General features: G+C 33.4%; 1 long non-coding RNA gene across 1 annotated transcript; it reads left to right on the plus strand.

The window, feature by feature from the left end:
- The first annotated feature begins 381 nt into the window (after nucleotides 1-381).
- Nucleotides 382-24,819, plus strand: LOC123654124. Its single transcript, XR_006743194.1, has 3 exons — nucleotides 382-392; nucleotides 12,682-12,690; nucleotides 24,750-24,819. It is a non-coding gene; the product is annotated as an uncharacterized LOC123654124 (long non-coding RNA).
- The last annotated feature ends 47,270 nt before the right edge of the window (nucleotides 24,820-72,089 follow it).

A 72,089-nucleotide genomic window follows, 5' to 3' on the forward strand; every position in this document is an offset into this window, starting at 1 on the left:
TTAGCGTTAGGTAGATAGCTCTTGTCAATAATTAATGTTATAACTAAAATATACACAAGATTATTTTAAGATTTCTTTAAAGTATTTAATAGATAATTACTACTTGATGCTTGAAACTGAGGTAGGGCACAGCAGGAATTCCCTGCTCAAAATATGGAGCAGCCCGACTGGGGAAGTACCTCGACCTTACAGAAGATCACAGCTAAATAATACTGTTTTCAAACAGTATTGTGTTCCTGTTGGTGAGTAAAGTGACCAGAGCTCCTGGGGGGATTGGGTCGGCAACGCGCTTGCGATGCTTCTGGTGTTGCAGGCGTTTATAAGCTATGGAAATCTCTTACCATCAGGTGAGCCGTACGCTTGTTTGCCAACCTAGTGATATTAAAAAAAATGTAACAACGAATTAATCGTTCCTGAGGGTGGATGGATAGATGTTTGTTTTTAATTATTAATTCACGTAACAACACTACTGTTTTTTTTTTTTGTATTTTTACACTTAACAAAATGTGAACAATGTTACGCTGACTATAATTTCGTTAAATTGTTTTTGTACTGAAACTCTGTACCTAGAGGTAGTATAACGTCTAGGCTATTTTATATCCAATGTAGCCTGTGGGAATCCACATGATTTGTAATTACGAGGGTGAGAACAAGAGGCGTAGCTATAACTGTAGAAGCTTTAGTGGATTTTTGTGCAACAATTACTGGATCGATTGTAATAAAACTCTTAACGTAGATAATAAGACATGCAGAATAGCATGTACTTATATCAAGTATAGGGTACTTTTTATGACAAAATTTCCGTGGGATCGGAACTTACTCGTGTAAAACGTTTTATATTCATCAATTATTTACTGTTATATATTTTCGCTTATGAATTATCTTGCTATCTGCTGTGGTGATACGTTTCATTGAACTTATTTAAATATTGACCTAATATAAATGAAATACAAAGTTTATTAAATGTCACGAATGCTTCTAACACCTCAATCGATCACGTCAATTAACGCAACGTCATTAAACAAAGACACAAACAGACGTCACGTTGAATGCGAGCACACAGAGCAGCCGTCAAACAATCAGAGGATTAAATCTTAAATCATAAATAATAACCATCGTAAGCTGTTCCCACGTCACCTGGCAACGTCTTTATAAAGCTGTATTCACTTGACCCTTTCAGTGACGAGAAACCGGGACGCCGAATAAAATTATTAAAACGAACAAAACGATACCCTCTCACGGTTCACGCACACAAGCACACTATAACCTCATTTGGACGTATCAAATGTTGGACACGCACACGGCGCCAGTCGCAGTTTACGTTGTACGAGCGCACGCAGACGATCGAGTACCTCGTGAGTATTTCGTATTCATTCGGACGCGTTCGTGTAATATCGTTTGTACAGTAGCGCCTAACGCTGGAGTTTCTTGCGCATTGGCCGTCTCTGTACCGCGTATTTTTAGATCTGATGAGCTGTTTGTCGTTACGTGGTTCCGTTTGACTCGAATAAGATATAAAATTATGTGCTATGTTTGATAATGTTGCTTACCCGTACAAAGAACAAAGGGTACTTAAATGAAATAAATTGCCTATTATAATGACTTAATGAAGTACGAACATTCATGTACCTAGTATGAATTTTAAAATATTACTTTTTAACGTTTCTTTTATCTCATTAATTTATGAGTACTTTGTATTTTAGTTGTTTGAGATATTTATTTAGCTGTAATCGTTAATGTTTTACAGATGTGGCCAGAATAATTGACGTTAATTTTGTATGACAGACAGACAAATTTACACACTCAGACAGACCTGAACAACTCGGTCTACAACAAAACACTAACAACCTGAATACAACCGCGAAACAGCTCTTGTTAATAAAGTAACAGCTACTTTTTAACCGACTTCCAAAAAAGGAGGAGGTTCTCAATTCGACTGTATTATGTATGTTACATCAGAACTTTTGAGCGGGTGGACCGATTTCTACAAATTTTGTTTTAATCGAAAGGTGGTGTGTGCCAATTGGTCCCATTTAAATTTATTTGAGATCTAACAACTACTTTTCGAGTTATATCTAATAATGCGTTTTTACTTGACGCTTGTTTCGTCGACCTACGTTGTATTATACCGCATAACTTTCTACTGGATGTACCGATTTTGATAATTCTTTTTTTTTTTGAAAAGGGGATATCCCTAGTTTGATACCATGATAAGGAAACTAGGATCTGATGATGGGATTCCAGAGAAATCGAGGGAAACTCTCGAAAATCCGCAATAACTTTTTACCGGGTGTACCGATTTTGATAATTTTTAATTTAATCGAAAGCTGGTATTTATCATGTGGTCACATATAAATTTTATCGAGATTTGATAACTACTTTTTGAGTAATCTTTGATAACGCGTAGTTTCTTGACTATTTTTTCGTCGATCTTCGTTGTGTTACTTGTCGATGTAATTGAAGTCGGTTTTTTTTTCTTTTGCGAGCAAACACAATTATTACATCTTATATTTAAATAATTGTGTTTGCTTGCAAACGAAAAAAATCGATTTCAATTTAAATTTAAAAAAATAGTCAAGTAAATAGGCGTTATCAAAGATTACTCAATAAGTTGTTATCAGATCTCGATGAAATTTAAATGTGACCACATGATAAACATCGGCTTTCGATTAAATTAAAAATCATCAAAATCGGTACATATAGTAAAAAGTTATGCGGTATAATATAAATTTAGGTCGACAAAAAAATAGTCATACATTTAAATGGGACCAAATGACACTCACCATCATTCAATTAAAATGTTTTTTATCGAAACCGGTCCACAAATTTTGTGTGCATATCGGGAAGGTCTGAGAATCGGCCAACATCTATTTTTCATACCAATAAGTTATGGGGGGGGGGGATTAATGGGGTTAATAACATATATGGTAAAACAACGTTTGCGCGGTCAGAAAATAAATAAAAATTTAAATAGTACACCCAGACTTACACACAACCCTCAGAACATAAAGCTGAGCCACTACAAACTGCGCCACATAATTTTTCAAAGAAAATTAGCGAAAAACGAAATCTAACAACATACGCATTACAGTTTCTCGTGCCTTTGTATGTGTTATACAAATGTAAAAGATGTACCTACATTTAAACAAAGTTGCAAGGTAAAATAAATACAAATATGTTCAAAGTAAATAGGCTACATTGTATTTTTACACGTTTTCCTGTCATTGTGATGTTAATCTGTGGTTATTGTTCTCTACAATTATGAGGAAAAGTTTATTTTTAAATAACGTTAAAACAATAAAATACATTTACGTAAATATCTCAATGGTACGTTATTTTCCGATTCTATCATTTGAAATAAATATATTATATAATATATAATATCTAAATAAATAAATATAAATTACAGGGTATTTTATTTGATTTCGTCAAAAGAAAATATCAATTTTTATGTCAATTTTATTTGATGAATATGGTGACGTTACAAGCTGTAATTAAAACTTTTATTTCGTTTTCAGGTCCTTGGATATGCGCTGCAGTGACGAACGTAAATCGAGGAGTTGGGTTGCGTTAGCATCGCTTTTAGGTCGGCTGCTCCTTCCTAAAATGACCAACAATTTTTTTTCAATAGACAATATTTAAAAGTCATTCGTATATCCCTCGATTAAAAGTGATGGCACAACGAGGAGCGTTACCACATACCTAGTCACCATATACCTAGCTTTCCACTACCACAAGGAATGACCTCAAAGAGTTGCATAAAGATTATGCAAGGAAGCTTTTTCTAGCATGATGACGCAAAAACTATCAAACATCTTTATTGTAAGACTCCTGATATTTCAGTACTAGCCGTGTGGTTACGGTAGCTGTGTGGTTACGACAGTAAAGAATATAGCCACCCCCTCTCTTCCCGTGGGTGTCGTAAGAGGCGATTAAGTGATAACACAGTTCCACTACCACCTTGGAACTTAAAAAGCCGACCGACGGCGGGACTATCCAACTGCTGGCTTTGAAAAAAAAAAAAAAAGACGCGTGGGCAAAACTCATGAGTTCACGCCATTTTTAGTGTGAAATTAGGGAGGCCTATGTCCAGCAGTAGACTGCGATAGGCTGAAGTGATGATGAAGTGATGATATTTCAGACGAGTTGACGCGATTGACTGGCGTCTTTAACGTATCGCCGAAATATCAATTGGGAGTGGCTAACGTGCGTTTTCAACAATCTATCCCCATATCTCTGATTTTGCTTACTAAAGATAGATATTTTACTTATTAAGTACCTTTATACTTTAGATAAAGTTATCGGCAACCAAGGTAAAACAGGGCCTTAATTTCCATGTTACTGTGTACTGTGTGGCTACGGTACTAAAGAATTTAGCCACTCCCTCTCTTCCCGTGGGTGTTGTAAGAGGCGACTAAGGGATATCACAGTTTCACTACCACCTTGGAACTTAAAAAGCCGACCGGTGGCGGGATAACCATCCAACTGCTGGCTTTGAAATACACAGGCCGAAGACAGCAGCGTCTTCGGTGCGACAATGCCAGTATTGCGGTCACCAACCCGCCTGCCCAGCGTCGTGACTACGGGCAAAACACATGAGTTCACGTTATTTTTGGCGTAAGCTTGTGGAGGCCTATGTCCAGCAGTGGACTATATAGGCTGTAATGAATCTCCATGTTAATCGGATTCTACTGTCTAAGTAAATCAGCATAAGCATGTTAATTAAAATAATTATTATATTTTAAAACATCACAAAGTAAGCGATTATTGTGTAGTCGAAATTCATTAGTTATTATTTTTAATGAGAGCAAACGATTCTAGCTGTTAGGTATCGATAACCGTGACGTTTCATTTGTAAACGCTATTATAGATTGTCAATGTTTTAACCAGACTGAAACAAACATTATAGTGACTTAGTTTTAAAAAGATTTATCAAAATTGTCTCTCAGAGGCATGCTATTGTAATTTTTTTTTTCATTATTTCCTAATATCCTTTCCTATACCCAATAAACAAATACGCATTGAAATCGTATAATTATTAAGATAAAGCGGTTAAACAAAGAGATTGTTCTGTTTGTTTTATTGGGCTGACTTTTTGTACAACTGGGTAACATTTTGAGCCTCCTTTGAGTGAAAACATGCTTTTTTACAGGTAATGATCTTTTGTGATAAATGTGTTATAACGCGAAAAAAGATAATTTTATTTAGCTCCATAAATTTCGATATTACTGCATTTGAGTAAACACAAACAATCAGACCCGACGCTAGTCACTTTACTGCCCGCTTGCAACAATAGCTATGGCGGTCTCCCCTATTATGTTTTCTGCTGTTGTCCGCAACGGGTAGAGTTTTTTAACATTTGGAATTTATTGTATCTACATATGTATACCTACCTAATATAGCTATATTAAATTCTTATGTAGTTTTTCATTCTAAGCTTGGTTTTTTTTGTCAAACAAGCCTTATTGTTAGATCTGTTGTAATTTTTTTGAAGAGTAGCACACGTTTCTATTGTATATAGGTACACAGGATTTTTTATATAGTATATATACTAGTTGTACCCTGCGCGCGTTGCTATGCTTTTTTTTTGCTGTACCAACTCAAAAACCTTTGTGGACTCATGCACAACACTTTGCTGAAGATCATGACATGATAAATAAATAATAAATGAATAAATATCTTATAACATACACACACGGTCGTCTGTTCCTATGATAAGCAATTTAATGCTTGTATTACAAGTAACAGCCCATAGTATAGCTACATAGTTTTTCGATAACATACTTATAAACTATACATACCTATATAAATAAATATTTATATTACACCCAGACTCGCTAAGGTAATCAACCCCACAACCCCGAAGCAGAAAGCAGGGTCACTACAAACTGCACCAAAGGGCTATCAAATCTCATCAAATCAGTCGGGCTATGTAGGTGTCATGTCTTATCATGTCATATCAGTGGTCATGTTTAAGTAGTTACGAGTACGATATATTAGCTGAGGATCTGAGAATTACTCATAAAACAGTTTTGACCCATTACAAAATTGGCTATACAAAAAAAAAACAGATATATGTCATGAACTCACTGAAACAAAACTAATAAACCGTGTACTCTTTTGCGATTCTCTCTTAAGACGTAATGATATCGACACATTTTTGAAGGGATTGATCACTGGTGGCGAAAGGTAGACCATCTACGATAAGAATGTACAAAAGCTCGTAGTCAAAGGTCGGTCAAGCTGCACAGACTATCGTTAAACCCGGGTTGGCACGCACTCAACAAAAATTGAGAGAGTTTGACTGGGAAATCTTAATGTATCCACCATATAGCCTCGATATTGCACCCTCAAATTTCCATTCGTTGCGGTCTCTTCAGAATTCTTTAGGTATAGTAAAGTTAACATCAAAAGAGGACTGTCAAAAGTACTTGTCGCGGTTTCAGATGAGAACTTCCTAAATTTCTACAGAAACGGAATCCTGTCACTACCTACGAGTACATTTCTGTATAATATTATTAATGTAAATAAATTTCGTAAAATTTTACCTTCGATTTTTGAATAAAATACGAAGAAACTTTTTTACCGATCTAATATAATCTGTGTAAACTATAGTTAATGAAAGCGCAGACAGCAGTTAAAGGTGTAAATAATACTTTTTTTTTCGAATTTGTAAACGGAGCTTTTATTATTATATCAATATAAATGAAGTTAACAACACTCACGGGCTTTTAGTTTGTACTACATAAAAACATTTGTTTTATCATTGCCGTGCGATTTTTTTACAATAATTTAAATAAGAAAACGGAGTTGGGTCACCTCTAATGGATAAAAGAACCATAAACAAGCGGCTTCAATAGAGAGAGACTGTTCTATTAAAAAAAAAAAAGAAAAAAAAAGTTGTCTACTTTGTGAGTCATGGAGTATTACAAAACGTGTTTTTTCAACAGTACTTGCGAAATAAACTGAAAACAGAGAATTAATTCGTTACAATATACAATATCGCATAACACAATGTCGCAATATTCTCCAAATCTATTTTAGTAGCATTTACTTGCTAATTTCATACACTTTTTAATAATTTATACGATTTATTTTTGTGAATTCGGGAATTGTTCATTTGGGAATTCTAAACAATTTTTAATATCCTATCAAAAATCGACCGTTCCAGCAAGGATCGAACCTGCATCTCCGACTGACCGTGTCGGCGCTTTAGCCAATTAACAAAGGGCGTAAATAGGAACGGTCGATTTTTGATATGATATTTAAAAAAAACGTTTTAATAAATTTACTTTCATACTTTATTTAATATAACTAGGTCGGCAAACAAGCGCACGGCTCACCGATGGTAACTGATTACCGTAGCTTATAGACGCCTGCAACACCAGAAGCATTGCAAGCGCGCTGCTGACCAAATCCCTAATCGCCCTCCAGGAGCTCTGGTCACCTAACTCACCAACAGGAATACAATACTGCTTGAAAACAGTATTATTTAGCTGTGGTCTTCTGTAAGGTCGAGGTACTACCCTAGTCAGGCTACTCCATATTTTGAGCAGGAAATTTCCTGCCGTGCCTTCCCTCAGGTATATATCTACTAGTTGCTAGAATTTTAATGAAGATTGAAAAAAGTGGGGATATCATATTACCTTGCAGTACACAGAGCTTTTAGGCAAATCAGGAAAAGCGCCATTATCTTGTACACGCTGCCCACTACCTTGTAAGAGCAAAAATCATTAATTAAAATAGGAGTAATAAAAGAAAAGAATATTACAAGTTAAATATCAAAATCTAAATTACACTATACGCATTACTAATGTTGAGACAGAAGTGTCTACCTATCTTATGCCACAGAATATCATCAGTAGTTGTAAGTAACATGAGTCGTACTGTAACCTAAGCAGAAACCGGATTATAACAGGTTTAAAAAGGACCTATAAAGAAAAAGGTTTAAAAGGTTATGAGCAAGACGCTTAAGAAATTTAAACAGAAAGAGAAAAAGAATAATTAGGTTTTTCGACCACAGAATTGTATTTTTTTTAGATCGGCAAACAAGCATATGGCTCACCTGATGGTAAACGATTACCGTAGCTTATAGAAGTCTCAACACCAGTAGCATCGCAAGCGCGTTGCCGACCCTATTCTCAATTCCCCCCAGAAGATTGGTCACCTTACTCACCAACAGGAACATAATACTTCTTGAAACCAGTATTATTTAGCTGTAATCTTCTGTAAGGTCGAGGTACGTTACGTTAGGTAGTTACGTTCGTCTACCCAGTTGGGCTGCTCCATATTTTGAACAGAAAATTTTCTACTGTGCCCTATCTCAGTTGTTATAGCATATCGTTAGGAAATTTTTATGTTTATATAGAAATCGCTTTAAAATACGCATGAAATAACAACAATAAATAACTTTGCTAGTAAATTTATAACATAGAAAAGATGGAGTATAGAAGCATAGGAAAATCTGGGAAATTGTAGTTATTTGCTTCGTAAGGCATATAGATACATAAGATATATAAGTTAGAAATTAGTGGATACCTACTTGATGTAACGATATATAACAAAGATAGTGGAGCTCGTTCGCCTCAAGAAAAACTATTGACGGCGGCGAAAGAACGAAAGCAATAAAATTCCGAAAAAATTAGGAATTCTGTTTAAATTTAGGAAGCTAATGCTGAAATGAATAAATGCAGTTTAGTTTCACACTAATGATGCAATCAATTCAATTACAAAATGCTGAACAAAATAGCTTTAAATATTTTAACCACCATTCAATGCTTCAGTTCAAATTTGCATTTCTTGACATTTTATAACAATTTCCTTTCTTTTTCTTTATTACAAATATTTCTTACAATTTTTTATGGCTTTGGTTCTAAGAAGAACATTGTGCTTCTTTAAGGGTTTCGCGCAAAAACAACTTATGGGTATACTTTCACTGTTTGATAGTAATGCGTTGATGCGGTAACCTACTCCTATATATAAACTACATATGAACATAACGACGTCCATCGCTCATCGTAATACTAGACCACGTAAACTATGTCTAATGCCTTTTACTATTAAACTGATAGCTTGATTTCTTTCTTACTTTTATATATAGGAAAGGAAGATTACTCGTATTGAAAGCTTGATGCTAGTATAATATTACACTGTTTAAACGGAATTGTTGTACTTACCTATGGAGTGTCTTTTTTGAAAGAATGATTAAATTTTAATGGATTTTGTTTAAAAGAGGAATAAGTGGTTTATTAATTTCTTAATTATTACATAGTATAAAACAAAGACGCTTCCCGCTGTCTGTATGCTTAGATCTTTAAAACCACGCAACGGATTTTGATGTGGTTTTCTTTAGTAAATAGAGTGATTCCCGAGGAAGGTTTATATGTATGATATATGCATAATATAGTAGAGGAATACTAATAACTTTTGCAAACGTGCGAAGCCGGGGCAGGTCCGCTAGTACAATAATATTGTTTAAAGGACAGCCTTAACCTTCCTAGCTGTAGGATCTTCCGCAGGATAAAAATCATGCTGCGTTAATAAATAAAAATTATTCGCCTTTTAGAGATTGGTAAATTCATAGCAGTGACGTAAGTCGTAAGATCAGTAGAGGTATAAAAATAACATTTTTTTTAATCATGGTTTAGTTCCTAGAAACAAAGAAATAGGCACTTGGTTAGTATCTGAACTGTCACAAAAGAATTTTTACCGCGCAACGAGGTGTTGAACTCGAGTATCCAATATTTGTTTTTCCCATTAGATATGAATATGCGTACAGCAATTCACGTTCTACCGATAAAGCAACACGATAATGTTGTTAGAAAGCTATCGTTAACAACGATATTAATTTACTAAATGTTTTAACAAAGTTCTTTTTACCTAATATGCAATTATAGCTACATAAAAGATTTAACAAAAGTGACATAACCTGCGTTTTTATTCCTCTTGATTTTCGAAACTTTACCTTACTTGATACTAAAATTTAATAATAACTTTTTGTCGTTTATATCGTGATATTTTAAAGCCTGCAATGTCCTTCAATAACCATTCTTTCACACGAGTACAATTTTTATATAAGACACGGACTTCAGAAATTAGCACTTTGACTAAGACAAACAAACAAAATAGTGGTATTTGCTACAGATATTAGTGCAGATTACAATATTTTGCACATAGAATTTACTGTAATAAAGTGGTAAAGTATACTGCATATGGAAAACAAACCCATTGAAATATTATGTTATTAAATTTTGCTGACGACGCGTTGGCGCAACGGTCACAACACTGGTTTGTGACTATTGCGCTGGCGGCCGGTCGTTCCCCGAAAATGACAAACATTTGTATTGGTCACCGTGGTCTGGGTGTTTGTGTAGTCTTTGTGGGACTCCCCACCGTGCCTCGGAGAGCACGTTAAGCCGTCGGTTCCGGTTATTATCATGTACACCTGATAGCGATCGTTACTAATAGTAGGGAATATATCCGCCAACCCGCATTGGAGCAGTGTGGTGGATTAAGCTCTAAGCCTTCTCCTACATGGCGAAAGAAGCCTATTTCCAGTAGTGGGATATTACAGGCTTAAGCGAAGTTATGCTAATAAGTGTAAGATATGGTGGATTGGTTTATTTGAAATTAAAGAAACAATATTATACCCAGTATTTGAGAAAATAGAGTACTTAGGTATATTTGGAATAATGAAAAATAAAAAAATTGGAATTTTAACTGTTAATGACTTCTATTACTATAAGTCGTCTTTGTAACAATATTAAGTGATGCGATTAGACATAGAATAAAAACACAACTTTGAAAATATCCTTACCTAGATTGTGCTAATAACTTAAACATGCACTACAAGTATCGGCAAATTATTTGTTTTCTTAAGGTTGATAGTCATATCATATAAGAGTATGAGTGTCGTAAACAACAATCCATATTGAGAAGACAAGCCAAATGCGGAGTCAGGGACGTAAATAAAGAAACCTGAGGTCTGATGAACAATGTATTGTACTGAGCGCTCAGAATGTCAATTGGCCTGTCCGCTATCAACGCATGATCACGATGGCCTCGTTCTCATTGAATTTCAACAGGCGCCGATCACGAGCGGTTCATCTGCATCCCACATTTAAATTTGTAATCAGATTCGCGGGACCCTTCATCCATCATTCATTACCTCCACTCGAGTCGAAACCTATTAACATCCACGCTAGCGTCCTTTGACGGTGTCTTCCTCTAATCAATTAAAGGATGTACGAAAAAAGATGAAATCGCCGGTCTCGATTCTCGACTCGCCAGTAACCGCTCATTATTTCTTCTCACACGTTTTTTATTGCGGCAACATTATACGTGGGTGTGGTTGTAATTTCCTTTCACCGACGTAAGGGCACACACGCAATCCTAAAACTGGATAAATCATTCTCGACCTTAGCCACACGACGGTTATACTCTAATTTGGAGTGGCACAAATAGACCGCTGAGGAGATGACTGATAAAATATTAAAGCTGCCATCCCTTTCCATCGCGCGGAGTTTTCTCTGTTGCTCCGCGCTCGGTTGCCGGCCGCCGTGAATGTTTTTACGCGCGCCGGGGGGCAAAATGTTCGTTGTTTTGGCGGCAAAACGCTTCGGGGACCGCGTAACTTAATAATGCGAATACTTCGAAGGGTGATCGTAGCAACATGTTTTATTTACGGCATTTCAATCGAATATTGTCGGTTTTCCGCGGTAGTGAGTTATGTTAGTTTGTGAGTCAGCAGTTTAGACGCAACGTGTGCGTGACAGGTCGAGGGTACTGCTGATAAAGGCGCGACATTTTATCCTTGGGATATTACTTGTTTACTTAACGTTCGAGTGATAGAATACGACACAGCCGTGACATGTGAATAATTACTGGGTCGTTAAATATTGATGATAATGACGACCGGTCATCGTATCTGATTAACAGTATTTTCGTGACAGTAATTTGTTTTTATTTCCTCCAGTTTTAAGCAGCAACAAATGATAACCATATTTAAATTTACTAAAGATAGATGTGTAGACATAACACTTAATGTAGACCTATTTTAGTTTCACTAACCTAAATGTCCAAGTACTTCGAATGCTCGTAACCAAAATAAATGGCGGTCGTGATCCGGCTCATATTTTATTAAAATCCTGAACGAATTCATGCATTACTCCAATTTAGGCTCGCAATTAGTGCACGCAATCCCTCGAGGGGGATGGGGAGGCACCCGACTCACCCACCGCGTTGCGTCGCCTCCTGCGGGTGCCGGAAGGTGGGGGCCGACAGGGAGCCAGGGGGCCGCTTCGACGATAGCCTTTGTGATCCCCTTTGTTCTGTTCCATTTCCACAACGCTCCCCGGACAGAGGAAATGAAATTGGAAAATGATTTTGCTTTTAGTTGATTGCGGTATTTTTTACTAAGCTAATGGATAGTCAGAACTATCAGAGAAAAGGTCGATATTGTAGCACTTGTTTCTTAATAGAACACACTTATTATTAAATTCAAAAACTAAACAATTTAAATGTAAAAAAAAAATTACGGAATTTCGTTAGTCTCTCGTTCCAGCTAACATTTTAGTGGAACGTTGTTAGTGTGTTTTCGTAATTACGTACGCCGTGTAAACAGTGAAATTGCTCGCACATGTAATTATCACGTTTTGAGTCGTAATTAAGCTTCATTAAAAGTCTTAACGAGTTGTCAGTGTTCATATTCGAGTGTAACGTGAAGGAAGTATTTGAATGCAGAAAATATACTTGTGTGCTAGTTTATATTCCAAGAATTAGTAAACAATGTTAATGTTTTGTACGAAAGTTATAATACCACACTTCCAGTTTCTTTTATCGGCCTTGTTTAATGTATATAATTTTATTTATAATATGATCTGAAGGAACCGATTTTCTCTCAAAACATGTTTATCGTCATAAGTTAAGCATGCCTACGCTCAAAACATAGAATATTAATATATTGATTTTTAAATTCCTTATTTAATTTTTTAATATCGGTTTCTAGACTCAAGTTTTCTATTTTTAAATTAGAATCAAAATAGATACAAGGTAAAAGAAATTGCCCGTCATTGTATTGTTTAAAACAGTCTACACATTGAACAATACGTTTTCACACAAAAGCAACACATTCCAAAACTTGTTTATGGCGATTTTTTGCAAAGTTAGCTTAAAATGAACAAACATCATATGTATTCATACTTATATTTTTTCTTCAAAAGATTCCAAGAAAGAGTTCCATGCTTACAAGAACATTTTTACTGATTGTAAATTGTAACATTTTGCCCATCCCACTGCTTGCCGCAGGCTTTTTTCCATGTGTTGGAGTAACTGGAATATGAAGAAGTTCCATAAAACGTAGGTAATTTCATTAAATCTCTGATAAAAGAAATTAAGCATCACGTCACATTGTTGCGTACGACAACAGCGTGACGCATTGTACGTATCCAAGTCAGGTTGGTAATGCATGATGAGGTCAATGTTGGTGGTAAACTTGCCAATCGTCTTCTCGAACCACTAGATTTAATTGATCACCACGTTCGACGAATTAGCACAAAAAATGCTAACATAGGTGATTTTGTTAATCTTAAAATTCCAACGCAATGTTTGTCTGGTTACCCATTTTTTGCAGGACATACGTTGAAGATTGAAGAATGTACCCAGGAACGTGTGTCTACCAGGAGATTTTCATGCAGATCTCATTTGAATTTCCTGTAATATAAAGTTTGGGTTAGATGTATTTATTAATCGATTATCGAGATAGATTAATCGGACCTATTGACGTAGTTTTAAATTTATAGTATAAGTATAATTATTTTCGTCAAATTAATATCCGAAGGTACAATGGTACAAAATTATATATCCTTACGTTACTCTCCTAGCTATATGCTTATAATATACTACTGAACAATACCTTCATTTCCTTGAAAGAAGAAGGACACTACATCATCATCATACATCATCGTACATTAAAAACAAATCAACAGTACACTACACATCCCCCGTGGATTTGCAGCCATACCTAGTGGTCATTGTATCGTATCGATGAGTCATAATGCGATAGGCGATGGTCTTTCCAGATGTACTCATCTGGAAAGATTTACTGACGTTAAAAAAATTAAAACAAAGTACTCGTTATTGAGCCGATGATTAGCTCATTCAAACAATAAGAAAAACGAATAATACTTTAATCTTAAAACTTAATTTTTCACATTTTGTTAAGAATAGGTTTGGTTCGTTTTATTAGCCACATAGGGTAAAACCGGGATAGATGCCTCACTTTTTGAAATAGTCACCTAATTTTAAAAATATGATTTTTATACAAATAATTTTTACTAATGTAGCTAGCTCAATCCTTTATGTTGAATTATGACTATTTTTTTTCAACCTTGCCAATACAGATTAAGCATAAATTAGCTTTTCGTGAACCCTTTTTTTTGAGGATAGATGCCTACCTATATGGATAGTTGCCCCGCCATGAAAATAGTGAGTAGGATAGATGCCCTTTAAACCGTGTAAACGAAAAACCCAAACCAAATGTTAGGTTAGGTTAGGTTAGTTCTTCTCCTAAAACATCGATTGTCTCCAAGAAATATGGGCCATAGCATTAAAAAAAATTTGTGTTTTTTTTATATCTTTTAATTGTTATAATTAGAATATAATTTTTATATCACACAGATTACTATATATATATTTCATAGCCCACCACAGAACCTTACGGGGGACCCTATCGTATGCCTTTTCCAGATCCACGAACACCATATGTAAGTCTTTTTGTGCGAGTCGATATTTTTTGGCAGAGTTGGCGGAGTGCAAATATGGCGTCCGTAGTTCCCCGGCCCGGCATAAATCCAAATTGGTTCTGACATTCTTCTCTCATTCGTCGCGCTATCACTTTCTCCCATATCTACAAGCATTTATTAACAAAAGTATAAATTCTTAATTGTTGATCTAAAATATTCATATCAAGTGTCAACATGCACATTGCACAATCATACTTTCTCATCGAAAGCTGACTGTAGGTTTTCTATAGTCCAAGAACACACTCGAGCTCGCATTTCTTCCTTTCTTTTATATTTTTGTGGCATAGAGAACTATGATAGCTATAATCTACTATAATATATATGCTCTACTATAATATATATGCTAGAATCAGTAAAACATCCAAACATAAATATACGTAAATACATAAAAAATATAACAGACACAAAAAAAATTATACATATAAACTTACTCTGTATATGGTGAATGAAGGGATAGATACCCCTAAGGGCACCTATACCTCAAAAAATCAGGGCAACTATCCTTTGTGATTGGGATAGATGCCCACATATTTTTTAAATAAATTATAAACAAAATAGCATCTATTTACAACTATATGCAGACTCAATGACTTAGTATATAGACGTGATAAAAAATATAACGGAATTTATTACTATTTATAAAATTATACAACCTTAAATACTAACCTTTAAAACTTTGACGTGTTTGTAAATTTCGCCACGGAGAAAATTACACACACGATCCAAACGCGTCCTTGCCAGACGAATATCTGTGTATATCTGAGGTACGGGGTGACTTCGACTCCTACTTATGCGATTAATTTTTATTTGTGAGTTCGGGATGTCGGGTTTTTAGAACATGAGGCATCTATCCCACTGCGGCATCTCTCCCGGTTTTACCATACATGCATGAGATTTTTTTTATTTATAAAGATATATAATATTCCATTTTCATATGATTTTTAATAAGCATTGCTAGTTATTTCTAGTAGCAGCGTTATATTTATACGACTTCAGACTTAGACACCTCTTATACCTACAGGAAATCCGTATCGCAAATTGCTAGCTTAATGCGTAAAGAAAAACGTAGACTTAAGACATTTTACATGAGACAATAAATATATGATGTAACAAACAAACTTAAAATACATAAGCCTGCATAAGTTAAGACGAATTTTTTTTATGTAAGTGATATATCCACGGGCTTATAATGCCCGTGCTTTTGTCATTAAATTTGAATATTTTAAAAACTTTGGTATTTATCTTAAGCAAAAATTATGATTTATGTAATTCAATTCACATTACGAATATTAATGTACAATTAACAAAAACTTAAGTTAGCAATTATGACAAGTATTTTTCATTGCGTAAAATCTGCTACTATTTAAATTACATGCATATTATTATAGTTGATAAATATTTCTGTTTTCACGAATTAAACTCGTCACGCATCTTCATGGGCAGTCGTAACTTTTAGAAACGTACCTCTAATATTTTTGGAAAAAAATATCGTGCGTGATTAAATAAAAATCAAACTCATCCTAACATAAAAATTTTGAGAATATTTCCTTTTGCGCGGTTTTAAAATTAAATGAAAAATCTTTCTATTTTAGAAAATATTACGTATATATTTAACGAAAAATCGCTGTAATAACAATTTTAGCGAATTCGCTATTTTCGTTTAACTTATTTATTCATGTTTTTAACGTAATTAATATTTATATAAAAATTACAACTTATGGATTAAAATTTCACTTGTAAAAAGAACAACTTCATAAGCTTGTCTGGTCTGATCGCTGCGCCCGCCACACATACGCACGAGTACGTGGTAGGCAATTTAGCGACATTACGGCAGCGCTTTATGAAGGCCGGTAACAGTAATTTCTCTACATAGGAGTGTAAAGCAGATTGTATCATAATGAAGTTCTCACGCACTTTTCTGACTACGTCTCATAAAATAAAATAAATATTTTACATCATTACGTAATGCTAATTATTGAGAATTGTGTGTCTCGCTGTGTCTTTAAGTTTTTCAAGGCGAAGGCAGTTCATTAAAGACATTTTAATGAGGTAGATACATAGTTTAAAACTAGAAACAATACATCACCAGCTGGCTGAATTGACAAAATTCGTTGGTTTAAAATAAAAGTAATAAATAATAAATACCTTTATCATACACAAACGGTCGTCTGTTCGTAAGATAAGCAACTAAATATTTTGGTAACAGCCGACTGTCTTAGCTATATACCTATTTACTTTCTATAAATTTAAGTCTTAATGTTAAATAGCATACACTAAACCGCAAAGAAAGTATCGGTTAGAAAATCTTCAATATATTCAAAAGTGCTTGACCTATATGTAAGCTTTATGACCTAGCTTATGATTTTCTACCACAACTTAACCTTGTGTTTCTGTTTGCCTTTTCTACTTTTGGGTCATTAGCAGGTCTTTGGCTGGTTAGTGGCTTTAAGTTTACTTCACTCAGATGCCATGTAACTGTGTCCGAACTCAGATTGTTTCTTCTGTTGTTCATAATAATATACTAGTCTACTAGTTTCATCATTAACATCCACGTCTTGGAACCGTAACTGCCTTGAAACCGTCAACAGAAACACACATCGGTCGAAAGGCAACAGAGGGACCATTGTTCGAAGTCTTTTGTTTTCGAGCATATCGGAATTTTTCAAGCTTCTGCGAAGCCTACCATGTGTCACACAATAAAACTGACTTCTCCTATCGGTAACTTTCTATTGTATGCACTACGTAGAGGTTATTCCTTAAAAATTCGATAAGGGTACCATCGACTGTTACCGGTTTCGATTTGTCTTGTTTTTTAACATAACTTTGGTTTTGTCCAAATTGACACTTAGATCATCCTGTCAAAAGGATATTAGATCGCTTAGTATCTGAAGGAGATAGGTATCTCCTTCAACGTCCCTGCAATGATAATGACATCGTCGACGTAAAAAACGTGAGAAATGTATATGACGCTGACGTTGATGTCATGTCCCCTTCTATCCAGGGTCTTCGAAACATCTTCTATTCCATTAGTTAACAGTTTCGGAAGAAATTTTATCCCCGATTTTACCTAGCGACGAAAGACTCATTCGTTGATCTAAGATTCGTAGGTCGTCATCGCGAAGACATATGATATATTTACTGTTTTTGACCACTGAGGTTTCTGACATTGGAAAGTGTATTCTGTCCTCGCGAAGCTACTTGATATACTAGGTTTTGCATAATAGGGGAAAGACATGATACTTAAGAAGATTATAGGTACCTAGAGAGTATGTTACATATAGCCTATCACAGTAGATCGCTGCATCAGCATGCTTGCATATTCATTGCACGGCACCTACGACCTACATAGAATCCACGTTGAACAAGCTCAGCAATTGCAAGCAAGCATTGACGTCAATCATTGACGTCAATGGAAGTTTTCCTTCGAAGCCTGAAATATGGAAGCGCACTTTTGGTACAAACATCAACCAATTGTCATTACTGTAATTTAGTTATAGTTCCTTTTTTTTAATAAATTAATTTTAAATTTAATTTGCATTTTTTTGGATCCTCCGGCTGCACCTCATTAGTATAAGTAGGTTGACTATTTACTATTTAAAATTTATGTGTGTATGTATTTGAACGCATTAATTTCAAGGATTTGCACCGGCAAATAGTAATTTCTTTTTGCGTTAGTAAATATTTTTACGAAGCTATATGATTTTTAAAACAGCAGAGTGCATCGTGAGATCATAAATACAACCATAAAAGTTTTTAAAGCAACGCGTGCATAAAAACTGTTTAAACAAAGCGTGTCAACCAGTTTTGACGATGCCTTAGCGCAACGGTCACAGCGATTGCGACTGTTGCGCTGGTGATCGCGGGTTCCGCACATGGCGTACCTACATAAGTATTGGCCAAACAGGTGCTTGCTGATGTCTGGGCGTTTGTGCTTGTGTATTGTGTGTTTCCGGATCCTCGACACGGAAGAAAATCCTAGAGGGGGTCGTTGAGTGTAAGGTGTTTATTATTTATTTATTTGTTTATTTATTTATTTATTTTTAAATTTATTTATTTTTAAATGTATTTATTTATTTATTTTTAAATTTATATATTAATTTACTTATTTATTTATTCATTTATAATAAAGACAAATTTATGTACGCTGAGTGTAGAGTACCAATAGGTAGACGAAAATTGAACTGGAGAGTTGGAACTGGACCGTGATTCAGAACCGCAAGTATGTAGAACTGAAATAATTACTTAAGAATAAAGACAAGTAAAGGAGTTTAATGCTTATCGACTAAGGGTTAGAAGGACTCTAAGCTGATGAAGATGATATTGTTTGTATATGGCTGGTAAAAAACAAAGCAGCCTTGATCACGTGTTTTTTTAAATTTTTGTCATGTTCATATGATTAAGTAGTATCTTTATGCCGGCTGTTCTGTGATCTATCTCTTTCGATATATAACTTTATAGTTGTATAGATGTTTGTTCATAGCATATCTGAGTAAAAATGCCTTAAATTCCGCTGGTTATCATAGATAAACGATAGCAACCGTTACTCTGTTAACTGTGTAGTTACGGCATTCAAGAATATAGCCACCCCTTCTCTTCCAGTAGGTGTCGTAAGAGGCGAGTAAAGGATAGCACAGTTCACTACTACCTTGGAACTTAAAAAGCCGACCGATGGCGGATAAACATCCAACTGCTGGCTTTGAAATACACAGGCCGAAGACGAGCAGCAGCGTTTTCGGTGCGACAAAGCCAGCCCTGCGGTCACCAACCCGCCTGCCCAGCGCGGTGACTATGGGCAAAACACATGAGTTCACACCATTTTTGGCGCGAATTTGTGGAGGCCTATGTCCAGTCTATCATTCGCCTTTTTGAAAAAAAAAGCCCTTTTTTCACCTATCAGAAGCACAGCCTTTTGTTTACGTGGGGAAAATCCATCATGGATACTCTCCGGGGACGCCAGAGGCTTATGTCAGACTCCTACTGACTAAAAAAAAAACCACCACGTGTGAGCAGTTGTCCGTCTAGGTGGGGCGAGATGGGGTCGCGCTAGCATTCGCCACCTCGCCCCGGGCGCCACCGCGCCCCGGATGAGAAGCACAGTCTGTGGCAGGTTGATTTAGTTCAATCTATTTTTGAAGTAGGTGATTTGCTATTTAAAAAAAAAACATTCTGCGATACACGAGAGCGGAGCGACAACTATAAATATCCAATCTGGCCTCAATGGTTATTATTAAAATACATAGGAAATTTATAATTCAAATAAACAACCTACAAGAAAACAAATACCACAGTTACTATTTTGTTCCTAAAACTTTAAATAAATATTTACTTATATATACTAGTTGTCGAAATTCGACCATAATTAAAAGGTTCTGTTGTCAAAGATAATTAATTAATTATTAAATTTTTTAATCCTATAATAATAAACAAAAGGGTAGGTAAATATGCGTGTATGTCAAATACACGGTAGGGCGCGTTCCCACTATGTCGTAACGATTAATTTATCATTGGACGACTGTCACCTCTAGCTGTTCCCATTATAAAGGTTGTTTGTCGTCAATTTTTTTTTTATCGTTTAGCGACAATTGTATCTCTAGCTGTTTCCATTGGATCGCGACGACATTTTATTGTTTCACGGCAGTCGCTTTGTAGTTTACACATCATTCCCAAAGGACAGCTCTTTGTTCCACAGGTGGAATTGAAACTTCCGGTGTTATATTATTCGTCATCTTGGATACACGTCCACCATGCGAAAGAGTCTGACCAGTTCTGACACGCACAGAGTAAACCGATTACAGGTGCGAGGGGCGTGCGGATGAGAGGGGGAAGGGAAAACACGTGTAAACGACGAGACGATATTTTTATCATGGCTACGATAGATTTGCCGTCACGATTTAGTCATAACGATTTTTTATCGTTTTACGACTGTCGTGCTAGCCGTTCCCACTGTCACGACAATCTGTCGTCACTGCAGAAAATGTCGTAGACGACAGTAATTCGTGTCGCTCTATATATGAACACCTCCATTTAAACATATAAGTCATGACACTATTAACTGTCGTCATGACAAAGTGGGAACACGCCCGTAGTGCGTGTTTTTGTTATTGATTTATTATATTTTTTATGGATAATGAAAAATATAAACTATAAATGTGCGAAATTTCATATTTCTCGTCCGTGCAATTTTCTTAAAAGGGGTACAAAGTTTTTGCTTCCCATATTAATATATAGAAGAAGAAGGTATAAGTCAAGTCATAGAGGCACGTTATTATATATTCAACTAGCTGTACCCTGCGTGCGTTGGTAGGTAGGTAAGCTTTTTTTAAACTTTTTTTGGTCGTACCAACTTAGAAACCATTGTGGGCTCATGCACAACACTTTGCTGAAGATCATGACATGATCAAATGCATAGTTTACGATTCTATAATTGACATACTGACAAACATTCATTTCTATATAGATTTATTATATTTATTTCTATATTTCTATATAGATATACCTATATAGATGTCGTTGTTCACGCTATTATCAATATTGACATGTGTACTTACAAATTTGCGTCGTCTTAAAACCGAAGAAGACTATAGATAAATTGATTTTATATAAAGACAATTCTTTGTTATTGTTTTTGTTTACTTCTACATGAGACCTGCGTGAATCGAAATCAAATTATCTTTACATTTAGGCTTCAAAAGCACCTTCATTTTACAAATATTAATTATAGTAGTCTTTGAAAATTTAATTAGCTATGGTTAATTTGAAACTACCACCAATTCGAAATGTAGATTTTGCATAGAAGAATCGGCAAAAAACTCCGCAGTTACTTTTTAGAAAAATTGTCAATCGTTATAAATTTAATCAAGTTTTGCATTATAAAGATATAAAGATTTAGCGAGTCTTTTTTTTCTAATTATAAAAATTATGATTGTGATTGTGAATTCAAACAAGTCGTTTAAATTTTCAGTATAAAACAAAATTATTCCATCATCTGAAAGATAAAAATAGTATTTAAAATATATTAAAAATAATATAGTTGATAACATAATAACGATCTCTATGATAAGAATACCATGAAAAGACATTTTGAATTTTAAATAAATTAATCACAATAAATATAAGGATTAAATAGAAATCAATCTGTTGGAAATGAAAAATTGATTTTCGATGGTTTCATATTATTTAAAAATATATATAGTTTTATTGCTTTTTTATAGTTTAGCGGTTTCTATTATGTATATTTGATTGCTCTATAAAATAGCTGATTAATGTATTGGTTCATTTCCAAAGGTCAGCCGGATGTGTCCGCTATCTGTCAAGGTGATTCGTCATCTGATGCATTCCGAAATATCAATCGTTTTTGTTGCGATATATTTGTGTTACAGGTTTTAATTCGTAATAGAATCATAATCATAATTTGCATGGAATAACGTCATTAATGTTCAAAAGGGAGTTTAAAAAAATACGCATGGGGTTTTATGACTATGCACGCGTTCCGATAGGTAGGTATATATAACGGGTATATCGAGCGCTTGCATAATAATCTTTTCTGGAGATTTTAATTCTGTTGTAATTGTGTTTCTGTATTATTTAATTCTGGTAATGTAAAATGTAATTCTGCCAATATGTTGATGCGTATTCAAATCTGTTGTAAAAATAGAATGAAGCGTTAAAATTATTCCTCATCGTCGTTCACGAAACTTCTGCAGAAATTAAAATATACTATGAAATAAAACATGAACTTTTGTAATTCATCGTGACCAGTAGAATAGAAGAAGCGACTGGTTGCCAATAATTTGTCTTTGTAATATTAGATAGTGGACAATTCTTACGCCTAATCTTACAGCTAACAAGAGAATATGCACGTATTGCGCCGATTGTCAACATTTGAAACATTAAAAAAGATAAGAGGAAAACATATGACATAAAAGATGTTTTATTATATAACTGAAATTTATCAGGTGAATGTTGCAGTCGCGAACAATATGCTGATGAGTATTTTTCTTGTAACTTTACTATCTTTTTGGTAGGGGCATGCCGAGATGTCTATCGGTGTAAGGCCTCTTGCTGTGGTAGTATGCGCAAGCGATCCCATGGCGACCAATTTTAGTGCTGACGGAAACAGATGAGATTTTGGTGGATAGGCTGGCAGTCGGCTGGGAGCTCCACTCTCCCATCGCTTCGGTGGTGAGGCTAGTGCGTAAATAGCGCTTCCCCATCTATAAAAAAATATATAACATAAAAAATACAAATGTAAATTTTATATGAATAAAAACCGGGGAAAGGTTTTTTGTATTCTCCATAATCCACAGAACCTTTTTTGATAATGCTAACATTAACTTCAAACTTAACTTCAGCTGACCTTGCTAAAATGCTTACGTTACACCCTGTAGTAACCCACTGCTGGGGATAGGCCTCTTTCCCCATGTAGGAGAAGAATCAGAGCTTAATCCACCACGCTGCTTCAATGCGGGTTGTCGGACATATCCCCACTATGAGTAACTATCGCTATCAGGTGTACATGATAACAACCGGGACCGACAGTTTAACTTACTCTCCGAGGCACGGTGTGGAGACCCACAAGGACTAATAACCAGACCGGAATGTATACCACAAATATTAACTCCGAGCGGGAATTGAACCCGCGGCCGTCGGTGTTTAGGCGCCGCCGACACGACACAAACCATTACACCAGAGTGTTCCTCCGGTCCTAAAATGCTATAAATAAGTAGGTAAATAAATAAAAATATACACAGTTGAAACTATATATCTTGACCTTTTTACTATTGATTACGCGATGCAGACACGAGCGAGCTACAACTAAAATTAACAAACAAAAGAACAATCATTTGTCTCCATTATACGATAACAATTAATTAACAAAATATATTTGTCACGGATTATGGAAATGAGATGATTCGTTCGAATGGAGACATTAATTAATAACAATGGAATTTAAATATTAATGGAATATATAATTTAATGACTTATGTATTTTAGTAATTTTAGCTGTGAACTTGCCGCCGTATTCATATACAGGTTTTGACAATAAAAATATATAACGGTTGGGATATTTGCATACATAAGAAAATAGCGTCTGATTACATAAAAAACGTTGTGTTTGTAAGCTTTGTGGGTACCTACATTTATTTATTTCTAAAGTTTGTTTTTATGTAGATTAGTACAGATATCTAAAAGTATATTATATAATGAAACTAGCGACCCGCCACGGCTTCGCACGGTTGCAAAATACCAGTATTCCTCTACTATATTATGAATGTATTATACATATAAACCTTCCTTTTCAATCACTCTATCTATCAAAAAATACCGCATCAAAACCCGTTGCGTAGTTTTAAAGATTTAAGCATACATAGGGACAGAGAAAGCGACTTTGTTTTATACTATGTAAGTGATAAATGATTACGTATTATGGTTTCTTTTACTTCGTGTCGTTCTGGCTTGTATTATTAAACTAGCATAAATTTTAAATACGTTACATTATATCTACTTCGTGACTATTTTTATATATATATAAGTACTTAATATTAATGAGTGATATTTTTGCAAATATCAATACTGTTGTCTATACTATTATGTAAGTAACGTAATTTTAATGCCATTTCACGGATAAATAACGACTTAATCACGTCAATAAAATATAGATATATACAAATAATGAACTTATAGTTTTTAAGACTCATCGGTTGGTTCCGGTTTCATTAAAAATAAATAATGGGAACAGGTACCAATTTTAAAAAATGAATACAAAATTTTGTTTGATTTTGCTATGTACATGAATACAATACATTATTAAAAAAAGAGATGGGAATATATAAGTTAAAACCAAATTCTTTTACATTTGCGTTCTAGGTAGTACTTAATGTTGAGTGTTTAAAATTACAATTTGATAAACGCTTGAAAAATTTTTAAGTTAAAAACACAGTGTTGCAGTTCAGCCAGTAACATCCCACGGCTGGGCATAGGCATGTTTCTCCATGTAGTAGAAAAGTTGGAGCTTAAGTCACCACGCTCCACTACACCAGAGCGATATCTTTGATATAAGAGTTATGTAGTAAATACCATGGATCAAATATATACGTCTATATTGAGTTAATGAATTAAAATAACAAAACAACATAGAAATACCGAATATCGTTTGTAGAATGGCATCGTATGAACAACTAATTATGGAATCCCCACAGACTAAAGTTTTTGTAGTGAACACTTTTTTAGCCGCGTTGGGCACTTTCGTAGGGTAAACCGTTTTATTTATTTTTTGAAGTGTAACTTCTTTAGGCATGCCCCTATGAGGGTAAAATTTTTACGGATGAAACGGCAACGTTTTTGTCGATGGCGCTGGAACGGAAATCTAAAGCTTTAGATTTGTATATAATGTGAATAATTGTGTTTGCAGGCAAACGAAAAAAAAACCGACTTCAATTATATCAATAAGTAATACAACGTAGGTAGACGAAAAAATAGTCGAGTAAATACACATTATCAAAGATTTATCCAAAAGTTGTAATAAGATCTCGATTAAAAATTATCAAAATCGGTACACCCAGTAAAAAGTTATGCGGGTTTTCGAGTTTTACTCGATTTCACTGGGATCCCATCATTAGATCCTAGTTTTCTTATCATGGTACAACACCTGGGATATCTCCTTCCTAACAAAAAAAGAATTATCAAAATCGGTTCATAAACGACGAAGTAATCCCCGAACATACATAAAAAAAATGTACGGTCTGTAAAAAAAATCTACGGTTAAAAATAATATAAGCGAGACTTAAAAATTAGTTTGCCAAAGAAGTTTTACTTCTCACATGTGTTCTTTATACGTATGCACTATTTTCGAAAAAAAAAAATGCGTTCGCGTCATCGGCAAGCTCATGACCGACGCGCGGGCAGCGGCCGTGAGCTTTGCGTGTTATACGCTTTTTAGATGGGTGAAAATTAAAAAAATAAATACTAAAAGTTCTAAGTTTTCACTTCTATCGGCAGTCTCTATAACTGTCAATATTTTTCTTTTTTTTTAAGTTCTACTCATTTGTGACGCACGCATGCAGATTTGCCAACAGTCAAATACATTTAGCTGAGATTATTATTAGTTGGGTTTGCTGTGTAGATAAACAAAAGAACGTGCTTAAAATAGTTGTTAAGATGTACAAGTACTAGGTATAGTATAATTTAATGGGACGACATGCAAAAAAAAAAACGTTTACTTGTCCTTGGAGCTGCCTATGTCCAAATGTGGATGAGATCCAATTGACGATAATGATATTAAAAAATATTACGATAAAGAGTGCAAACAGAGGTGCTGCCCGACAAAACTGTCGTCAGATAAAATGTATATAGTCTGAAGGGTACCTTAGAATTGACATTCGATGTTATCATTGCTAATATATTATTTAATTTCGATATACGCGGTATGCATTGAGACACGTTTACGAGCTATAAAGTAATCTTAATCTGACCATTAATATGCCGCGGGCGGCCGTCAATTAGGCGAATGGTGACCGCTTGTCGCTAGACACACACGAACTGTTTGTAACGATGTATAAATAGATTTGCTTACTTTATAGGTCTGTTTTAGATAACGATTTATGCTTTTACCTTCCGAGGCTTTAATTAAAGTTTTTGCGAGTTTAATTTATGTTTACTAAAAAGCTGTTTTAGATTTTAAAGTCTTAAATGTTATTTCATTGAAGAATTCTATTAAAGTGTTAGTTCATCAAAATCACTTTTATTTTTATTATATATACATACGTATCTGGCCCTCTAGACTTCGATTATTACTAGATTGCCTTGTACACAGACTCATCGTCCGCAATAGGCTATAATCTATAAAAATAAATAAAATTGGAGTGTCTGTTTGTAATATTAAAATAACCGCATTTTATTAAATGCCTATGGTTTTATACACGGTGCATATACCAAAATAACATTTATTACAATTTTTGTCTGTCTGTCCGTCTGTCTGTTTGTTTCGGCTAATCTCTGAAACGGCTGAACTGATTTTGACGGGACTTTCACTGGCTGATAGCTGATGTATTAAGGAGTAACTTAGGCTAATTATATTTTATAAATTCATTTATTTTATAAATCTGCGAACTTAATAATTTTTTTGTTAAATTCCACGCGGACGATGTTGCTAGTAATTATATTATTTATTTAAATAATTTTTTATTTAAATTTAGGAATTATATAAATCTCACTAACGATTGAACAATATTTTAGTTATAAATTATAATTAGCAACTATATTACGAAATATGCTTTTGTTACTTTAGGTAGATCACATTTAGATATACGTATATATATATATATATATATATAGGTACGTATCACTATTAGTATATATTATTAGTATATATACGTATTATATTTTTTGTTTATTATAACCATATCTGACTTGGTCTGCGTCTTAATATGTAAATTAAGTCATTTTATTTATAAATATTTACATTTAGTTTTTGGAGTTTTATAATGTTATGAATAGTATATTCTTCACTACCTAGTTACATATTAACTACATCGTTTTATTTTAGAAATTTAATTCTTATTAAAATATGTTTCATCGCTTAGCGTGAGTTTCATAACAAAAAGTAATCATCGTATTTTAAAACATAAATGTATAATAATAATATAATAAAAATATTCTTTATTGTACATTGTACAACAAAAAGAAAAACATAAAATGAAAGATGTACAAAGGCGTATATGTATGCACCTATAAAAAAAAATATTTATGACATTATTTTCATGAACTAATTGATAATATCTTGCTATATTACAATAAATAAACCATTTATCATTAAATTTAATGACAAACGTAGTAAGTAACATTACACGTTGCAGTGCAAGTCGTACTTGTATCTCCGAAAAAACTCTCGCGGAGCCCGTCCGACCAGTTTGGCTGTTCGCAGAAGAGCGGGAAAAAAACCGATTTGCCATTTAACCGCTTCGAGAATGTCGTCAAGGTTTTCAACTTTACACGGTTACGTTACAAGTTGTGCTGAAATTGGACGCGTAGAAAACGTACTTTGAACACCTTTAGGTATAGATAACTACGTGTTTACTCACGGCTTCGCCCGCGTGGATTACTCGATTTTGGCCGTTCCATTTTCTCTTATTAAAATATAGCATACTATGTTACTCACTATTAGTGATAACGTTTCGTCCTCGTGGTGAAAGAGTTTCTAAAATCGCGCCAGTACAAGTAGGAACCGATTTGTCACTGGCCACTTTGAAAATCTATTATAAATTTTAAAAATATTAAATGATTTTCACATTATTACTTCTACTTAAAACTTTCTTTATCCAACCAACACGATTTCCAGAATTCTCTAATCATTAATTAGCCTTAGGAATGATAAAAATATTTTTTAATCAGTTGTCTCTTTGAAGACCGATTTAATCTAAATTTCCCTCATTAAGTACCACTTTTCTTTTATTATTATGAAGGCTGAATGTCAGGCGCATTTATAGACTAACTAAGAAATCATAAGGTCACAAAATAAAACTGGTCTTTTGCTTTATTTTATTTTTTAAGATGGTCGATATCGATATCGAAACTTAATAAAACACCATGAAAAATATTGAACACTAGCTTCAGCCTGCGACTTCGTACGCGTGGAATAGTTACTTTGGGCTAACGTTTACTTTAACCTGCGACTTCGTTTACTGCAAAACTTTAACTGTTTCTGCAGCGCACGCAGCGGAAGCTCTTAAAAGGAAAAACTACGATTTTTAAACATTTTTCATTGGTGCTCAGTTCCTATTGGTTTTAGCATGATGATGTATAGCCTATAGCCTTCCTCATGATAAATGGGCTATCTAACACTGAAAGAATTTTTTAAATAAGATTAGTAGTCCCTGAGATTAGTGCGTTCAAGCAAACAAACAAACTCTTTAGCTTTATAATATTACTATAGATTAATAAAATATTATGGCTTAGCTGAATGTGATAATGGCTTATATATTTGGTTACAAATTAGGTTATTAAACATCAGACATAACTTGTATAAGCGGTGTAGTTTGTTGCCTTTAATATGAATACTTGAAAATCACGTGGATCAGTTAGTATACTTTAAAAGACATAATTACCTATTGGACTTAAGGAAGAAATTAATTCAAAAGAAAAAGACTTATTTACGGCGTTCGAAAACCTCAGAAAACAAATAGAACCTACTTCTGGTCGAGAGGTAAGTTCTATTTGGTCTGGGTTTTTTAAAAATATATGAAACTTTTAAGACATAGTTATAACCTTTATTATAAATATTTTAAATACATCTCTTGTAAAAAATTACTTACGTTAACACTAAAATAAACATATTAAAAATAACACATTTATCTTTAAAACGTATGACCTTTACAAATAATACAGTATAAATAATTCCACAAAATTAAAATATATAATTTACATTATCTTACGAAAGCAAACGAAGAACTTATCGTATCACTGACAAGGACGACAATATATTTATAAGAAAAGAGAGAAAGGGACAGACGATAGATACAGCATCGTGCCTCGTGAAAACGAACGACGTCGAGCAAACACACTTCGTACATTGATGATTCGTGGCGGGAATGTAAACTTCGTTATTAATTTTGGGGAAAACATGTTAGTTTATTTTTTGTACGCGATAATATAACGTTTATTTTTTTGCGTTAAAATATATCTTTATATCTAAAATATTAAGCTTTCCAAATTTGTATTATATAGGTATAATTATATTCTGTGATATTTAGGTTGAAATATATGTTTTTGAAAATATATTATATTATTTGAAGATATAATACCTACACTACGTGTTACATTTTTATGATTTCAATGAGAAAAGATTAGCTAATTTAAATAACTTATTTTCTATATTTATAAATAATTGTGTTTGCTCGCAAACGAAAAAAAAACCGACTTCAATTATATCGACGAGTAATACAACGTAGATCGACGAAAAAATAGTCAAGTAACTACGCGTTATCAGAGATTACTCAAAAAGTAGTTATCAGATCTCGATAAAATTTATATGTGACCACATGATAAACATCAGCTTTCGATTAAATTAAAAATTATCAAAATCGGTACATCCAGTAAACAGTTATTGCGGATTTTCGAGAGTTTTCCTCGATTTCTCTGGGATCCCATCATTGGATTCTGGTTTCCTTATCATGGTACCAAACTAGAAATATCCCCTTTCTAACAAAAAAAAAAAAAAATCAAAATCGGTACATCCAGTAAAAAGTTATTGCGGATTTTCAAGAGTTTCCCTCGCTTTCTCTGGGATCCCATCATCAGATACTGGTTTCCTTATTATGGTACTAAACTAGAGATATCTCCTTTCCAACAAAAAAAGAATTATCAAAATCGGTACATCCAGTAGAAAGTTATGCGGTATAATACAACGTAGGTCGACGAAAAAAGCGTCAAGTAAAAACGCATTATTAGATATAACTCGAAAAGTAGTTGTTAGATCTCAAATAAATTTAAATGGGACCAATTGACACACACCACCTTTCGAATAAAAATTTTTTTGTCGAAATTGGTCCACACGGTCAAAGGTTCTGATGTAACATACATTTAAAAAAAAATACAGTCGAATTGAGAACCTCCTCCTTTTTTGGAAGTCAATTAAAAAATAGACATAAAAGATCTATTAATAGAACCAATATTTTCTAAGCCGATTAAATCGCATTCGTAAAATCTGCTTGGAGTTGCAATGCTATTCTTTTCATACAATAAATGTGTTTTTTTTTTTTTTTTTTTTTTATATGTCACTAGGTCGGCAAACAAGCGTACGGCTCACCTGATGGTAAGCGATTACCGTAGCCTATAGACACCTGCAACACCAGAAGCATCGCAAGCGCGTTGCCGACCCAATCCCCAATCCCCCCAGGACAGCTCTAACTATAAATGTGTAACTCCTATCCGCTTTATTTATATGGGATAATTGATCTTTTAAGTATTGAAAAACTATATCGTATTTTTCTTAACTCTTATACTTGTTATCAAACAGTGAGTATCCACCAACAGACACAGGGTCTGTCAACGCGACGATTAGTTCGGATTAGTCATTCTGTTGATTTGGTATTTCAATCATCCTATTTTCAATTCACACAAACAAGGAACAACCCTAAACAACCCTGAGCTTTCTTTTGAGGTACATAGTTAAGGTAGGTCATAGTAAGGTTCACAGGTCAGGGACTTCAGGAGGATAGTCAGAGCTGAAAATTACCAGTGTCAACACACTTTTCATGACCAAATTCAGACCGATATTAGGCAGTTAGGGATATTGGAAATGAGGATTCAATCTACCTAGTTCTTTTGTTCATAATTATATATATATTCTCACAGTTTTGATACAACGGGACTTGCTACGATTGCCATTTTGAAACTCCCGATACATAGGCGACGTCGTAGACGCAGTAGAACGGCCAGTTCGAAAGCTGCCAGTTTGAAATACCGGGATAATCTCGGGCAAGTCCCGGTACAATCTCAGTAAGTTTGTACGTGTATCATGTAAGTATTCATAGTGGCCGAAACTTTAAAAACTTATCATCATCATCATCATCATCATTTAAGCTATCGTGGGTGTAACCTTCCTTTATTTCCATTATATTTAACGTTATCATCGAGATGTATTGTTTTTTCATCAGGTTTTATTGCCAATTAAATGATTATTATACTGCTATATTAAAAAATATAAATATAAATTACTCGTATAAAAATGGAAAATGATTTTTATTTAATACTTTTTAAAAATATCATCACAGCAATCTTTCACAGTCCACTGCTCGACATAGGCCGCCACAAGCTCGCGCCAAAAATGGCATGGACTCATGTGCTTTGCCCGTAGTCACCACGCTGGGCAGGCAGGTTGGTGACCTCAGGGCTGGGTTTGTCGCACCGAAGACGCTGCTGCCCGTCTTCGGCCTGTATATTTCAAAGCTAGCAGTTGGATGGTTACCCCGCCATCGGTCGGCTTTTCAAGTTCCAAGATGGTAGTGGAATTGTTTTTTTTTTATGTCTCTAGGTCGGTAAACAAGCGTACGGCTCACCTGATGGTAAGCGATTAGCTTATAGTCACCTGCAACACCAGAAGCATCGCAAGCGCGTTGCCGACCCAATCCCCAATCTCCCCCAGGAGCTCTGGTCACCTTACTCACCAACAGGAACACAATACTGCTTGAAAACAGTATTATTTTGCTGTGATCTTCTGTAAGGTCGAGGTACTACCCTAGTCGGGCTGCTCCATATTTTGAACAGGAAATTCCTGCTGTGCCTTACCTCAGTTAAAAAGTCGCCTCTTAGTACACCCACAGGAAGAGAGGGGGTGGCTATATTCTTTATTGCCGCGTATGTATGTATATACCTAATCAGAGAATAGATATGTTGACGATTACTAGATGGAGAAAAACGCACTGCACATAATTTTCATTTTGTTTTAGTTAATTTGTAAGCCTATTAAGGTCACTTAAAGTCTTTGAATGACTACATCGTAGGCAGACTGTAGGATACAGTCATCGAGCCCTATTTGGTCCGAGGCCAGAAATTTAAAACCATCTTGCCACACAGTGTTATACAGTTTCACCATGTTACACTCATCACATTAGTTGGATTAGCCTCGTAGCTCATTCTGGTATTTAACTTAATGTCATTATAATATATCGTTTGTTATACAGTTAGCCAACTTAGCACATTTTAATGCTCTCAACATCACTTAATATATCACCATGTCGGAAACTTTTACGTTTTTAATAGTTTAACAGTTCAAAAATTGTAATCTCTTCTACTTCTTCTTTCTTAATATTTTCTGAAGCGTACACGTATATATGTGTATATAGGTTTATGTAAATTAAACTTGTTCAGCCAATTGAACTCACGATTTCCTAATTATCAAAATCCAAGATACCGTCATCTCTTTTACTACATAGCCACTACACTCACGCTCTGAAAATAATAATCATCTTAAAACTGATGTGTATATTAATTAGGTGGATTATAGGATATATTTCACTCTATGTTGGCTTTCTTTATTGGTACAGTAGTCACAGAAATTGGATATTGAGGTCGAATGTACAAATCTTTGCTCATTTTTGCGAATAGACCAGGTCTTGTATTTGGCACGAGACATAAAATGCTCAAAATGCTTTGCTTATTAATCTATTTTATTGTTTAGAAGACGATATTCGAATGTTGATATGAAATATAGTGTACAGCTACCTTTATGAACACATTTGCTCATAAATTCCCATCATTAGTAAGCGGGCGTTAATCACTACCATATGAACTCTACAAACTATCATCAGCACATTTTTAAACAACAATAAAAATTTTGTTGTTGCTCTTATTTCTTTATTAAATTAAGGCTGGGAGTTTTTATATGTTTCAAACGAGTAGTGAAATAGGATGTTGAACTTCTACTTACGATCGTTCAATGCCGTAGGTTCTGTAGGGTATCTATAGGTGTAGGTTGCTGAAAATTTCTTTTTTTTTTAATTTAATTTTGTTTTGATATACGAGCTACTCTAGTAAAACACTTCTTCATAACCGTCAATACTATATTTCTTAGCCCTAAAAACGTCGATAAAGTGAAATATTAATACTAACTGCCGCATATAAAACTAAAGAAGCGCACATGGAAATGATTTTTTTTCATAGAATTTTTTTATTCTAGTGTTGTTATTTGTTTATTGTAGTGTAGTTGTAATTGTTTGATATATGTATTCTAATGAAGTATCCAAAAATTGTCAATTCGCCAGAAAATAAATGAGTAAATAAATAAAAATGTTGAATTACAAATTGATCTATGATCAAAAGCCTATGGGATAAAGTTTCAATCGTGAGTTGTGTCAGGAGAGGGGTACATGGCTCTAGATGGCACACGAAAAAGGGTGACAAAATCCAGAATTTTTTTATTGACAAATAAAAAATATAGTAGATACCTTCTTCATTTTTGAAGTCGGTTGATGAAAATTGTACTGACAATGTTGCGCTTATAAATTTGGTAAAAAAATATTACTGAATAGGGAATAATATATTGATAGGGGGGTCAAATTTGCGGAGGACCTCTGACGGCAAATTTTCGGTGGGCCTTGGTAAAAAACCACGCAACGCCACTGAATTCGCGAACCGCTGACTCAGAAGATGATTTCCTCAAAATACTTTAGGTAGTCAAACAAAATGAGAATAAACATTATCATTATTTTAATAACCTTGCATAAGTTGTGCTTAAAACAGTTTTTAAATTACCTCTTAAGCGTTTCGAGTAAATGATTTAATTCATTTTTACGACGAGAGCCTTATTTGGAGGTAAAAGACTGCCACCACGACCGCGATTAAGATCACCATCCATCGAATTTATCGCAATTTATAATAAAATTCGCACTGTTACAATATATTCTGGTGACTTATAATTTAATACAGTTTTACTTGTATTTACATGCTGTTAAATTAATACGCCAAAGTATTTTAAATTAATATTTTTATGTCTTAAAACGGACATTTTATTGAAACTAAATGCTAAGTAATGTTTCTTGAATTTTATGTATTTTGCAGTATATGTAGTATATTTAAATTGCTAACAATTTGACAGTTATAAAATATCCTTATATGAAACTTAAAAAAAGCCGGTAAAAAGAAAACGTTAGAATTGTCTCAAATCCTTTGAAATAAAATTTAGACAAAGTACATATGTGAATGACAAGGGTTGCCCCTTTACATGTCAGATTATCAAACATATTGGTTAATTAATATTTTAGTTTCGTAACGTCAAAGTAAGATAAGCAAATGAGTTTACTTAGTAATTAGTGAAGACTGACAGACGTGTTGTAAACGAGATAAGGTAGAACTATTAGTATTAGTATGTACATTGTTGTTGCCGCGTCAGATAGGAATGGGTTTTGTTGTTAGTTTCTCTGACATCAGAGTATCCAGTATTTTCTATATTTATCAATAAAAATACGTTTATCTTATCAAATAAAAACAAAATTTATTTATTTTAGGCACATCATTTAAAGTGCCTAAATTTTAGTTACAAATTACCAATAACATTTTTTTTATATCACTAGGTCGGCAAACAAGCGTACGGCTCACCTGATGTTAAGAGATTACCGTAGCTTATAGACGGCTGCAACACCAGAAGCATCGCAAGCGCGTTGCCGACCCAATCCCCAATCCCCCCCAGGAGCTCTGGTCACCTTACTCACCAACAGGAACACAATACTGCTTGAAAACAGTATTATTTTGCTGTGATCTTCAAATACATACATATTTTAATATTACACATACACAGTAATTAGTCTGTTCCAAAAGTGGTAAACTTACCACCTGTATTTAAGGTAACCACCTATTTATGTATCTATTTTATAAATGTATATGTACACAATAAAAACATAAACATTACACCCAGATTCGAGGTCAGAATAGAACATTCAATCCTTGGAGCGAAAAACAGTCATTTTAAGCTTATTAATTGTTTTGTAAACAGTTAATGCTATCAATTGCGCAACGCTATAACATGTTTTAGTGGAACGCCAGTCCAAGGTAGAATTTATGCATGAACTTTTGTGAAGTTTAAATAAAGAAAAACTAATTAATGGCTTTTGTTGGAACTTAGATAAGCATTTTTGGGCTCGACGCTCTTAGTGTTGTAATAATTTTCAACTCCTTTTAAGTGGGAACAATTAACAGAATCTTAAACGGTGTCTCCTTGATTTGGAAATAAAATTATGTTTCAAGAGCTCGAATAAACTGTTTTTGCGTTTATCACAAAAGCATTCTTAGTAATAAAATGTTTTAAACACACATTAACTAATATAAATTTAAAGTTTAATTTTAATTTTTTTGAAGTATTTGATTTATGTAGTCTATTTACTATATTCTATTTTATTTTATTTTGATCGGTGGTATATTTATTATCTTCAGAAAAAAGAATCTATACAATCTAATAATATAAAATATTGACAAACAAGCATAATGACTACTTTTCAATACCAGTAACATCGTAAAAGTGTTACTACTGACTCTGGCCCTAACTCTCCCCAGAAGCTCTGCCTATCTCACTCACCACAGGAACGGAATAGTTGAAGTATTTCACCTATAGAGATGCTCCAAATGTAAGCAAGATGCTTACCTTAATTAAATTTTGTAAGTTAACCCAATTTTAACAAACATTTTTATGTACATGTAATTATGTTATATCTCCGTACCGTCAATCTGAAGTCTATTGACTTTGTGAATTAGAAAATTATTTGATAAACCTTGTTAGCGAAGCACTTGTTTACGTAATTTTGTATGACTATTTGGTATTCGTAATTTTAATAAAAATGCTTAAGATTTTCGCTTTATATTTAGCAAGGAATTCTTATCTGTAAATGAAAATACCTTGTATTAAAGGTCACGTTTTATTACACGACCACTAAAGGCAAGAACCATTCTGGTGTTGCAGCCGTTATAGTGATACGACTTATCGCATTAAGGTCAGCGATTGCTGATTTCTTTTCAACTTACACTTTGATTTGTTTCTGGTCCGGGCTTATACCCTTGTGATTATACCTATCGTGCTCCGGAGACCACGTAAAGCTTTCAGTCCCTGTTGCTGTGCACCTGAAAGCGATCGTATCTGATGGTAGAGAATTTATCTTCCAACCTACTCTGGATTCACAAGAGGCCTTTGCCCCGCAGTGATATGTTTACAGGCTGATTAATTACAAAGCTATTATAGACAATAATATTTATGGTTCAAGAAACGTCAAAAAACATCGTAGATACCTATAGGTATGCCATTTTTAGAAATTCGTTATTAATTATTCATGAATGTGTATATTTTGATCCTTTATTTCGATAAGGACTTTACTATTTTAATTGAAAGAAATATTTATGTAGATAGGTGTGTTTTTATCACTTTTAACTCTATTTTTAATGTATTTTTAAAGATATCGTTTGTATTATAACTAGTTAACAAGTTGCTATTTCTATAAACAATATAATTATTACTTTTCCTATTAAATTTATTGTAACTATATGTGAGAAGTTCAACTATTTCTTTTCTCAATTTTAGATTGATGTAATTATGTTCCACGCTGTAACCTTACTAGATCTATGGAAAAAAGGATTTATAAGGTATAATTTCAATATAAGTAATTACAAGATTTATTTATATTATTTCTTTCAACTATATAAATAAAAATCCATCACTGGGAAGTATATTTATGTTCAGTTATATACCTACAAACATAACTTTTGAACCACGGAACTAAATGGGGCAATTATTTTTTGTGTTCGTTGTTGTCTGAATATTGTTTGTATAGGTATATAAAAAACAACATATGCAAGAAAAAATGGCGGTACGAAGTCAGCTAGTTATTAATATTTTTCACGTTGCCTTAAGGTGTTCGTATATTTCTAGTGTAGCGCTGTTTCGTTTGTGTCCAATTAGCAGATAATTAGCAGTTATCGTTTCAACGTAAACGTTTCATGGCCGACTTGAATAATAATCCTTTTTAATGGCAGAAAAAATGAGAACATATTTTAAGCAGATTTATTATTAGTAAGAGGGTGAAAATTTATTACTAATATGTTTTCCTTAAACCTTTGTAGGTGGCACCTATTATTATTCCGTTATTGAGAAAAATAAATTTATATCATATCTCATATATATCATATTTTATAACTAATTTAAAGGATTGAAATGGTAAATCGATGGTGGAGAAAATCATAATCAGAAAAATCATTACTTCTTCTATAGTTAACTACTGCGTGCGTTGCTACGCTTTTTTTTTGTCGTACCAACTCAGAAATCTTTGAGGACTCACGAACAACACTTTGCTGAAGATCATGACATGATCTAATGCATAGTTTGCGATTCTATAAAGGACATTCAGACAAACATTCATATATATAATAATATACTAGCTGACCCAGCAAACGTTGTTTTGCCATATATATTATAAAATTGAGGGTTATATGTATTTTTTGATGCTAAATCATAATAAAATAAAAATAAAATAAATTATAAAAATATATATTAAAAAAAATTTGGGGTGGACTACCCTTAACATTTAGGAGGATGAAAAATAGATGTTGTTCGATTCTCAGACCTACCCATTAAGCATACAAAATTTCATGAGAATCGGTCAAGTCGTTTCGGAGGAGTTTAATTACAAACACCGCGACACGAGAATTTTATATATTACTAGCTGACCCCGCAAACGTTTCTTTGCCATATATGTTATTAACCCGCTTAATCCCTCACCACCCCCTTATAACTTAGGGGTATGAAAAATAGATGTTGACCGATTCTCAGACCTACCCGATATGCCCACAAAATTTTATTTAAAATCGGTCGAGCCGTTTCGGAGGAGTTCAATGTTTAACACCATGACACGAGAATTCTCTATATTTGAGAGATATATAGTATATAGATTTAATTAAGTACCGTTGTCTATTAATATAAAGACAAAATTTAAAATCGAAAGAATGGTTGTCTATTTGTTTGTATATATATCTACATAGTAGGTAATTTAGGTATGACACATACAAGCAAAGCAACCAATGCGGTTTTACCCGCATCGACCAGCAGGTAAAGCCGCATTGGTAGGCTAGTTAATTATAAATTTACTTACTAATTATATGAATAAGATTAAATCTCAGCTAGTTAGGAGATCGCGCCGCGCGTGACGACAGTGGTAATGTTTGGTTTTATGAGTCACTGCGCGCCGACAGCGGCCGCCCGGAACTAATTACGTAAGCAGTAGTTTTGTAGGGATGTGCTTCATCAACACAAGTTTTAAGAAACAACAAAAAAGTATCTTTTGCCCCCTTTTACATGTTTTTTTCCTAAATTTATTTTATTAACATTAATGTTATGTTATAATTTATAGCAGCTATTTATGATTGAGCTAAGTAAATTGTGTTTGAACTTTAATACGAACAATCGTATTTTTATAGAAATTTGTGTGATAAAAATAATACTTTAATTGTTGATTTATTTATTTATTTAGGGTCTCCGGTATTTGTTTTCATGAATTACATATTAATTAAAACTTAATTATTAAACTTGTCACGATAGGTGTTGCAATTTTTTAAGGTGAACGTGTTACTATACCTTTTTTTGTAATGATATTCTTATAATTACCGTACCTTTTATAGCATTCAACGAACAAATATTGTACAATAAGTTATCTGTGTAGGTAACATTGAAGATAGTAAGTATAAACAGATGAAGGTTTTCCCACGTGCGTGGTAGCCCTGCGCGGCCCTCAATCCACTCGAACTCCGCCGGTGGCTTCTGCGACTAATATTTACTGTGTTACGAGAAGTGAGGCTTTTCATTGCTCAGAACCTACCGCGCACACCTCTCGTCTATATTATGTAATGCTGCTGAAAAGTTTATTTGTTTCAAAACATTAATTTTATTTATGGTTCGATTTGAGATATATTTACACTATTAAATAAATGTACAGATTAATCTGCTACAATAAAGTTGCAAGATTTGACTGATTTCTTTGTCTCTAACGAATAAACTTTAAAAACACTAAATCGATCTAAAGAATTTACCAAAATAACGCTACGTTAACATTTAGTGACATTGGTTATATTTTAACGGGAGAAAACTGAAAAGCCTAAATTGTGACATCGAAAGCAGCCGAAAGTTAATGACATTTATTCAAAATAAAAATTATAATCATAAACTAACGATTAAAATTACCGAGCTAAGTTTCATTAACCTACGTCCTACTGATATCAATGAAGTGTTGATTGTGTTGTAATATTTTATTTACATTTTCAATCTCGTTAACATATTTTTCTTTTCTGAAATAGAATGAGTTGTAAATATTCATACTTAAGAGTTTTTCTTGCACACAGCTATTATCATGCAATACTCATTTTGTCCAGTTACAAGAACACTCGATCTTCTTATAAGGATAAAGACGAACCTTAATAAGTGTTTTGTGAAGATTACTTCGCCATGTTAAGGTTGATTTATTAAATCTTTATAAAGAGATATTTGACATTGGAAGTTCTTTCCATATTATTTGAACAAACTAGGATAAGTTATTTTATCTGTTATAGGTAACGTGAACTTGTTTTGGAAACGTCCTCTAGATTCTCTATACTTTATTTATTAATAGCGATGAATTGTAGTTATTGAATAACTTTAACCAGGTTTCATTTAACGATTTATTTATATTAACGATTATTTTATATATATTATTTTAAAACTCTTTTATTCATATTTATTGAGTTTTTCATTTGTTCTTTATTTATAAAGCCATACAAACCTATATAAGATTAAGTCGGCTTACTATTTATTGAGTTCATTTATAGGAAAATATGAAAAATATTTTAATACCTTTTTTAGTTTACTACAATTACATAATATTTGTTTGTTTATTTATAATAAATCCGAGAACAATGTGGCATGCAATAAAAAAAAAATTAGATAATTGCTATAAACTAAAAATTAGCTACGAATGTAAACATAAGCGAAGTTGCAGTATGCGTCTAGTCATATATTTGTGTAGGAACGACGAAAAAGTTAGTAGCGAGTGGCGCCAGGCTACTTAGAGCGGCCACCCGCGCGCCTTACGCATGGTAATGACGAGGCAACTTTCGTCGGCTCGCTTCTAACTTTGCTACCGTATATTTAATGAGAGATACATCTATACCATACATGTTAGTTAAAATTAAACTTTGTATAGATTTAAGCTTGACTATATTATTGGTATGTTTTAAAGAATAGTTTTTCGTTTAAAAATTGATTTTTAAAGGCAACAGTTGTAACTTACAAAGAAGATAACCCGTTCTAATAGTAAAATTATAACGGTTAGTTAGTATTATGAGTTATAATGATTTAGAGCATCCCGCCTAGTTATTTTTTTAGGTATAAGAATTAGACCTATTGAATACCTAAGGTCGACAAAGCCCTTTTGATGTTTTTGTGATTCTGTAACCTGCCAGACATTATATATCGATGACGTATATGGTAACCTAATACCATCAAGCGTACATACACTTGCCTACCATCATATTTTTATAAAAACCAAGTGAGTTAACAGAGGTTAGGTTACAGTTGAGGGGCAGCGCAATAGAGAAGTTCTACTTTTTAAACCTAAGTAGATTTCCAAATGTCCTCCAACTGAAGTTGACATCATGTAGTGATTTTATTTTTGACTGATTTTTTGTTGAACATGAGTACGTATTAAATTACACATAATAACCTGTTTTTAATTTTATTCGACAAAAAGATGCAATGTCGTTCTTTAAACACTCATCCCTCGAACTTGGTCGTCGGTGCCATGGCTACTGTGCGGCTCTCATAAAGCAAAGCGTGATCTTTTATAGCGTATCAAGCTCGTTATACAGATTTTCCGATAGGTATATAGGTACCTAAAGTTTTTTTTTGTATCGTACATATGAACAATCAAATTTTTCCAACTTATTGTAACTATGTAGGTACAAATTAATGGAAAATTTTAATTTTGTGTTATACAAATCATACATATTCATTGATGGCCCATGATTTTGGTCGAACTTATGAAGGGACGATTTTATATTGATGGGCGTATTGGTATTAAAAACTTGTATTAACGTATGCGGCAATCGTTATATCATGCGACTCGCATTTTCGTTTGCGACTAACAGTCGTTTAAATGAATAATGAGAGAGGTCGCGGACGTCAGCTAGTGCGTCAGCGCAGATAAGGGAGACGTACACAACTGCACAGTGCGTTGAACAATACAAACATTTCGTAATGACGGATTTGTTTATTAGTATTTACGAATTAAGCAAAGGATATCGTATAGACTATTATTTAATTTACTTAATTATTTTGGTTAATTTTTGTTTAAAATTTAACATACAAAAATAATTAACGTCAACAGTGACAGTCATATGTAAAAACTTTATGTATTTATATTGTAATTCTTTACCACTCAAAATCAAAATCAAAAACAGCTTTATTCAAATAGGCTCCAAGAGCACTTTCGAATCGTCATTTTACAAATTAAAACTTTTAAAATAATTTATTATATTTGTAGAACTGCTTTTGGCGCGAACTTGTGGAAGCCTATGTCCAGCAGTGGACTGCGATAGGCTGAAGTGATGAGTGATGTAGTAAAATCTGTATATATGAAAGATGGGATATCTACAATACCCTGTTTATGTTACTTTTATAAACTTACCTATGATTTAAGACTATTTTTGGTAAATTCGAGATACTTATGTATATAAATCATAGCGTCTGTAATCGCGAAAGCTATTAATCATAAATCTGTATGCGTGTATATAAGCGTGCGTGTAAAATAAACGTTTTATGTTTTATATTATTTTATAAATTTTATGAAAACCATAAATGTTTGTGTAAAATTAATCATTCAATATTATGACGTTGAGTTACATTAAAAGAAAACTGCAATAAGGGAACTTCAAATGATGTTATTTTCATTTCCGCACTCAAGCAAGAGCACTCGGACCGGCTCATCTCGGCTTATTGCAATTCTGTAGTTGTATTTTAATGATCCAACAATGTCTTTTATTTTGCGTGTTTCTAATACTTTGTAATTTTACTGGTAGGAACATCGGAATATCTTCCTTACGTTGTTATATGCGCCTCGCGTTTTAAGATAATTTTTGGAAGCAGTGCTATATAGCTGTGATGTTCTGTAAGGTCGAAGAACTTCCCCAGTCGGTGTGTCCCAGAGTTTGACCGGGATATTTCCCGCTGTGCCTCATCTCAGTTATATACTACTATTCAGTTATATACTATTATTGAGCTTCCCTACACGTAGATTTATGTACTTAAATTGTACTACAAGTTTAATAAGTTTTTACTTTCGCTAAAGGTTGTCTGGTAAAGATTGCTAATAGCAATAAGACCGCCTTTGCGCACTTAGCTTGTGAATGTTTTGTATTTTCCTTTATTAGTTATTCAATACAAATGTATTGTATGTAATAAACTTTTTATCTATCTATATATAGCATTGTAACTCGTATTTAAATTTTCATTGTGAGGTAATCGACCTCCCAATCCTTTTATCTAAAAAATAGAAATGGTAATAGAAAAAAGCAATAGAGAAATAATAAGTGTGTGACAGCTTTACAAGCCTCGTGTTAGACAAAGAACACAAACAATGATCGCTACTGGTGTTGGAACAATGATTGCGCAACATGCGATCAATATAAAAAGTAGTTAAAAAGGCCCTCAAGCACGGCTCATAATAACGTGTCATTATAAAATTAATGACTGTACTTATCGAATTGTAGGTATTAAAATGCGTTTTACGGCATATCATTATTTTTTGTTAGTTTTTTTTTTTTTTTTGAAATTTACGTACATTTTGACGTGATAACATTTAATAAATCGATGAATGATGTTTTTTAGTTAAGCATGATTACGGGAGGACCAACTTAATAAGCCGCGATAAAATTCGAAAAAGTTTTATCATTATAATGAGTGAAATTCGCGTAAACATTAGATAAAAATATCTGAAGATATATAGATGATATTCACTGTATAGAGATATAGAGCCTGTTTTCGACAGAAGGGGAACTAGAAAAGTTGTGCTATACTTAGATAAAAGATAGGATCGAAATTAGACTATCCGCGAGAGAAAGAAAGTAACTGACATAGCCCATAGAATTATTAAGTTGAATAGGCAGTGGGCCGGTCACTTTTGTCGCAGGGCAGATGGCCGCTGGAGCAGACGTGTCCTGGAGTGGAGGCCTCGTGTTGGCAAACGCAGTGTGGGATGTGCTGCGACCCGCTGGACCGACGAACTACGTAAGATTGCTGGTGTTGGCTGGAAGAGGATAGCGTAAAACCGGGATGTCTGGCGCCAACTTGGAGCGGCCCATGTTTAGCAGTGGACTGCCTGTAGTGGCTGAACCGTTAATAAATAAGACCACATGACAAGAACCACCTTGCGTATAAAAGGAATAATCAAAATTTGTACCTACCTTTTTAAGCGACTTCAAAAAAGGAGGAGGTTACTCAATTCGACCGTATATGTATATATATTATGTATGTTCGGGGTTAACTTCGTCTTTTATGAACCGATTTTAATAATTCTTCTTTTGTTGGAAAGGAGTTATCCCTGGTTTGGTACCATGATAAGGAAACTAGGACCTGATGATGGGATCCCAGAGAAATTGAGGGAAACTCGAAAATCTGTAGAACTTTTTATCAGGTGTGCCGATTTTGATGATTTTTAATTTAATCGAAAGCTGATGTTTATCATGTGGTCACATTTAAATTTTATCAAGATCTGATTACAACTTTTGGAGTAATCTTTGATAACGCATTTACTTGACTATTTTTTCGTCTACTTACGTTGTATTACTTGTCGATATAATTGAAGTCATTTTTTTCTCGTTTGCCTGCAAACACAATTATTTTTAGTCTGTTAAAAATACTATATATATTACTTTTGAAGGACTTATAAAACATATAAGCCTCGTTTAAAGTATTAAAAGCAGTCAGTTCAGAGCCAGGTGGCGCTCGGCGTGATTCGTGATAGAGCTATCACTGATAACGTATCGCTTATCGCTTCCGCTGCACACAGCTGCTGAGTGCCGGCGCTGACGGCGTCTTATCGCGAATTCGCAGTTTTCATACAATTAATGTGAGGTTAAATGTTATTTAGAAAAAATTATTTAACGTATGACGATTGTTTGTAGAAACGCTGTGTACTTTTTTTTAAACAGTACATATAAAAAAAACTTAAAATTCTCGTGTCACAATGTTAGTTACAATACTACTCCGAAACAGCTAGACCGATTTTTATGAAATTTTGTATGCATTTAGAGGATTAATAACATATAGACAAAACAATGTTTGCGAGGTCAGCTAGTTTTGCTATAAATGGTTTAATTAAATATTATGACTTATTCAAACGACTACAATATTTATTCAATGGGATATTTTCATTAGTTGTAAAATAATATTATCAATTATTATGAAATTTATTTAGAGTTCAAAACGATAATGTGATAGTTTCATATCTATAACTAACTTATAAAAGAATCTTATTAACTTTGTGATATGACGATTAAAAAAAATGTTAGCTTAATAGAGAAAATATTAATCTTGATTTATTTGATAGACTGACTTTATGGTCATTTAGATGCTAACTATACAAGCTGTACCTGCGACTTCTTCCGATTGCAGTTTTGACATTTATTCCCTCCCATCATACTTCGACGAAAAAAGTATGTACCTAGTATTCTAGTTCACACTATGGATTTTATTTAAATTTAATCAGTGCTTTTAATAAATTCTGTGATTAACAAAGAGATAGACAATAACTGTGTTTGCTTGGAAACAAAGAAAAAACCGAGTTCAATTACATCATCAAATAATACAATGTCAGTACTCATTATTAAAGATCACTGAAAAAGTATTGATCAGATTTCAATCAGATTTAGATGGGACCAAATGACAAGCACTTTTTTTTGATCGAATAAAAGGAACATCAAAATCAGTACATTCAGTAAAAAGTTATGAGGTAACACACAGAAAAAAACACAGTCGAAATGAGAACCTCTCTCCTTTTGACTCTAGTCATACAAACAACTTTTAAAAATAATCATTTACAGCTGCCGATAAAATATGTATATAATTCGAAATGGAGAGAATTTCTAGGTGTAAAACGTCGAGACAATATACCTATGAAATAACACTTAATACGTCGCCTAGGTATTGTAGGGAATATCGGAGCCGGTGATGTTCAGAATAATAATAATAATAATACTTTATTTCAAACTAAATTTTAAGTCTATATTGGGTTAGTACAACAAAACAAAATTTAAAATAAAATTAAACGGAATTAAATTAAAAAATCAATAAGTAAAAATAAAATAAATAAAGTAAAAGTAAAATCAAAAATCAAACAATTTGCTTGAGAGTATACAAGAGCTTGTATACTTTCCCTTTTCTTCTTGTTTACTCGGTGTCAAACAAACAAAAAAAAACCTTAACATAGAATTTAAGCGAGGTAGGGCACAGCAGGAAATATCCTGCTCAAAATCTGGAGCAGCTCATCTGGGGTACTACTTCAACCTTGCAGAAGATCAAATCTAAATAATACTGCTTTCAAGTAGTGAAGTGTCCCTGTGGTGAGTAAGGTGACCAGAACTCCTCAGGGGGATTGGGGGTAGGGCCGAAAACGCGCCTGCAATGCTTCTGGTATTGTAAGAGCCTATAGGCAGCGGTAACCGCTTACCATCGGAAGGAGCCGGACGCTTGTTTGCCGACTTGTAGTATATATATATATATATATATAAAAAGATTGACACTCTGAGTGTGATTGCCAAATTGTATAGGACAACGGTGGTCAATTATTGGTGTTCGTAGGCGTGACAAGTCGAATTCTACTGCTACTTTTCTATTGTCGCCTATTTTTCGCTTATATGTATGAGTCGTGGTTTATCGTCTAAATAATATACAGATATGTTAGATACTATTACGATAAGTTTCATCAAAATGAGCTCAGCACCTTCGAAGATAAGCGCAGTCGTACAAAATGGCAAACAATCAAACAAATTAAAAATCGTACCATCAAAACTGTAGCATACCTCCGTGATTATATACAATGTCTAGGAATTATTTACATGAGCTAGGCAATGTGTTAAAATTGCGAATCATTAGAAATCATATTTTTTACATTGACTATCCATGTTCGGCATTGTATAGAATGACTGAAATATGTATTTTCCTGTAACATATAAACACGTAAACTGTAAAATTGTAATGACTCAAATATCTAGAAAAAGTACTTATATAACAGTTTTTTAAGGACCTATACACATTCAAAATAAAGATTTGACAAGATAACGTTACATACAAATAATTCTAATACCAAAAATTATAAAAAAAAAAAATCTAAAAAAACGAGTAATAAAATTCAAAGTAAAATAAACTATTAATATATTTTCGTAGCTTTTATATAGTATCTTCTATATATAGATAGGTTAATCAAAATTTTATGAAATTTCGCACACTTATAGTTGATATAGAGTAGGAGTGCAGAATGCTAATAGTTATTTAAAATTATGCATAAAAATACATTAAAGCAATAAAAAAAAAACATTACACACACTACCATATATTTGATACACACACGCATTTATATTTTTTTATTTATTTATTTATTTATTTATTTATTTATTACTTCTTGCATACATATAATCAAACACTTTTACGTAGTAAAAAAAAGAAGAAAAAAAAAAAAACAACAGAACAGAAATAAAATTAAACAAAAAGTAGTTACAATGACAGCATGCAAAGGCGGTCTTATTGCTTTAAGCAATCTCTTCCAGACAACCCCAGGTAAAAGGAGATTATTAGTAACAAAGTGCGGGATTGTGCAAAAGTAGATAAATATAAATAGAATTATAAATACATAAAAAAAATACATACATACACTTACAGAAGAATAAGATAAACATACAAAATCATGAGAATAAATAAATTTACGTAAACCATACGTAAAAATATAGGTACACATATTAAATACTTACAACATACACAAAATACATACATACATACATACACATATATAAATACATACACACACATACATACATACATACATACATACATACATACACATACAACATAAGTACACAAATGCATATCACAAAATAATATAAAAATAAAAAAAAAACATTTAAAGCGATAGGTAATGTTTGTATAAGCGATTCTTAAAAATTGATAACGAATCAGAATGACGAACATTTCCAGGTAGGCTATTCCATAGTTTCGCAGCCTTAATCGTAAAAGAGTTTCTGTACACTTGCGATTGCGAAACAAACATCTTCAGCAGATTGTCTTTACGTGATCGAAGGTTTAGGTCAGAATTTGAGCCAAGAAATAAAAAACGTTCTTTTAAATAAGAAGGAGATAAGGGATTATAAAGAATGAAGTAAAGAAGAGAAAGCATGTGGAGATTACGGCACAGTCTGATTGGTAGCCACTTGAGTCTTGTTCGGTATTCGGATATGTGATCAAACTTACGCAATCCATATACGAAACGTATACAATGGTTTTGAAGTCGTTCAAGTTTGTTCAGCAATTCCTCTGAAAGATCAGGATAAGAGGAGTCTGCATAGTCTAAAAGCGGTAGAAGAAGTGAATGTGCTAATGATAATTTGGTCTTGATAGGAAGTAAACGCTTCCACCGTCGCAAACAGCCAATAGTCGCAAAAAATTTTCTGCTCATCTCATTCACCTGTGGAGCCCATGACATAGTACTGTCAATAATAATACCAAGATTCTTTACTGAGGTTCCCACAACTAAGCTAGTATTATTTATTTTAATTAAAGGTAGACTATTAATATTAACTTTCGCGATCTGTTTTGCGCCACCTAACAAAGCCACCTGGGATTTATTGGGGTTTAACGCTATCCCAAAAGACTCACTCCACGAACTAATTTTATTCAAGTCAGAATTCAAGTCTTCGATTGCCTTGTTGATATTGTTAGCAGGGGCAGAAGTATAAACTTGCAAATCGTCAGCATATAGATGATAAGACGAGGAAAGAGATTTGGCGACAGTGTTAATAAAGATGGAAAAAAGGAGAGGAGAAGGAACACCACCTTGTGGCACACCAGCAGTAAGTGAACAATAAGATGAAAGGCGGTCATTACTGCGAACACACTGTTCACGACCACGCAAATAACTGTCGAACCATTGGATGGCATCAGATGAAATATTAATGGATTTTAGGACGGCTAGAAGGATGTCAAAATCAATCGCATTAAAAGCGTTGCTGAAGTCTAGCAACGCTATGACTGTAATGCGCTTATTGTCCATATTAAGTCTTACGTCATCAGTTACCTTATTTATTTTGTTGTTTATTTTTAAAGTCTGTGGTCAATAAGATTAGATTATAGATTAATATTGTTTGTCTCTACTGAATGTCAAACATAAATATAATAAATTCATTTACCTTATTACAATCTGTAGTTATTTATGGTTGAATTTCGACCACTGGGCGACTAATTAAATGGAATGACTTATGTATTTGATCTTGGATTACCAAATAAATTCAACTAGTGGTCGTTTAGTGGTCGAAATTAGACCATAATTGATTTAAATTATAAGTTTGAACATTATTAAGGTTCTGCTATCAAAGACTATAACTTCTATAATAATAATAAAAAAATAATTTATAATACCGTGACTATTTTTTACTTGCTGTCATTATAATAACTGTCATTATAATATATATTCTACACGCGACTTCGTCCACGTGGACTCCGCTCCTATTGATCTTAGCGGATGATATATAGCCTGTAGCCTTCCTCGATAAATGGGCTATCTAACCCGGAACGAATATTTCAAATCGAATCAGTAGATCCTGAGATTAGCGCATTTAAACAAACAAATAAATTATCCAGCTACATAATGTTAGTATAGATTAATGCGACAACGCGTTGGCGCAGCAGTCACAGCACTGACTGTTGCGTTGGCGGTCGCGGGTTCGATCGCAGCTCACGACAGACATATAGATATTTGTCGTGGTCTGGGCGTTTGTGCTTGTGTGTTGTGTGTATTTCCTGACTCCCGACACATGAGAAAATCTTACTGGGGGGCGTTGAATCTGAAGCTTTTTTAAATATTTTATTGTAATAGGAAAACAAACATGTAATCTTCAATATACACAAATCTCGTGTCACGAAGTTTGCCTGTGTATTTTACAAAATACTCTACAGATTTTGATGAAATTTTGCACAGATATGTAACTTAGTCCAACTTCAAATATATATAGACTATATTTTATTTCGATTAATGGCCGCTATACTTTTATTGCAAAATAAAAAACTACTGCAGTAATTAGTACGCTAAGTCAGATACTATTAAAATAAAAGTAAGTAAATGCAATATTTGTAAAACGACGTTAATTTACCTTCGAAGTATAATAAAATTTAACAATGACAATAAAATTAAAAAAGGATTAACCGTGTTTCGTTTACAATATGCTTGCAGTCGTATAACCTTTCGAATTAAAAACAAACGTCGCCTTGTGGCCAAGGCCCCACTTATCAGTGCGGCGCGTGAGTAAATAGTTATGTTCATTCATATATAACGACCGTGATAGCTATTTAAATGTTTCGAATATAAACATATTATATTCTTAACTGGAATTAATTTGCGTTCGATTAGGGGGACGAGGCATCAACGTCAACGGCGAGTACATCTCGCACCTTCGTTTCGCTGATAATATCGTCATTTTTGCGGAGACGTTGGATGATCTAGGCCAAATTTTGGGCGGCCTAAATGAATCCACCCGACGAGTCGGTCGCATCGTTAACATACGGATACGGATTTTTCATGTGTTAACATGAGGCTCCGAGACGTGGTCACTGACGAAGGGAATCCCGAGTAGAAATTTTTTCGTCTTCCTTAGAAGGACCGGACCAGGCATGCCTGATCAGGACTAGATAAGGCATGTAACGCAGATGATTGGTCTGGACCTGATCAGGATGAGATGAGATTTCCTGATCGGGTCCAGATCAGGAAATCTCATCTCATCCTGATCAGCCGGTTCGGTCCGGTTCTTTTAAAAAACACGAATGTATATTCTTGAACAAATTTTTTAACAAAAAAAAAAGCGAATTGATATTATAAATATGTTACTTAACATAATTATTATGATATTTATTTCCGTTTATTTTTTGCAATGTATTATATGTTTATGTTTTTACTTTAAATATTAATTATTTTTTTATTTTTATAATATTAATTAATTATTATTATTAATTAAATTTTATTTATTAACTTCTAATAATTAACTATTTCCTATTACTTACGACTGCTCCACTGTGTAGAAATGGACTCCTTGCTAGACTGTCCTGATAACTGTATATATACTAAGTGCGCTTAAAAACATTAATAGCGCGATTCAGGCTCAGTTCGCGTAATTTCTTTCAGGCTACCCTGATCTGGACCGGACCGGGTTCTGATCCAGTATGCCTTACCATTCTTGATTATATTTTACATCAGGCTATCCTGATCTGGACCGGACCGGGTCCTGATCCAGTATGCCTTACCATACTTGGTTATATTTTACATCAGGCTATCCTTGTCTGGACCGGACCTGGTCCTGATAGAGCTTGCCAGATCAGGCATGCCTTATTCTATCCTGATCCGGTCCAGATACCTTGTTGAGCCTGACCTTTTTTCTACTCTTCTTCTCTAGGATATTTTATGAAGTTATTTGTATACTAGCTGTCCGATGCGGTTTCTCCCACGTTAAATTAAGAAATAAATTGTCTATAAGTATCCTTCCTCAGTAAATTGCCTATCAATCATACACAAAAATATTTTTTCAATTCGAGCCAGTAGTTCCCGTGACTAGCGCGTTTAAGCAAATAAACAAACTTTTCAGCTTTATAATATTAGTAAAGATATTTGGAGGGTATAAGGATGAGTTGTAAAATGTCGTATATCTAGGTGATTACGGTGTGCCTATCCAGTTTTTCTTTTTTAATTTATACGCGTAAAGCGTTTGATAGTTCGCAACAATGACAACGTCTGTTTGTCAACTAGTAATAAAGACGTCCATTTGTAATAAAGACGTCCATTTGTAATAAAGACGTCCATTTGTAATAAAGACGTCCATTTGTAATAAAGATTACTAGTATGGGTTTCTACTTTCTATGCACTCGTAGGTATCTATTACGCGTAGTTTCATTAGGTATTGAACGCTTGGCGAAAAAAGGAAAAATTTCTCGGCTTCTCGCGTTGTGTAAGGGTTGCAAACAAAAAATGTTATAGTTCAGTAGGTGCAAAAAAAATCAACGATATACAATATAATCATATTCAACAATAACAAAAAAATTCAGTAATTGAAATAATAATATTTTTTACATAACTTCATTTAATAGAGTAATTTTATTTTACATTTTGATCAAGATTTTACAGAAATATGAGATAATATAAAGGATATCCATCGGTTAAGGGAGTTATCAACGAAAACGTGTGCGCTTCTCAGAATCTTGGAATAAAATAAGGATGCGTGATGTAAGCAATTTCAAGCTTACATTTGTGTGCGGCAACTCACACAATGGAGGTAAGGAGGTAATATTATTTTTTACGACTAGGTCGGCAAACAAGCGTACGGCTCACCTGATGGTAAGTGGTTACCGTAGCCTATAGACTTCTGTAACACTAGAAACATCGCAAGCGCGTTGTAGACCCTACACAGGAGCTATGGCTACCTTACTCACTAAAGGAACACAATACTTCTTGCAAGCAGTGTTATTTAACTGTTGTCTTCTTAATATTGAGGGTAGACTGCTCCAGATTCGGAGCAGGATATAACATGCTTTTCCCTATTTCAAATAAATGAAATCAATGATAAATGAAAATCAAACTTAAGTCCCATGTTTGAATACGATTGAAGAATTATCGTTCTAAATAGGCATGCGATCTAGTTAAAAGAGTAATTTTGATTGAAAAAATTCGATTTAGTGTTTTAAGGCGGTAATTAGAAAGCTGTGTTTATACGGATACAGTATAAATCCTTATCAACTTAAATGTATCAGTTACATTAAAAATTTCATACACATTATGATAATCCTTTAGACCTTCAATAATAAATGAAATAATAAATGAATATCTCAGTAATTATCGCTAATAGAAACTAATACTAAAACATTCTTGATGCGACCGCTTTAGCGTATTAGCCCCTCTCTACCCTTGCTACGATTATTACCTATATACTATGAAGCCGAAGGAGGTAGGTTCCTAGTATTTAATTCTTTACATTAAATATATTTAAAAAGGTTTTTGAGGACCACTACAATATTTTGTGGGTAACTTGACCGCGCATCACACGGAAACTTTTGAATAGAAAAATCAAAAACTAAACTTAATTTATTCAAGTGGGCTTCAAATAGAACGGATCAATATTTTACAAATTAAAATTATATTTGATTAGGTATTTTTTAATTTATTAATAGACTTAAAGTAAAGCTACCATATAACTTCAATTTAGAATTCCGAAATTCCTTATACTTCTCTTGGGAGAGGAGATGCTAATCAAAAATTTCAAGAAGACGCCGGTATAGACACTTTGATACCTATTTATCGGTAGGTATCAAGGTATACCAAAATTCCTTCGACGTTGCGGAACACAGCGTTGTCCGGCGCTATATCTCTACTTACTACTACCTACTACGACTACTAAGACACTGCCGCTTATGCCTTTGAAACTGAACATGGATGAGATTATAAGGTACGGACATACATGTCTATATACTTCTGTAGTAACTTAGTTCCCTTAACTTTTAATATATTTCTAACCAGAGATATTTCAGAAATAATTTTTTGATGCTCTGTGTCTTAAATAAATACGTCTACGGTAGTAAAGAATATAGCCACCCCCTCTCTTCCCGTGGGTGTCATAAGAGGCGATTAAGGGATAACACAATTCCACTACCACCTTGGAACTTATAAAGCCAACCGATGGCGGGATAACCATCCAACTGCTGGCATTGAAATACACAAAAATAGTTCATCTTTTTATTCGAGTCCGACAAAAAGCATACACACTTATTTTACATTGTTTCAACAATTATAAAACTATCTCGAAGTTGGTTTTCAGAGGCAGCCATTTTTTTCGTCCGAAAATTATGGGCAACTCCACGCAAACTTCTAGATACCAGTTTTTTACTCTGTTCTGTTTTATGTTGTAAATTATTAATAAAAATTGAAATTGATGATTAACATTTGTGATGTCTACTCCCGATCTTAGGCGATAGGATAAATTATGTTTTATTTATTTTTTATTTATTCTTAATGTACACCGAAATACAGATACATATAAAGAAAGATACAATAGAAGATTTCTTCCAGATAACCTTTGGGTACAGGACACGATACAGTAGCAGCGGTTAAGGTGTGCACAAATTAAGGAGTAAAGATCAATTGTAAATAGATAAAAACTACATGAACTACAACTAAAACTATATGATAAACTTACATAATTATTAAAAAAAGAAGAATATGTTGTTTAACGTTGGTTACACACAGATCGCTTTTATATTCAGGAAGGTTCTATATATAATAATAATAATATTTAGAACCTTCCTAATAATGAGGATATAAAGGAATAGATGACATTTAAAAATTTGTACTGATTGCAAGAGTAAAGAAAATTACGCGAATTGTATTCTGATTTAATAAGAAATGTCAGTCAGTCAGTCAGTTCAGCCTATTGCAGTCCACTAGTTATTTGTAGTCGTTCTGGTGGTCTTGTATTATGTATATTTCTTTTTCTTAATATATTTTGGACGCTGCATTCGCTAAAACGTCTGCAAATATATTTGAGACGAAGATGATGACACTACAGAGAGCGTTCACCTTTTGATTGCAAAATATTTTAGGAATAAACAGTGTTGAATTAAAAAAAAAACCGCAATTAATTATCGAACATTCATAGATTTGTCTTTTTGGATCTCAATCATACACATATATTATTTTTTACTTTTGTCATGAATTATAATATGATTATAAATAATTAGAAATAATAGGAAATTATATTTTTTCAATTTTTTCTGAATCTCTAAGCATGAAGTGATTAACTGTAATTATATCGCATTTTACAAAAGCTAAGATTAATATATCTCAAAATCTCTAATCTTAAAATCCCAACTTCATTGCATTTTGTAAAAATCCGTCTAATAATATTTTCTTTTTACGATTGTGCGAAGTCAGAGTGAGATTATTCTTAAACATAGTCAATAAATTAAATATTAAATATCGACTATAAAATATATAAAATAAACTCAATATCGTTTACTCGTCCAATGCAGATTATGCAGTTGTATTTTAAAACGATACCGCGGCGGAGTCAATGACTGCGACGCGAGATTAGAAACTGCTTTCTCTAGCGTAAGCCTGGATGCGGCGTTGCCGCTCCGTGTGCTCGCGACTCGGAAAAACTATTGCGTCAACACATAATTGATTACCGTAATGCGTATGGATCCTACTACATACATAGATCGTATTTATTTCTCTGATTGATTTCTTAATACTTATCACATTATAAGTATAAAATGTATGTTATAAAATTTGATATGATTAAAATAATAGTGGAATAAGGATAAAACTATTGCGTTGAAGTGGCGCTGAATTTAGTTAAGATTTTATAATTATATATTTTAATAACGTATGTATCTAAAGAATGCAGTTCTCTGTTTAGGAATCATAACAAAACATGTAAACGATGAGGTTACGTACAATACATATTAAGTATATAATAATATATCAATGTAAGCAAATAGTTTATCTGTAAAAAGCCTTGTAATTTTTAAATCAAGATTTTAATAACAAATAGACTGGACCGCAAAAAAAGGTTCGGATAGAAAATTTTCAATATCTTCAAAAGTACCTGATCTAGTTTTATGAAATAAAGACTAAATAAAATAAAATTTTAATGTGCTTAAATGAAAAAAAAAAAAAAAAAATATACAAGCTTTTTTTAATTAATGTAAAATAAATAAAAAATGCGTAGTTTACCCAGTATTTTCGTAAATGTAGGTTGGTTATAGATATGTCGTGAGCTCGCAATATAGCTTTTTGCGATTTGGCTTACTTCGACTAGGTATATGAGGCGATGCTGCGGAATATTCTGTCATTCCTCAGTTAAGAGCTTCTTTCATTTCCCGTAGCGTGATTGGCGGCAGATTTCGCTAACGTACACGTCGCCCCATGCATGCAACTCTATGTGTGTGATACCGACTTCTTGAAAATAGGCAAACACTATTTAAGCTGTAAGCGGGTGGGAATTGTCTTATAAAAACGACATTCGCGCCCATGTCCACTAAAAATGACCAACGTAGTCGTTTAGAATTTCAGTGATATATCTTTCTGCAGTTAAATTTCCGTTTTCTATCATCACCAGCTCAGTGCGGCTTTCGTAAGAAATCCCACCCCACACGTGAACATCACCGTATGGTAGTTTTTATTCTTTAGTTAGGCTAAGTTACAGCGCTCACCCGGTCTTCTGTACACTCTTATCGTCCCGTCGTGCTTCTATAAACAGAACCTAGAGTCGTCCAAAAACATAACTTGACCAGTCACTTAGAGTCAAATTTACGTATTCTCTACCATAAAACAAATTTGGGTTTCTGTGGTATCTTTCTAGTTTGTTTGTGTTGTTAACATTTGCAGCCTTAGTGATTTTAAATTAGACCCATCCAGACGCCGCCTTACTGTATCCGTACTCAGATTGTTTTCTCCAGCTCGTAAATGATGATTATTTACTTCAACAGCCCTAAGAAAGCGATTTCTCAAAACTGTAGACACCATATAATATAGCGATCCTCCCGCCTGTGCTCATCTTCAAGGATTGACAGGATTCTGGAACATTCTTCAGGGGTGAAAGACTTCAGAATAGTAAAACTTATAAGGCTTAAACACCATACTTGTAACTTTTTTATTGCAAAACTAAAACATATGCGAAACAATTGATTTTAATTGTTTATTACTAAATTCAGAAACGACCCTAATTTTATGTTTTTAGTTTATTATACAATTATCAAAAGATATATAAAAAGATTTTATATTTTATTTTATTTGACGTTAAATATTCTTTAATTTTAGTCTTTATTTCATAAAGCTAGGTCAGATACTTTTGAAGATTAGGGTAAATGTAAAAACATTTATGTAATAGATACATACAGTAGGTACTTCTTTATAGGATTTTAATACAGGTATTTGATATACCTATATTACTCGACCAATCTTCATGTTTATTTTTGTATATGGTCCACGGATCTGTTGTATCAGTAGGCTTTTTACTTTGGCCGTTCAAATATTAACCATTTATGTTTAGCGAATGAGCTATTTAAGGGTTGAAGTAATGATAAGATCTTCGCTATCTCCACTGACTCTTTATTAAAGAATAATAATAATAATATTAAGAACAATGTTCACATAGCAAATATACAATATAATTCAAAAGCAACGTTCACGTAGTAAAATATAAAATAGAATTACTAAATTGTAAAATATAAATTATAAAGAAGAATTCAAAATACAAATTCTTGACATCTATCAAAAAATATTTTTATAAACGAAATAAAAACCAGAAATGAGGTTTTATTATTATTTCCATATAAAAAGTCTATATATAATTATGTGGATACGCCACAATGTTATCTGACAATCCGTATACTTTAATACGTTAGGCAAAGTATGCTCTTTCACCCTGTTCAGACCCTGTAAAAAGTTTTAAGGAAAAGTGACAGGTAGAGTCAAATCTTGACCATTAATTTAGATGTACCTACTATTCGCTTGCAGAAACTAAAAAGAAAAATGTAGATTATTTCAAATTTATTTGATGATGATGATTATTATTCAGCCTGTAAAATCCCATTGCGGGGTATAGGCCTCTTTTTCCATGTAGGAGAAGGATCAGGGCTTAACGCTAGGCTACCTCACTTCGTGCTGGCGAACTTATATAACAAAGAGTAACTCAATCTTCCAAGCAAATCCTAGCATTTACCAATATACATTTACAGTACATACTGCCAAAGGCACATACTGCGATAGGAAAAAGCGTACCTATTTCTTTTGATATGTATTATATAATTATTAAAACTAGTGGTCGCCCAATGGTCGGAAATTCGACCATAACTAATTTAAATTACCCGAGTAGAAATTTTTTCGTCTTCCTTAGAAGGACAGGACCAGCCATGCCTGATCAGGACTGGATAAGGCATGTAACGCAGATGATTGGTCTGGACCTGATCAGGATGAGATGAAATTTCCTGATCGGGTCCAGATCAGGAAATCTCATCTCATCCTGATCAGCCGGTTCGGTCCGGTCCTTTTAAAAAACACGAATGTATTCTTAATATATTCTTGAAAAAATTGCTTAATAAAAAAAGCGAATTGATATTATAAATATGTTACTTAACATAATTATTATGATATTTATTTCCGTTTTATTTTTTCACATGTATTATTTATTTATGTTTTTATTTTAAATATTAATTATTTTTTTTTTATTTTTTTTAATGTTATTAACTAATTATTATTATCAATTAAATCTTATTTATTAACTTCTAATAATTAACTATTAATTATTTCCTATTACTTACGACTGCTCCACTGTGTAGAAATTGACTCCCTGCTAGACTGGCCTGATAACTGTATATATACTAAGTGCGCTTAAAAACATTGATAGCGCGATTTAGGCTCAGTTCGCGTAATTTCTTTCAGACTATCCTGATCCGGATCGGACCGGGTCCTGATCCAGTATGCCTTACCATACTTGATTATATTTTACATCAGGCTATCCTTGTCTGGACTAGACCTGGTCCTGATAGAGCTTGCCGGATCTGGCGTGCCTCATTCTATTCTGATCCGGTCCAGATACATGATCTGGTTGAGCCTGACCTTCTTTCTAGTCGGGTATAATAATAAACACATAAGAGTATATATGTATAAGAGTATATATACCATGTATGTGTGTCAAATACATGGTAGTGTGTGTTTTTATAGATTTAATATATTTTTATGCATAATTAAAAAAGTATTAGCATTCTGCACTCCTCCTCTATATAAAGTGTACGAAATTTCATACACCTCCGTCCGCACAATTTTCGTAAAAAGGGTTACAAAGTTTTTGCTTCACGTATTTAATATAAATTATACGATATATATAAAAAAATTGAAATGGCTGTTAGTTAGTCAAACTCAAACAATTTAAAGGTAAATTTCGAAGCAAATCACCTTTTTCGGATTATCAAGAAAAAACTGCACTAAATTTTTGATTTAAAAAGGTTCTTTTAAAGACATGTGAGACCATGTGATTCTATTTATATTCTTTATATCATAATACTGAAGTTTGTTGCTTTAAATTAACTAATTTCGGGATCAAAATGAAGGAAGTCGCAAAACATTAGACTGGAGCAGTAGCCGAAAAAGCTTGCGAGACCATACGACTCATCTTATTTTGTGTCTTTTTGTGTTGTAGTTTGACGTATAACGGTAGCCAATAGACAAAAATGAATATATTATTTGTTTCAGCACTTAATTCCGCTTCATTTTTAAAATTTCTATTTTCAACATATATAATCACATCATCACAGCAGACTTTCGCAATCCACTACTGAACATAGGCTTCCACAAGTTCACGCCAAAATGGCGTGAACTCATGTGTTTTGCCCATAGTCACCACGCTGTGCAGGCGGGTTGGCGACCGCAGAGCTGGCTTTGTCGCACCGAAGACGCTGCTGCCCGTCTTCAGCCTGTGTCTTTCAAAGCCAGCAGTTGGATGGTTATTCCGCCATCGTTCGGCTTTTTGAGTTCCAAGGTAGTAGTGGAACCGTGTTATCCCTTAGTCGCCTCTTACGACACCCACGGGAAGAGAGGGGGTGACTATATTCTTTGATGCCGTAACCACACAGCACATTTCAACATATATAAACCGATCAGTAACTTATCTACGAGGTAAACTTGATAAGTAATTATATTTAAGAAGTATTGATAAATGTAGTATTTTTGTCCGTAATTAAACTAAAACTACTTCTATGCGTTAAGCGTTTCCGTTACGAAATTAGAATTCACAAAAAAAAAAAAAACACTATTTTGTCTGAAGCTCGCGCAGTGAATATTGAGTTGTTGTTAGTATTTTGTTATTTATTTTAAATGCTGGTGATAACGTAAAACCTCTACTGGAGTTACGAGTCTATGAATACATCATTCATCAATCATTTAATTTACACATAATGTTAATAATATTTATATAACATTTCTATGATACTATATTGACTCGATAGTTTTAGCTGTAGGTACTTAGGTATAATTATGTTATTTACACACTCTTACGTCGAATATTATAAATCAGACATAGAATTTTGTATTTATACAAATATCGAATTATGTAAATAGGCCCTATATTAACTAATTTGAATCTACTCGTTATTAACTGCGGTTTAGGTTGGTTGTTAAAATTTTGCGACTTATTCTTATTCGATCTGTAAATGGAATAATGAAAATCGTTAACCCGTAGAATTAAATGTGTTAAATTTTGATCTTAAGGCACTTGACTATGAAAAAAAACTCTGTGATGGTTTAATAAATAATGGTGTTTAGTATTTATTATGGCGTTTTATTGTCAAAAATTCATTTTTGCCGTACTTAGGTGAAAGGAACTGTTTAAAACTGAGGTAGGGCACAGCAGGAAATATCTTGATCAAAATCTGGAGCAACTTGACGGGGAAGTACCTCGACCTACAGAAGATAATACCGCTTTCAAGTAATGTTGTGTTCCTGAGTTGAGTAAGGCGACCAGAGCTCCTATCATTGTTGATTTGATTGGTTGAGGATGTAACCAATTTAAGTTAAACATTGTTCAAATAACTAGGTTTATATTTTTGCGTTTTCCCGTTCGTTGTGAGTAAAAAAGTCGTCCTGTATATTAAGATAATATAACAATAGTATACTGTTACTTTAATGATTCTTTATTTTATAGTAAGTTTCCCGGTTAAAGCCTTAAAATTTAGATATTATGCGTTCTTAGGATTGAAAGTTTTGTTATCTTTACGTTTACCGCGTAGGTATCTCATATGATTTGTGTTTCATAATTTGAATCATAAACGCTTGTAAATTATCGAAATTATGTCATTTCTAAAAATTAAACTAATATATTTACTACGTCATTATAAATGATAAAAAAGTGTGTACAAAGCTTGTTTTAATAAAGATTTCTTTAACTACCTTCTCTCTGCCCAATTTTTTTTTAATTAGGGTTTGTGAATGTTTAAGAGTTTTTATCTAAGAGGTTACAACTTCGATAAAAAAATTGTTGTTGCGTCAGGTAACCAGATTGTTATAGAAGATAATAGGCTATAAAACATCACACTATGACACTTTGTACTAAAGATATAAACCCAAACTCTTAAACAAGTTCGCAACAACACAACGTGGATCACGGATGTAATCATTCAAAACACAAATCCATTGGCATTTTGAAGTGGTATTTTACACTGAAATTATGTTAATTATATATTACTTTATGGTAACGAAGCTATTTATAAATTCGTTTTTTGGACAAAAATAAACGTAATCTATAAAAATTATACGATAAAGGCCTGCAGTTGGGTCATGTGTTACGAAAAAACCCGACTAGAAAAAAGTTCAGGCTCAACCAGATCATGTATCTGGACCGGATCAGGATATAATGAGGCATGCCAGATCCGGCAAGCTCTATCAGGACCAGGTCTGGTCCAGACAAGGATAGCCTGATGTAAAATATAATCAAGTATGGTAAGGCATACTGGATCAGGACCAGGTCCGGTCCAGATCAGGATAGCCTGATGTAAAATATAGTCAAGTATGGTAAGGCATACTGGATCAGGACCCGGTTCGGTCCAGATCAGGATAGCCTGATGTAAAATATAATCAAGTATGGTAAGGCATACAGGATCAGGACCCGGTCCGGTCCAGATCAGGATAGCCTGAAAGAAATTACACGAACTGAGCCTGAATCGCGCTATTAATGTTTTTAAGCGCGCTTAGTATATATACAGTTGTCAGGACAGTCTAGCAGGGAGTTCATTTCTACACAGTGGAGCAGTCGTAAGTAATAGAAAATAGTTAATTAGTAGTTAATCATTAGGAGTTAATAAATAAAATTTAATTAATAATAATTAATTAATAACATAAAAATCATTACATCATTACAGCCTATACAGTCCACTGCTGGACATAGGCCTCCACAAGCTCACGCCAAAAATAACGTGAACTCATGTGTTTTGCCCAACATAAAAATAAATAAAAATAATTAATATTTAAAGTAAAAACATAAATAAATAATACATTGGAAAAAATAAGTGGAAATAAATATCATAATAATTATGTTAAGTAACATATTTATATATCAATTCGCTTTTTTTTTGGTTAAACAATTTTTTCAAGAATATACAATCGTGTTTTTTAAAAGGACCGGACCGAACCGGCTGATCAGGATGAGATGAGATTTCCTGGTCTGGACCCGATCAGGAAATCTCATCTCATCCTGATCAGGTCCAGACCAATCATCTGCGTTACATGCCTTATCTAGTCCTGATCAGGCATGCCTGGTCCGGTCCTTCTAAGGAAGACGAAAAAATTTCTACTCGGGAATATAGTATGGATTTCTATTCTGTTTTTTAAGTTTACTTTTTTTTTTACTTTTTTTAAAGTAGTTGTCCTATTTAACACAGAATTAATAATGTTTTTAGAAATAATAATTTGTATAAGCATTACGAGTTCAGGGAAAGTTTGGGAGCAAAAATAAATTTTGCCTCTGATCTTATTGGTGTTTCCCTAGCACATAAATTAATTGTTTATAAAGTAAGCAACGTAGTACTGTGGGCTACAGTACTAAAGAATATACCCACCCCCTCTATTCCCGTGGGTGTTGTAAGAGGCAACTAAGGGATAACACGGTTCCGCTACCACCTTGGAAATTAAAGAGCCGACCGGTGGCGGGATAACCATCCAACTGCTGGCTTTGAAATACACAGGCCGAAGACGGGCAGCAGCGTATTCGGTGCGACAAAGGCAGCCCTGCGGTCACCAACCTGCCTGCCCAGCGTGGTGACTATGGGCAAAACACATGAGTTCACGCTATTTTTGGCGTAAACTTGTGGAGGCCTATGTCCAGCAGTGGACTGTATAGGCTGTAATGATGAAGCAACGTAGTGGAACTAACGTGTATCAACTCGTAAAATAATACGGTTAATAGTATGGTTTTAACCATTTCGTAGATCGATAAAAATATCGTCTGATTGTAATAAGTAACCATTTTACAAAAAAATAGATGTGACCTTAAAACGAATTTTGAAATATGTGATGTTAGTTAAGTACGAAATTTCTAAAACTTTATTGCGATTTCTCATGGTTTGTCGAACTTAATGCGTATTAAAGACTAGTTAAAATAAAGAACGCTTAAGTAATTCAAGGCCTTTGATAACTGCGTTATTTTAATTACAGATCAGCATAACGATAACTAATGTTGCAGATAAAATGTATATCATTATATAGTAGATATAAAACAAAGTCGCTTCCCGCTGTCTGTATGCTTAGACCTTTAAAACTACGCAACGGATTTTGATGCGGTTTTCTTTAGTAAGTGGAGTGATTCCAGAGGAAGGTTTAATACATTCATAATATAATAGAGGAATAATGATAGTGATTGCAACCGTGCGAAGCCGGGGCGGGTCATTAGTTATTTTATATTTTTGTAACTAATGTCCATCCGCAGTCCGCTGATTTCCGAAAATTATTTTACAGTTTATGACAAGTATATCGAACAGTGGTATAGCTGTTGGTCGATAGTAACGACTTTGAGGTATGCTATTTACGAGTACCTAATAAAATATGTGATAACACTTGGTATTTATGGAAATACATATATGGTTTTAAAATATATTTTCATTACATAGGCAGGATGCTTTGTTGATTCGCTTAGCATCAAGACGTTAAATTTAATGTATTGGTAGTAATGATGCAAAGTAGATTTAAGGGTGATATTGTAGATTACGTTCATGAACTATTACTCCTTGTTCGAATACCTTCACTGTTAACTAATTACACCGGATTACGCGTTATCTACATTTAGATTAAGCCCACTGCGTGTTATTCAGCTCATATCGAACCGACCTATACATAGCCACCTGGACGGTCACATAGAAAAACTGTCTAATATAATAAGGTCTTATTAGAGTTAAATCTAAAAAAATTGAACCCTACCCCGAGGCCTCAAAGTACATTTTATCGTTCCCTCAGAAAGTGGAACTCTGTCGCCCTAAGCGTGCGTCAGTATTCTGTTAGTATACAATAAATATTCGGCGCCAGTTGTGCTAGAAGTACACACATATACATAGCAGAAAGCGGCGATGTTGCCCGTTCGGAGCGGCAACGCCGCATCGCTCGTCGACGGATTCCAAGCTAGCTTCAATTTGTTACGTTTAGTGTGACAAAGTTCTAATTGCGATAGCCAAGATACGGTATACTTTGTTACAGTGGAATAAGATTCATTTTCTAATGAATAAATCGAGTGGAACTGTTTAATATTAGGAGACGTTTTAGTCGGTGCGAGGGTAGCGGGACGCGTCGTTGTCGACGCATTGTGTTCGTTTTTTACGAGCGTGATAGAATCGATGTCAGTTGGCAGATTTTTTATTTTACCGTTTTTTGGCCTTGTTAGCTGCGAATTAGATGAACAACAATAGGCTACGATAGAGAGATAGATCTGCTTCAGGTATTGTGGCGAAATACCTTTACGTAAACACGTTTTTTTTCGTTCAAATCTTTACCGTGATATGCTAATTCTAAAATATTTGCAAGTAAAGTCATCACTGCTTGAACGATGCTTAAAATAGAAGTTGAGTATATTTGATATTTGCTTTGACAACATTTCAACTGCTAAAATTTAAAGATTTCCTGATACAGTCTCTTTTTAGTTACAATAGAATATCACTGGGTAACACACTTTCAAAGGAAAACGAAAACCGATAACACCAATGTACGTACTTATTTGTTTCATATTCCATCAAAATCAATACACAAATAACCACGTGTTACAAGAAAGGGACATAATCAAATATATAACTATCATTGTTAATTACCATTTATTATATATATTTTATAGTAGGGTTCATACACGTGATACTTTGAAAACAAAATGGCCGTGGGTCTGCAAATTTGCGCGCATCAAGAACAAAGAACTTAGGTAAATTTCAATTATATCTTCTCATTTTTATTTTTTAACTACTTATACTTATAGCTTTTATTTAGAATAATATTGGGATATCTTTTTTGAAGTTGGTTTATAAAAGTGTAAAGAAACAACGATAATGACAAAAAAAAAATATGTTAATTTACAAAAAACTCTTATTAATTTATTCCTGTACATAAAATATTTGATTAAATATAATAACAAATGTGGACGAATCGTTCGTATCACGTAACGTAGCATTACATTAAAAAAAAAATAAAAATTATAAGTCGACGATTAACGAAAATTTCTCTGAATTCTGTCTTTTAGTCTACAGTATCTCCATTATTCTTCCTAGAAATAGAAAAAACCTATATTATAGTGTCATCCGCCGCCTTATTGCAGTAAAGAATATAGCTACTAAAGTAGAGGAGACTAAGGGATAACACAGTCCCACTACCAACTTGAAACTTAAAACGCCGGTGGCGGGATCACCATCCCACTGCTGGCTTTGAAATACACAAGCCGAAGACGGGCAGCAGCGTCTTCGACGCGACAAAGCCAGCCCTACAGTCACCAACCCGCCTGCCCAGCTTGGTGACTAAAGGCAAAACATATGAGTTCACGCCATTTTTGGCGCGAACTCATGGATGCCTATGTCCAGCAGTAGACTGCGATAGACTGACGTGCTGTGAAATCAACAACATTCGTGAATAGACGGATTATCTTGGACAACTTTAAGATTTGAATTGGTAAATGAATTGTATGAGTTCAAATGTACAATAAATCGACTTTAGTCAATAATAAAGACTGTGGTTAAAAATTTGTCGTTAATTGGAACTTGGGTCTTAAACAATATAGTTCAAAGTATGTAGCTAATTTTATATTAGAGGCGTTTCATCTATACCTGTTAGTCAGATTTAGGTACAGTTCGTGATAAGATGCCTATTTTCGTCACTGCTACTTACATAGCTTCTACTTTAATAAACAAACTGTATTGTGTAATAAGAACTTTTCAAATTAGTCAATTAGTCTGTATGAATCTCTTCTGCACAAATATTCTAAATATATTAACGATTAAAGGTAGCTATAGTTAGCCTATCTTACTAAATGTTTAGAATAATAGATAGGCTATTTTTTAATTCAAAATATCACCAGATTGGAAGTAGGGGAGCGAGGGGCTTGTTGTAACATTTTTCATGAAAACTAATATATCTTGAAATCTATTGATTATATTGCTACTAAATAAAGATGGACGGATGCTGTAACTCTTCCTCTACCAAATAAAGTAAAAATAATACCATAACTATTAGTCATTATTTTACAATCAATTATTTTCTAGAAGAAGTGCGGTGTTACAACTTACCTCGTGCTTGGGGCAAGTTGTAACATCTACCGGGGCAAGTAGTAACGACAAAAAAAAACGACACTAATAACTGTAATCATTTATTCTTTGTTTATTTTTAACAAAATTGACACCTTTTTAAAGTAGGTATTATGTAATTCTTATCAAAAATCAACTCAAATAGACTTTTAAGTAATCAACGCCTAAAAATTAAATAATTAACTGTTTTATGTACTTAGACACTACTTATAATCATCATTGCACTTTAATATCACAGTAAGTAATTAAATTATTTATATCTAAGGTATGCTTCGTAATTATCTCTTTTTAATATCTATCTAACAAAGTATTGTACTTATATAAGAATCAACATTTGGTAGGTTTCATTATAATTAAATTCAGTCTTCATCTGAGCAACAATTAATAAAAATAAAAGAAATAGTGTCTCCTGTAACGCATCCTACATGTGCCCACATCTTACAAATGATACACTCTACCCAATCTTCTTTATTTGAATCTGTGTAAGCTTCACCACATACCAGACAATATGTATCTATAAAGAGAGACGTGACATAATCCGAAAGTCTGACTAGCTTTCCGAATACTGCATTTTTTTTCTAAAACTTCAGCTGCCGCTAACTCGTACACTTACTCGTACGCTTTGTGTTGCCCGCTCTGACTTTGTTTTATACACCCTCATTCTAGAAGAAAGGAAAAAAATAAGTAGGTATCTACGTCATAACTTGGGACATATTGTAACACGTTACAACAAGCCTGGAATTTTGTTACAACTAGCCCCGGGATTTTGTTACAACTAACCCCATGGTATGATTTTTAACATTTATCAACATAACTATTTAAACAATTTAGCAACCTTAAAAACTGTTACACATTATCAAAGATAGATAAATTTGAATGTAAATAAGATATAGAAAGTCTGAAATTAGTCGATATTAATAATGCAAACCAAAATTTTACGACAGTACAATTTTATATTACCTGGCAAAAACGATGCGTGTGCACAATTCCGCTCACTGCGCCGGCTGGCGGGACCAGGCTTGCCACAAAGTTTTGATTTAAGTCGCCCCATCTATGATCGGAAGTCGCAAAATATTATTAGGAGTCGCCTCGTCCCATCTATGATCGAAAGTCACAAAATATTCTTAGGAGTCGCCCAATAAAAGTTTGAAAATACACTAGCATCTGTCATCTGTCTGAAAAAAAAAATTCTAATTAAAGGAAGCTTATTGGGACATTAAAAAATATTTTTTGTAACGGTTTTTGTACTTTTAACTTGTTGCCAACGCTGAGGATTAAAAAGAGCCTAATTTGCGACTTGTCGCCCAAACTTAAAAAAGGAGCGTATCCATGAAAAAAAACATCGCCCAATTCGTGACTAATCTGGCAAGCCTGGGCGGGACACTGGCTATGGCAACATGATGCAGCGCGGTTTATAGGTTAAATCGAGTCAAAGAAATGCGTTGACAAAGTTTAAGATTCTAGTGAAAAGAGCTTGTTACTACTTACCCCTGTTACAACAAGCCCCTCGCTCCCTTACTGCGGATAAAAAAAACCTAAAGGCGCTTACTTAATTTATATTTGACGTTGTAGTAATTACTGATTTATATTATTACTAGTTGACCCCGCAAACGTTGTTTAGCCATATAACACCGTAATCCCCCCCCATTCAACTTAGGAGTATGAAAAATAGATGTCGGCCGATTCTCAGACCTATCCGACATGCACACAAAATTTCATAAAAATCGGTCCAACCTTTTTGGAGGACTATTCTAACTATCATTGTGACACGAGAATTTTATATATAAGAATTTCCCTAATTACCTCTTATTTACTAAAAATAACTATTTACGTAAAACTACATTTATATTTATTAAAGTAAAATAATTTATCAGTTTAAATATAGTTTTACTATATCTGACCGATCTCAAGTAGTTAAAGTAGTAAGTACTAAGTTTTAAGATGTAACTACTCTACTCATTCTAGCAGCGCACCAGTAATAAGTCTGATATTTAAATTTTGTCCATCAAAAACGTCCCAAGTCAACAAAAACGATAAAAGTCCCCGTATTGCATTGTTTGGACATTCAACTAAACTAAAAAAAATAAAAGTGTATTTCAAATAGTGAGATATTTATTTCAATCCTAGTCTATTTAAATCACATTAATTTTTAATTATTTTAAATAATTTTTAACTGAGATAGGGCGGCACAGTAGGAAATTTTCTGCTCAAAATATGGAGCAGCCCGACTGGGATAAGTACCTCGACCTTACAGAAGACCACAACTAAATAATACCCTTTTTAAGCAGTGCTATGTTCCTGCTGGTGAGTAAGGTGACCAAAGCTGGTGAGCCGTACGCTTTGTTGCCGACCAAGTTAGGTATATAAAAAGATTTATTTAAAAATATTGAAATTGAAAATCATGATTTCAAATTCTTTAATTACGTCGAAACATTCAGATATCTTAAGTAGGTCCTAGTGTACTAGTAATAGTAGTGTATTAGTATACAGCTAGTGTATTCTGATGGAATAATGGTAACATCGACATACCGCAATTGTTATTTAGGGGATTAGGTAGCTTTAGTAGGTACCTTAGGCGATTTTTAAAAGATTTTTTGGAAATTAAAACACATGCACTATTAAAACAAAATTACTACTCATTAATTCTTCTAATTCTTATAATAAGAGACTGTATCTTACATTTATTTTTAATCTGTCTGTCTGGGATGTTTTCGTAAACCAATTTGCGATTTATTTTAATGTACCTACTTAAGTAGAAATAAAATAATTTTCATTCAATAAACAGATGAGTGAAGATTGTATCTAGTTTGGATCTATTAACTAATATACTTATTACCTTTATGAAACTAAAAGCTATCTCTTAAATTAGTTTTATAAGTACATTTGTCTTCATTTTGTCTATAGGTCTAGTCACTAAAACCTACTTGACTATGTGGACAAATATTTCAATGAATCAACAGACAATAGGGTCTTATATCCTTCCTCGCTGTATTCCATTCATTGTGCTGTTCGAGGAAAGATGACAAACTCAGTATGAGCCATACATTTTTATGTATTTAGTCTTTTTTTGTTCGAAATTATAGCACTTTATTATTACATTATATAATAAGTACACGAATTAGTTACATAAAATTTCCCGTTCATTTTGGCTTCACAAGTATTGTTTTCTAATGTTTACGCGAATTCACGTCACGGGAGGACGGACAGTCCTCCCGTGACCATGGTTGCTGTAAAGTATCCGAAACGTCGGGAATCAAAAGTTAACAATAAACCGCGATAAAATCCGAAAAAAGTGTTTTATTAAATTCACAAGTATTGTCATGAATCATTTATCACACAACTGAAAATCTGTCATTCTAACTTTAAACAATTTTTAGTCTGTAGGCAGTCTATTATAGGCTATGTACTATCATACTATGCTCATAAAGGAAGAACGTAAACGTAAACATGGATACTGCATGAGTTCTCTAATACTGTAACAACCTTTAATACTTAGGTACATAATAAACCTAGGAAATAAAAATACAAAGCGCTAATATCTAGTATACGCATGTGTACCTATATAGCTTAGGAATGGGATCTAGCACATAATTCCACAGAATAGACTCGGTAGGTAGGTATGTATATCAAATGACACACAGAACATGATTTGAAGCAAATCAACTTTGTGTTACAATATCAGTTTATCATTCAGTTCAAAAGAACGTCGTCATTTTTAATATTTCAAAAATTAGTATGGATTGTATTTGCAGACACTGCTGATAAATGTTTTAGAAAAGTTTCGTTAACTCGCAATAAAAAGCTGTTCAAAAATTGTTACAAAATAAAAATTCTCATTGAGACTTAGGTTAAGATTGATATGGCGATACTAATGTTAGGATTCATTTATATATATGTGCTTAAGTACAACTCTACTCTTTCTTATATAAAATATAATTAGCGAAACGTAAACATGTTTTACTAAAATTGACTTTGAATAGACATTTTAAAAATCGTTGTTTTGTTTTTATAAAGAGATCCGATTAGTACGAATTTGTTTCTTATTTTAATTATTTAAAACTAGCACTGCCGGTGAACTTCGTACTGTCACATATTTTTTTCGTGGATATATCTTCTGTTTTTTTTAAATTTGTATTAGATCTATATATACATACTATCTGATCCCGCAAACGTTGTTTTGGCATATATTATGTTATAAAAGCCTTAATCCCCCCCTCCCCTTATAACTTAGGGATATGAAAAATAAATGTTGGCCGATTCACAGACCTACTAGATATGCACACAAAATTTCATAAAAATCGGTTCAGTAGTTTCGGAGGAGTATTGTAACTAACATTGTGACACGAAATTATATAAACATTTTCACACACCTTGTTCTGACGACAAGAAACCCAAAAAAAAAATATGTATATATATTCAATTTTGCGTACACGATCAAAAGTTATATGAGTCCATACATTTCGAAGATTAATTTATATAGATTAAATAAAATTTTACGTCAAGAACCTTGAAAATTATAATGTATTGCGGAAAAAACAAGGAATGACAATAAACGGCCGCATAGAAAACACAATTTATGGTCAAAAGTCAATCGCGGTCGACCTGTCGTAAAACGGTTACAATGCATCGTAAAAACCATTTATGACACATGCTTATTTCAGAAAAACTACTACTGGGATTATTTTTTCAGTTTCTAACTCGAAATATATTGTGAATAATTAGGATACTACGAAAAGTTTGTTTAAGATGTAGTTTTTGACACACAAATTTACTTACTCTACCATAGAGTCAGTTGAGTTATTAATGCTTATATGATTATTAGATAGAATTTTTAAGATATTAAGCGCTTCTTTCGTTATCCTATATAACGAAAGAAGCGCTAATATCTTAAAAACAAATATTTATTGGTCTTAGATTAATATGTCTATCTGATTATTTCAATCGGTATATTAGAAAAACCATTTAAAAAAATAATACGTTCAGAAAGAACAGTATTTTATATACATAATATTTAATGTAAATAACACAATAAATTACATATAATAAATAAATGCAATTTGAGCGTCATTATACGTATGTTTTCCTCACAATTTCTATACCAACTACATATATATAGCCTAGTATATAATATATAATAGATATAACTATTGCGCAAGAGTTGAAATTTAACGCAATAATAAAAATAATGGTAAAGTTATCCTTCCCGTCTTCATCATCGTTAGTAGATGGTCATCCACTTGATAATCTCTTCCATGGATTTCTAACGTTGTATTTCATCATCCTGCACATCCAGAAACCTACAATAACCGTCGTCTGTTCCAGGACTTTAGCAGATACATTGCTCCCGGTACGAAGTCAAAAACTTCAGCAACCTTGAGAAGCCAACAACCATCAGCACTTCTATATGCATTACCCATAGCTTCTTTAATATATGTTTGTTACTAAGTATGTTTATTCTACGCATTTTGTCACTTCTTATAGGATCTCGGAGAAACACGCCGCCTTTAGCCTTGCCGTTTGCATTGAACGCTTAGTAACTCTGAGATTTCATATGAAGTCCATCATTAGAAATCATAATCGTAAGGTACAGTTTGTTAATTACAAAATGATAATGTTAGCGGTGCGGGCTAGTGCTAGCAAGTGTTTTCTTTATATATTGCGTTCATAGATTCGTATTTTTTGTGCAGCATCTATAATCCCAAATAAATAAAATAAATTATATGGTGTTATGGTACACCAGATAGGAACGAAGTTCCTTCGGATAGTATAGAAGCAACACAAGTTGAAAAAAAAATGTTGAATTTTATATATATTTTCTAGTTCTTGATTTTTGTTTAATTTTGTTGATTGGTTTTTAATTAAGTTCATAAAAGTATTTAGGAAATTTAGTATTTTAGAAAATAACAAATACTGTAAATTAAAATAAATCAAAAAAAATAACAATAATAATAATTCAAACTATTAAGTGAAATAAAAAAAAAAAAATATGTCTATTTATTTTTGTCGACAGTTTAAAATTACATAAATATTGTAAAAAAAGTTTACTAGTAATATTTTAGTTTTACAAACGTCATATTATACAGTCGTGTGACTGATATTACGTTACTTCCGTTATATATTTTTCTTATAGTTTATGTGGTACACATTTTTTTCAGTTCGGTCGCCCAGCCAAATGTCAAGCC

The sequence above is a fragment of the Melitaea cinxia genome, chromosome 5 (assembly GCF_905220565.1).
Source record: "Melitaea cinxia chromosome 5, ilMelCinx1.1, whole genome shotgun sequence".
Taxonomy (NCBI): domain Eukaryota; kingdom Metazoa; phylum Arthropoda; class Insecta; order Lepidoptera; family Nymphalidae; genus Melitaea; species Melitaea cinxia.